Source organism: Natator depressus, chromosome 6 (genome assembly GCF_965152275.1).
Source record: "Natator depressus isolate rNatDep1 chromosome 6, rNatDep2.hap1, whole genome shotgun sequence".
NCBI classification, from domain to species: domain Eukaryota; kingdom Metazoa; phylum Chordata; order Testudines; family Cheloniidae; genus Natator; species Natator depressus.
This window is the reverse complement of record NC_134239.1, coordinates 2,581,035-2,652,420: the sequence shown is the minus strand read 5'-3', so window position 1 is coordinate 2,652,420 and position 71,386 is coordinate 2,581,035. Positions and strand designations below refer to the sequence as shown.

The following is a 71,386-nucleotide window of genomic DNA, read 5'->3' as shown; positions in this document are numbered from 1 at the left end:
GATTCATGACTGTTATAGGAATGGGTAAAAAGCAGCAAATAGAAAGAATATTGTCTATTCAAAGGACTGGAAATAAATTTACCAGTTGGTAACAAAGAACCCTAAACAGTTGTAGATGTGGCATGTAAAGGCATACAGTAAAGGAACGGGTATGGAGGCCACCTGGAATTATCGGGTAAATACAATAGCCTGACAGCATGACATAGCAGTTGTAACCATATATATATCTGTGTGAACACATTTAAGCCAACAAAAAGCACGACAGTCCGACCTAGCCAAGTTAAAAAAACAAAAGAAAATCTGGAGTTACTTAATATAGCCCATCAGTTTATGCATAAAAAACTGAAGGGACTTTAAAAAGGCGAAAGCAAGTAGCAAAATAAAAGTGGATAAAAATAATATTAAACCATGGGTGCGAAATCATGTGTGTCGCGCTGAGGACAAGACCTGTCCTCTGCACTGGCAATCCATAAGGCACCAATGAAGGCTTGGGCCGTGGCACAGGGTTCAAATTAATTTTATTCATAAATTGCCAAAAAGTAAGGAAGAATTCCAGTATTTATTGGTGATAATTAACTCCTTTTCAGGACTGGTGAATGCATTTCCTACTAAATATAAGAGCACCAAGGCGGTAGTCAGAAAGTTCTTTAAGAAGGTAGTATGTAAATATGGCACTCCTGAAAGAATAAATTCTGACAATTGGGGAGCCTTTATAAAAATAAAAAAATCTTTACAATAATAATACAAGCCCTGGGAATTAAACAAAAGCTCCATATACCATACCGGCCTCAGTCCTCAGGCCAAGTCAAGCGCACAAATCACCCTATTAAGGAAGCGCACCAAAGGGTAGTAAGTCACACACAAAAAACCTGGCCGGATAAATCGCTTCTAATTTTGGCTGCCATTCTCAGCAGTAATAAACTAAAAACAAAAATTCAACCCTTTCAAATTCTGTTTGGACATCCAATGCGCCTAATAATTAATCCTAGTTACTTGGTACAGGGTCAAAAAAAAGAAAAGCTCTAATATAACCCAGCATAATTCTTTTCAATGGCTCAAACAGTTACAAAAAAATAAAACCACCCTCCAGTATAGGGTTAATCAGGCCATCGAACATATGAACAATAAAGTTCAGAAACAAAAGCCCACAAGAGCAGCCCTGTAAAAAACAGGGAACCAAGTCATGTACCTTAAAATGGAAAAAAGGGGTCACTCACTGGAATCAAAATGGATAGGCCCTTACTCCATAGTAGAGGGCCTTAGCCCATTGGTATACCACACTGAAAAAGATGGAAAACTGAAATGGGTCCATGTTTCACAAATTAAACTGTTTACATAAATCATGATGTTTGAATTCTTTGCAGAAAAGGACATCCCAGAACCTGAGCCCGGGGCACTGCTTCACCACCAAAATTTTAATCCACAGCAAATGAGACCGCAGTGTAAGGTCTGGCTGTACCCGCTTCCGGGAACTTTTAGTGCCCAGATAATTAGAGCGATCATGGGAGAAGATGCAGCCCTCCTTAGAAGCCAATATTTAAGGAATAATTCACTCCCCGCCAACCAATCATGAATTCCTACCTGTAATCCGATAATCCTCATGGAATGGTATAATAAAAACACTAGCCAAATCTTAAAACCCCTAAAAAATACCAATATGTATGCCTAAAAAAACCCCGGAATTTAAAGTTTACCTTATAAACACCACAAAAATACCAAGCCACTGAGAAACAGGGGTTAAAATAAAGGGTCCCTATGGAGATACCACCTGGAGTTCCAGCTACCCACAGTTACCATATCAGTGGAATGAGCCTGTTAAGACAGGAATAATACTAACAGTCATTGTGGGATACTGTCCAATACCCCGTAGTGAATTGAATCTCTGGTTCCCGGACACATGCACCAAAACCTGGACCAAAAACTATGCATTCAAAAAAGGTACCCCGATTAAAATAAAAAACAAAACAAAATTGTTTGTGACTCAAAGTAATCCAGCAAAAGTCTTTTAAAATCCACAATTAGTAAAAATAAAAATTGGTATAAACTGGACTCAGTTAAACATGTCTAAATGAAAGCGTAAATGTTCACCCTACTCCCTTCCTATTATAACGGCCTAAATAAAACACATCAACACGCCAATGGCCGAGCAAAACAAAATACAGTAAACACCATATTAAAAAATTGGTTTTAAAGCAAAAATTATAAATACTATAGACCTAAAGGTAATTCAAAATACGTTAAGTTCCTTGTCACAACTGCAAAATAGTCTCATTCACAAGCAGGCAGATACTACTGTAAATGTGGTACAAATAAGTCTAAAAAACTTAAAAGCAACATAAAATATGTGGCTCTGGCTAAACACCACTTCCTAGCTGCTGTATAAACAAATAAAATTAAAAACTAAAACTGCCTTGGACATAAAATGTACTAAAATGCACATTGTTAGTTTAGTATCACGTAAACACAAAATGTTTTGGGTACTATCTAGGAATGTTCGGGTATTAATGCATCTTTTAAAGCAACAAAAAAGGTCCTTGTTTAACACCTACAAATATAAATAAATGCAATATGTTTCCAGCATGGTTAAGCCTGATTTGTTATTAGTTGAAATTATTGTTAAAATTGCTCACCACCAGTCTGTAAAAACAAAAATATAAAAAGTAAGCCCGTTCCCAAAATTGACCATGGAATCCTTTTGGCTGCCCCAGGTATGGGTCAGTGGGCCAAACAAAGAGAAGAAATTATTGGACTTCCAAGGGTGTCCCAAGTAAAGCCCTCAAAAATGGATGTGCTTGTCCCTATCTGTCAACACAAAACCATGCAGCAAAAACACATAACTGGAAACGTGTGTCTAAAACAAACTAAAAAATGTGACATGTTTTGTACAACGAACAATGTGCACGTGTTACACCCTGGGAAACGGTATTGTGGGAGGATGCAAGTATTAGCCAACCCCCAATAACTACATGTAAATGTAATGCCCATGTGTTATATACTAGCAATCACACGGACTATTTACCAAAAATAAAAAAAGCAGAAAGCACCGTAACCGACACCCCGGTTAATTTCTCTGTTCCCCTTGGCCTAAATTAGCACAATCTAATCTAACTAATCACTTGTTGTCAAAAACAAAGGTGACTCAGTTTTTACAACAAACACAAAAAATATTTTAAAAGATGTCATTCGAATATTACATGCAAATAAAGACATGCTAAAAATTGCTTTAAATTTAAAAAAAAAACCCACTAACAGCCTATCACTGGTACGACATTTTTACAGGCTGGTCCCCGACCTCTAAAAGCATATTGTCTATTATGTTTCACCCGTTACTAGTTGTGTTAATATTGTCCTGTGTTTGCTTGTTGGAAATGTGTTGTATGTGCTGTTAAACAAAAAGAAATGTTTGTTAAATTACAACCACAAGCTTAAATTGCCTCTCAGTATATTGCTATAAAACAGTTTAATAAAATATGACCCACGCAAGAATTGTTCTTGAGGGGCCAAAAGGGGGACATGTAGTAGGATTTTATGTTTGTATTTTACCCTTTTTAAATAGCAGAAAGGAATGGCCTAATGTGCGATTGGTCAAAATGAATCAACCAGACTTTGTGTCTGGGATGATTTCAAGGCAGTAACAGACCTTTTAGGGTCACCACTTTGGTGTAGGCTTAGCATTTTAAAATAAGTAAAAAAATGGAATGATTGTTGTTGGTTGTTTGCATTGCAACTTGAGGTTTTTGTTTAAAATGTGTAAGTTAGTTTTGTGTGTGAATAAGGAATGTGTGTGCAAAGAAATAAGTGTAAAGGCCATCACCAGACCAGATGTTCTAGGAAGGAACCAAAAAACAGACGCAAGGGCGCCAGGAGGCTGCAACACGCCCCGATTGAAATGTCAAAAAAGGGCAAAATTAACAACTCTAAAAATGAGCCAGGCACCTACCAATGGGGACAAAATAGCTGTAATCAAAACCAGCATAAAATAACTCCCTAAAAAAACTTTATAAAAAACAAAAGAAAAAAAAAAGTAAAACAAGCACTCAAACGACAATTAATTACAGCATAATGGTGCAAAACTCATCAGTTCCAATGAAGAAATGTCACCATATAAGCAAGGTGCCTTGCCATGAAACTTTGGGTTCATCCTGCCAAGACTTCCCTGGAGCATAGTGTCGTGACCGGCAGGACCCGGCTCCTCCCTACCCGTGATCAACCTAGCTGGCCACTAGATTGATCCGGACTCTGGACTGGTAACTATAAGATCGACTAGCAAAACCACGTATGTGTGTGTGTGTGTGGTGTAATTAAATGCATATGCAAATTGTTGTATCTTCAATAAACACGGCTGTAGTAGGTTGAAGGCAGGGTACCTTGCCAGCAGGGTCTGGGAAGGGCCAGTCCACCTCACTCGATCTCCGGACTTTGCTTGCTGGAGGCAGGGGGGAATCAGCGAGCCCTGTCAAAGTATGGCTCCAGCCTGCACTCAGATGGAGCTGCAGATAGCCAATTCAGGGTGGGGCAGCAAGCACAGTCCCTTGGCTAGGGCGTGCATGCAGGCAGAGCAGCAAATAGGCACGTAGCCCAGGCTCTGGTTCAAGGCCAGGTGGAAAACAAAGTCACTCAGCTCCAACCCGCACTCAAAGTCAGTTAACTCAGGCTTTCATTCAGCTAGCCTGAGAGAGGGGGAGACTGTCACCCACAGCTTGGGTGGCAGCGGGGGACGCAGGCCCTCCCACTCCACTGCATCCCGGCCCAGGGCCCTAAGGGTGGTGGCGGGGTCTGACACCATGTCAGCGGGGATCCAAACTGCAACACGCTGTCTCACCCTCTGCCAGCATTGCATCCAAGCAGGGGTCTTCTACCCCTGGGCCACTTCCACACTCCCCCTCCAAGGGTACATGCTGATCCAGTGAGGTAGTGGTCCCCAGCCTTTCTTGTGGGAGGAGCATATGGCTATTCCCAGAAGACTGTGGCGGGCGCTGGGCACCCTGCCACCGAAATGCCACCGCCAAGAAGCAGCAGCGGCAAGAAGCGTTGCCGGCGAAATGCCGCGGAGAAATGGCAACGCTTCTCAGCAGCATTTCGGCAGCGGGGTGTCCTGCGGGTGCACAAAAATGCCCCGGTGGGCGCCAGCGGGCACCATGTTGGAGATCCCTGTGGTGAGGTAAGGTGATCGGCGGGGGCTCAGTTGCCAGCAATAGCTTTGCCGGGGTTGGGCCAGCCATCTGTCTCCTGCGGGGCCGGGTCATCCAGCAGTCCAGGTGGTCCGGGCCAGTTGTCTGCACTCGGCAGGCCTGCTGCCACCTCCCAGCATGAGAGCTTAGGGGAAGCATCTGTCCCCTCCAGTGGCTGGCCCCCAACTGAGCTTCTGGGTCCCACCTTTATACTTCCAGCCCCGCCCCTTGGCTTCCAGGGGGTGGAGCTAGGGGGTAGGGCTCCACCCACCAGGGGGTGGAGCCACCTTCTTCCTTTGTGTCTGCAGCAAGCCAGTCCATGTCACTACAGGGGCATATTGCTCTTTCCCCTGAAAAAAATCTTCTTATAAGCAAAACAGGAGGAGCCTCAGAACTGTGGGTGAAGCTATTGGCACCCATTCCCCCAGACACAGCGTGTCAGACACCAGGAATGACTGGATAGCCCCTCTCCCCCACAGACACACAGTCATAGCTTTCTTTTCTCTTCGTTTGCTCCATAGGTGCTCCAGTGAGTCAGAATCCAGCAGGTAAGACACCCATGGCAGAATGCGAGACTTACCTGCCCTGGTCATTTGGAATGAGAATTAGGTGGGGGGCCAGGGAATACTGTGCTGTGATTGGGTGTCCCAAGCCCGGAGGCCTTGCTGAATGCCTCACAGTCCTACCCCACCCCACCCCAGGGAAGAGGAGTAGAGGTGAATCCTCCAAGCTGCCTAGAGAGGCTGTGGGGAAGCAGCCAATCAGAGAGAGGCTGCAGGGAGCTGCCAACCTGAGCCCCGCAGGCTCCTATAAAAAGGAGCTGTTGGACAAGGCAGAGCAGTGTCTCTCTGGAGCCTGAGAGCAAGGATGGTGGTCTTGGCTGGCTGGAGCCAGGCTGCAAGGAAGGGACTGGGGCTAAAAGGGAAGTGGGCCAGGGAAATGCAGTAGCAAATAGTTAAAGGGAAGCAGCTGGTGGCTACTATTTATAGGATCCCTGGGTCGAGACCTGGAGTATTAGGCAGGCCCAGGTCTATCTCTGCCCCATAGTCCCAGTGGCTAACACCCTGAGCAAGGGAATAGCCCAGAGAGGGGGCTGTAGACCTGGAAGAGGGTCAGTAATGGTGGGACTTCTTAACCCCCAGAAAGGGGCTGATCTATAGACAGGGACCCTTGGGACAGGGCTGCAGGCTGACACCAGTGAGGGTACTGTGATAGGCCCTGCTGAGCTAGAACTGAGCTCAGGGACAGGGCTGAGGGTCAGAGAACAATGGAGGGTGCTGTGATAGGCCCTGTTAGAGTGTGTACCCTGGAAGGGGTCTGTTTTGTGTTCGTTTCGCTTACGGACTGTGAGTGACTCGGCCGGAGGGTGAGTCACTGAAAAACCTTCCTAGGAAGGTTAACAGCCAGCCAGGGATCACCGCGAGCAGCGTAGATCACAGAGAGAGTGCCGGCACATGGACCCTCAGTAGGAGGCTCTCTGGATACCCAAGAGCATCCCACCACAGACACACACACAACTTGTTACCCAGACATTTCAACTTGGACACACTGGATTAGATAAAACAAAAAAACCTACAAAGAGAGAGATTTTAAGTGAGTATAAGTAAAGAGGCATAAAAGTCTGAAATAGTTACAAGAAAAAGAAAGATAAAACACCGCTAATGTCTAACTTAGCAGACTATGTTAAATTTGAAGAAAAGTTTTGCTCACCACATGCTCTCAACAGCCTTACTGGCCAAACTTTTTTGGCTAGGACCCCTGCCTCTGTTTAATGGCTGCCTTCTTTGTCCCTTCTTGTGCAGTGAATCAATGGACAGAGAGAGAGGGAGAAGGGGGGGTATCTAGGGGTGTCTGCCTCTACTTTATATAGTCCTGTCCCCCTTCTGAGATGCAGTTCCAGCTGGGAGTAGGGTGACAGGCCTTCTGTGTATGTGGGAAGTCCAGGCTGTTTCTTTGCTAAGATATACATTTTTCACCTGTCCCTTTTTCCTGCCAAATAGTGGCTGTTTATCAGGCAATGGCCCATTGGCCTTGTTTACACCTGGATGAGGAGTCAGCTTGCCCTGTGTCTCTGAGGAGCTGGTTTGGCCACTCCCCAGACTTGGAACATGTTTGAGTAACGTCATACAGGGGAATCTTATAACTTCACATGCAAAGTGGCCACACAGGTTTTACCAGGACAATACTGACCAGCAAATTATGACTTTTCCAACAATACCTCACAGGGCAAACTTTGTGCAGAGATTATTACAATAGCACACCCAGGGGCATATTCTGCCACAATGTCTAAGTGCTGGTGGTTAAGGAGAGGTTGGTGAGGGGGAAAGCAGTGAGCGGGGGCGGGGGGGGTGCTGTTTCCACAGACGCAGTGGATCACTGTGCATTGCGGGTGTACAGAAGACAGGGGACTGGGCTCTGGAGTGTAACGGAGTTGGGTGTGCAAATTGTTGCCTGCAGAGGGATCGAGCAGGGCTCACAGAGTGCCTGAGAGGCCAGCAGCTGGTGGCTGGGAGAGTTCCCCCTGGTAGGCACATCAAGGGCTCCCTCCCACTGGGAGCAGGGGGTAGTGGTGCAACCGGGACACTCTGGATCACCCCGAAAAGTGTCATAGCGCTCGTGGGAGTTGGAATGGCACAGGTAAGGTGTCCGCAGCAAAACACCAGCATTCCCTGCCCTGGACATGTGGAAACAGAATGTGTCTGGGAGCCAGGACTCCTGGGTTCTCTCCTGGCTCTGGGAAGGGGACTGGAGTCTGGTAGGTTAGAGCAGGGGAGTCTGGGATATAGGACTCCTGGGTTCTTTTCTTGGCTCTGGGAAGGGAAGGAGTTGTTCTTTTATCTTCAGGTCATACTAATAATTATTTACACTCTCCCCACTTTTGCTCCCTTGCCCAGGGATAATATATTTCCCCTCTTTTCTTCCCAGTCTTTGGAAAGCAGTTGGTCTCAGGGCGCATCTTCAATGGTCAAGATGCCAAGGATGGGGCCTGGCCCTGGCAGGTCAGCGTGCAGAGATACACCTCCCACATCTGCGGAGGTTCACTCATCTCTGAGAGCTGGGTGGTGTCAGCAGCTCATTGCTTCCCTCAGTGAGTACCCCAGGCAGGGCAGAGACAGTGACTGTAGATGCTCTGGAAAGACTCCCTCTCCCGTTCCACTGGCTTCCTGTTGTGCACAACATCCCTGTGTGGATGTTCCCCAGCCGCTCCACCCCAGAGCTGCCTGCATCTCAGTGCCAGGCGAGCCATGCCTGTGAGGCGTTGCTGGGTGGCTTTTCCCTAATCAGATTTTTTTTCATCCAGGTCTGTACCCAATTCAGCGTATCGGGTGCAGCTGGGAGAAAACCAGATTTACGGTCAAACCCGCATCCACTCGTTCTCATTGGTGAAGCAGATCATCCCCCATCCCAGTTATAACAATGCCACTCACCAGGCCGACATCGCCCTGGTGGAGCTGAAGAATCCGATTTCGTTCACAGCCACCATCCGCCCTGTGCGTCTCCTTGATGCCTCCATCCGTATGCCCGATGGGAAGCCCTGCTGGGTGACTGGCTGGGGGAAAACTCTCCCACTAGGTGAGTAAGACTCGTACCTCTTAGAGGGGTGGAAGGGTATGAAAAGGACCCAGCACCAAACAAAGGTTATAGGTTGGAGGATTGCAGCTTCATATGTACACAGATGGCCTGTGAGTTACAGGATTACATGGTTAAACAGTCACCATCACAGCTATATGGTTATACCACCACGGTTTTATGGTTGTACAGTTATGCAATGATACGTATATGGTGCAGATGTGATGGAGACCTGTGGTGCAGTTCCCTTTCCGCTTATGGTGCCTCCTGCTGGTCGCTCTGGGGATTAGCTCAGTCCTTCAGCTACTCTCTGCTCAGCGGTCTCTGCACTCATCTTCTCTCCCTATGTGGCCTATCTCGGTGCTGCCGCTTCCAGTCCATGACTTCTCCCTATGGCCAGTTCACTGTGTCTCTCCCCCTTCCAGGGAAATCAGTCTTTCTGCACCAGCTGTCTGTCTGGCATCTCCAGTGCCCTGACTCACTGTCCTACCAGCTGCCCCCCTCTCTTGCTAGCTACTGGATTTCTACAGGCCCTGCCTGTTCCTGTCCAGGATAGCCTGTTCCTCATCAGTTACATAAGAGCGGCCATACTGAGTCAGACCAAAAGTCCAGCTAGCCCCGTGTCATGTCCTCTGACAGTGACCAGTGCCAGGTGCTTCAGAGGGAGTGAACAGAACGCAATTATCAAGTGATGCATCCCCTGTTGCCCATTCCCAGCTTCTGGCAAACAGAGGCTAGGGACACCATCCTGGCTCATACCCATTGATGGACCTATCCTCCATGAACTTATCCAGTTCTTTTTTGAACCCTGTTCTAGTCTTGGCCTTCACAGCATCCTCTGGCAAGGAGTTCCACAGGTTGACTGTGTGTTGTGTGAAGAAAAACTTCCTTTTGTTTGTTTTAAACCTGCAGCCTATTCATTTCCTTTGGTGACTCCTAGTTCTTGTGTTATGAGAAGGAGTAAATAACACTGCTTTATTTACTTTCTCTACACCAGTCATGATTTTATAGACCTCTTTCATATCCACCCTTTGTCGAGTCTTTTCCAAGCTGAAAAGTCCCAGTCTTATTCATCTCTCCTCATATGGAAGCTGTTCCATACCCCTAATCATTTTTGTTGCGCTTTTCTGAAACTTTTCCAAGGCCAATATATCTTTATGGAGATGGGTGACCACATTTGCACGCAGTATTCAAGATGTGGGCGTACCATGGATTTATATAGCGGCAAGATGATATTTTCTGTCTGATTATCTATCCCTTTCTTAATGATGACCAACATCCTGTTAGTCTTTTTGACTCCTGCTGCACACAGTTTTCAGAGAACTATCCACAATTATTCCAAGATCTCTTTCTTGAGTGGTAACAGCCCATTTGGACCCCATCATTTTATATGTATAGTTGAGACTATGTTTTCCAATGTGCATTACTTTGCATTTGTCAACATTAAACTTCATCTGCCATTTTGTTGCCCAGTCACCTTGGTCTGTGAGATCACTTTGTAACTCTTTGCAGTCTGCTTTGGACTTAACTGTCTTGAGTAGTTTTGTATCACCTGCAAATTTTGCCACCTCACCGTTTACCCCCTTTTCCAGGGCATTTATGAATATGTTCAATAGGACTGGTCCCAGTACAGACCCCTGGGGGACACCACTATTTACCTCTCCCCATTCTGAAAACTGACCGTTTATTCCTACCCTTTGTTTCCCCCTCTTATCCCATCACAGCTTACTTTTCTTAAGAGCTTTTGGTGAGGGACCTTGTCAAAGGCTTTCTGAAAATCTAAGTACGCTATATCCACTGGATCACCCTTGTCTACATGCTTGTTGACCCCCTTGAAGAATTCTAGTAGATTGGTGAGGTGTGATTTCCCTTTTCAAAAGCCATGTTGACTCTTCCCCAACAAATTGTGATTATCTATCCGTCTGACAATTTTGTTCTTTACTGTCATTTCAACCAATTTTCCTGGTACTGAAGTTAGGCTTACAGGCCTGTAATTGTCAGGATCGCCTCTGGAGTCTTTTGAAAAAATTGTTGTCACAGTAGCTATCCTCCTGTCATTTGGTACAGAAGCTGATTTAAATGATAGGTTACAGACTACAGTTAGTAGTTCTGCAATTTCACATTTGCATTCCTTCAGAACTTTTGGGTGACCATCTGGTCCTGGTGACTTATTACTTATTGTAAGTTCCCTTCTGCACCTTGCAGGGCCTGTTCGGCCACTGCCAGTTTCTCCAGCAGCTCCCTCACCTGCTCCTCAGACTCCAGCCATCCTTTTTCCTTCAGGGTTTGGGTCATGTTTTATTTCTGTGGTCATTCCCTTTTTGATCTGGTCCCTTTCTGTTCCAACCATCATCTTCCTTTTCCTTATTACCCCCAGACAAGAGCCTGGATGGAATACCTTTTCTGCCCCCTCCATCCCCCCACATTCTCAGTACAGTATTACTGTTATGGGCTTCATGTTCCCTCGTCCTGGGATCCTTACCCTTTTCTGAGCCACTCCTTTTTGTTTTTTGTTTTTAATTATAGGGGCAGTTCTTTTTTATGTGTTCCACCTCCCCACATGGAAAACAGCACCCTCCTCTACCTACCCTCTTAGCTGGTGGGACTCTTTTGGGTCCCCTTACAACTCCCACTGCCTGGGGAACTTCTTTTTCACAACATAAATAGGGGCACTCCCTTTTCAGGTGTCCCCTCTGACCCACAGGCATAACAGAATTTTGGCTGGGCCTCTGACCTCCTGGCCTTGGACCTCCCCCTCTTGGTCCCAGTCCCTCCGGCCTTCCCCCTATCTTCTCTCTTTGACATTTAAATAAGTAATGCTACCACTCCAAAATATTCAGCAAGTATTTCTCCAGGCACAAGTTTGCCTCCCTCAGTGTTTGTTGTTCACAAGAACCTGCTTCAATAGGGCCTGGATCTGCCCTTGCTGTTTGTCTATCCCCTTCATTGGGTTTGGCAGGTCGGGGCCCAGTCTGGGAGGGTATTGCTGCCCTCTGCAAAGAAGGCCTCTGTCCAAGGTGGCTCCATTATCTTTTTCTCTTATCCCCTCACCTCAGTGGCCCACACTCTCCAATTGCATTGAGGTGACCGTGCTATACAGTGTCTCTTGGTCCCTTTGCATCAGGGCCTGCCAACTCTTACAGCCCTGCACCTGATGTTCAGTCCTCTGAATTGTCCCCTTACCTCAGGGGAGACCGAGTGCCCGCATTCTCCACCACTTGTGTTGGGGTTTCCTCTGCTTGTGATGCCTCTTGCTGGTTGCTCTGGGGATTAGCTCAGTCTTTCAGCTGCAGCCTCCTCTGCATCTCTCCACCCATCTTCTCTCTGTATGTGGCAGCTCTCGGTGCTCCCACTTCCAGTCCATGGTCACTAAGTCCCTCCTCTTCTGGGAAAACAGTATTTCCAGACTGCCTGTCTGGCTGGTGTCTCCAGTGCCCTGAGCCACGGCCCAGTGGCTGGTAGGGGAACCCAGGCCCACTCTCTACACGGGGTTCGATCCCAGAGACCCTATAACATGCAGCCTAGGCATGTATTGCCTTAGACCTTGTTATTGCTTCCCTGGGCTTTTTCCTACCTAGCTGGCTCCCCACTTCTCTGGGTTCACCAGTTTCTCCACTCCCTCCTCTCAGGGAGTCTATGCAGCCTGCCTTCCTCAAGCCACAAACACTCCTTCCTCTTTCCAGGGAGTGACTGCCCTTCCCAGCAGCTGCTCCCACCTCTTGCCAGCTACCTGGCTTTTGACAGATCCTGCCTGTTCCTGTCCAGATGAGCCTGTTCCTCATCATTTAACTCCCTAGCTCGCAGCCTAGTTAGTATCTTGGGCCCATCTGGCCACCCCAGCTCTTGCCGGGAAAGTGTGCGGTGCACACCCCATCACAAGGTCTATAAAATCATGAATGGTATGGAGAGAGTGTATGGGGAAGTGCTATTTACCCCTTCACATAACACAAGAACCAAGGATCACCCAAAGAAGTTAATAGGCAGCAAGTTAAAAACAAACAGGAAATACTTCTTCACACAATGCACAATTCAGCTGTTGGAACTCAACCCCAGAAGCTGGGACTGGATGAAAGGGATGGATCACTCGATAATTTGCCCTGTTCTCTTCATTCCCTCCGAATGCAACTGGACTGTCTTGGAAGACAGGATACTGGGCTAGATGGACCATGGGTCTGACCCGGTATGGCCGCTCTTATGGTTAAACAGCCACAGTTGTACTGTGACACAGTTATATAGTTATAGAGCTGCACAGTTATACAGGCATCATCATACACAGGTCTGGAATGATTTGGGGTTTTTTTCAGTCAATGTTGATTTCACAGTACATACCCAAACTACCAAAATAATTTCTATCGGTAATAATCTACATTTAAAGATAGGCAAAGAATAATGAGGTTTGAGAACTTATTAGATTTTGATTTAAGGACATTTACTTTGTATTTTTTTGACATGGCATATTGACAATTTGTGTGTTTTAAGGTTATAAAGCTTTAATTCTTTGAATCTCAACCACTACTGTCATTATATAATTATTGCCTGACCCCCTCCCATAATCTTCCACAACTGTGAAAGTTTAAATCAATAAAAATGAAAAAAGTTTTACCCCATAATTTTGCACAACCGTGAACATTTAAATTGATGATCAAAAATTTCTTAACAATAATTATAATTTGATGGATACTATTTTTATTTAGGTTATGGGGGATTTAATTCCTGGCACAATGAATGGATGTCCATATTTGAGGTGTGTGCGTGCGCCCTAATATGGGTTTCAAACCACTCCTCTTGGTGTAGTTTGCACCTGTATATTTACTGATGCAGGCTCAAGACCAACAGGAAGCAGTGTCAGGGTGAGCCAAGCAGCTGGCATCAAGCAGTGTCAAATTGCAAACCTAGTTGTAGCACTGGCCTGGAACTGAGCAGCATCTGCTCAGAGATTTAAACCCATTGAACCAAATCAGGGCAAATTGATGTGTAAACAAAGGGAAGAATTTTCAAATGCATCTACAAGCCATGGTTTCAAAGGGATTTAGGCACTTAAAGGCGCAGACAGGCTCCTAACAGGGTATTCGTGCAGGTAAGGCACCTAATTCCCTTTGACTCTCCATTAGACTTTGGTTGCAAAGTGCCAGCTTTTGTAGTTGCCTTGGAGTTTTTCAGAATCCCACTGGGTGCCTTCCTGTGTCCATAGGTGCCCAATTCCCTTTGACAATCTGGCCCCAAGTGTCTATAATAAGACTTAAGATCCTAAATCAGTTCAGGGCTGCAAAGCTGAGCAAAGCAACCCTTAAAATACTTTTCAAATCTGGGTTGCTGCCTTTAGCTGGTGTTAAACTGGCCAACTGCCCCCCGCTCCCTCCAACCCACTAGATCCCACTCAACTCCCAGGCCAGGGATAGAACCCAGGAAACCTGGATCCCAGCCCCTCCCAACCCCACTCCTCTCTCAGATCTGGGAATTTCTTACAGACCCTTAATGTGACAGCTTTTTATGTGACTTCCACTCATGCCACCCTGCCCTCGCGCCTTTCATTGCAGACAATTCCTCCCTAGCGGAGACGCTGCAGGAGCTGGAGGTGCTCACAGTAAACTCCACGATCTGCAACGATCATTTCCGGGAAGCATTAGGAAAGCCTGTGGGTGACAACCCCATCAAAGATGACATGATGTGTGCCGGGCCGAAGAAAGGCTATAAAGGGACTGCCTGGGTGAGATTCTCTAGACTCTGACTGAGATTGGGAGACGCCTTTTGTGCTCGGCAATACACAGACCCCAAAAAAGATCAGGGTTCCTTTTCTACTGGGTGCTGGACAGACGCCCCCCAAGGGGCGACCCTATTGTTCCTGACCCATTGTCCATGTTTGTTCAGTGTTGTGTGTTGGGGGGACCCACCAAACAGTGGGCCTGGATGGAGGGGCTGAGCCCTGACTTCACTCCCCAGGGTTTAGACAAGACACACCTCTTGGCTTGAGGTTGTGACCATAGAGTATAAAGTCATCAGGGTCCATCAGCCCATCCAGTCGGGCCTACTGTACAACCAGAGCACACCTGCAGCCAGATATCCCTTCACTGAGCCCAAAGACTTGTGTCTGGTAAAGCATCTCCCAGAAAGGCAGCCAGCGGGGATGTGAAGCAATCGAGAGATGGAGACTCTACCATGGCCCTTGTGGATGATGGAGACTGGTCCCCTCCATTCAAACCCCATTTCTTTCCCTCTCTCTAGGGTGATGGTGGGGGACCCCTGATGTGTGAAGAGGATGGGACATGGTACCTTGCTGGGACTGTGAGCTGGTTCCTGACGAGGACAGTTAATGGGTTAACCAGTATTGCCCCCGGTTACCCTGGAGTCTACATCCGCCTGAATGCCTACAACGATTGGATCAAGGCAAACGTGCCTGGTGTGACTTTCGCGGAGCCGAACTTTGCTCTGAGCAGTCTCACTCCAAATGGCACTGGTCCCTCTGCCACCATCCTCAGGGTCCTTCTCCTCACTGTGTTTCTGCGGCTGACCCTGTGACCCCCTTCCTTATTTGGGTCCCCATCCCACACCAGCCCTTCCTCATCCTTGGTGCAGATAGACCATGTCACCTGGGACACTAGACCCCGGTGATCACATCCTACACACTATTGTAACAATCTTTGTGCAAAATACTCCTTGTGAGGTATCATTTGAAAAGTAAAAACTCTCTGATCATTCGTATCCTTGTGTCATGTATGTACACAAGTGATATTAAGGGTTATGGACATACACTGGAGTGATCACTAAAATGTGCTCAAACCAGATGTATCAGGGGCGTTGTTAAATAGGTCTATCCCAAGGAAAGGACCGTGTGTTTATCTCCATTTCCATACAAGCAGCATGCAGACCCAGTAAATTAACAAGGGGTGGAGGCAAACCTCACACTAATAAGTGTGGAAGAAGACAGCCTGGTGGCTAGAAGCTCGGTCTGGGTTTTACTTTTCCAAAGAATCATTTGCAAAGATTTACTGGGCTATAAAAACAGGAGGGCTCAGATAAGCAACTGAGTAAACTGATTGCATACGATATTCCTGCATTAGAAGCATATATGGAGTGAGGTCTTTTCTGAGCGCTAATGCCATGCTGGTGATGAATGTCATTGTGAAATGTCTGTAGTAACACAGTAGGGGGAATTATGGAAACACATTGATACTAAGTTTGAAAGTGTGTGGCCAGACAAAGGGATGAGCCGTTCCTGCCCAGAGGAGGGGGAGCTATTTACCTGTCTCTTAGGTAGATTAAGCCTGGTGGGATGAAAACAATGGAAGCCCCATTTACACACAAGGGCACGGGAAGCCCCAGGAAGGAAGAACAGTCTGAGGCCATCCTGCATCTTCAAACAAACTTGTTGAACTTTGGGAGAGATAAGCCAGGAGAGAAGCCGTCTTTGGCCTCCATCACTACACACTGTGGCAGGGCCCCTCCTCCAGCTGGACAGGCTGAGCACTTCCCCCTGCATTAAATCAACCCCACTCTGTCCAGTGTTTGTCTGCCCCCTTGGTTACTATTGATCAATCATCTCCGGCTAGGCATGGGGCAGGCTCAAGCACTGCTCCTTCACCAGACAACAGAAACAAATTCACTAACACAAAATAAAGGGGGACCCCTTTCCCTGCCCCCTGGCTGGGGGGTGTTGTCCTGTTGTTGACCCTGGGGTGCCAGCCCTTCCCCTAGACAGGCATTCAGTTTGCTTCTTTCCCCTGCTGGGAGGAGAGCAGCCTCTCACCCTGGAGCAGCCGATCCCCCAGTCGTCACTGGTGTCCCTAGCTGAGCTGAGGTAATTCCTTCTCAGTTTAGAGGGAAAAGGGCCTTTATCATTCTAGGGCTAACATACCTACCATCCACCACCCTCCTGCTGGGATGAGTTCTTGGGGAGCGGGGTCCTCCCTCTGTCATGTCGGCGAGCCGTACTCGCTTTGCTTCCCAAGAAGGGAGACTGCCGCGACCTTCGGAAATGGCATCCCCTCTCGCTCGTCAGCACAGATTACAAAGTCACGGCAAAGGCCATCTCACTGTGCCTGGGGTCTGTGCAGGCAGACGTGGTCCATCCAGATCTGACATACACCATCCTGGGCTATTCCATCTTTAATAATCTGTATTTGGTCCAGGTCCTTTTGGAGCTTGGGTGTAGGGATGGTCTGTCGTTTGCCCTCCTGTCCCTGGACCAGGAGAAGGCATTCAACAGGATGGACCACAGGTATCTCCTGGGCACGCTGCAGGTGTTTGGCTTCAGGTCCCAGTTCATGGGTTTTTGCCAGGTGCTGTACACCTGTGCGGAGTGTTTAGTCAGGCTCAACTGGACCCTGACCAAGCTGGTCAGCTTCAGCCAAGGGGTACAGGAGGGCTGTCAACTGTCAGGCCAGCAGTACCCTCTGGCAATCAAGCCCTTCCTCTGTTTCTTCCATTGGAGGTTGACGGGGTTGGTGCTCCTTGACCCGGAGTTGTGGCAGCCATGGAGAGGGCAGATCTCCTCATGGAGCCCCTGCTACGCAACCCCCAACTCGGTGTGCAGGTGGCGGAGTCCCCCTCGGTGCACCAGAGCTTGGTCCTTGCAGGAGTCACCAGAATCGGAGACCTCCTGGACTTTGAACTGGGAGCCTAGGTGCATCCCCTGATGCTTGCTCAATGCATGGGGCTCTCCGCCCTTCATACTCCCCGGCACGTATTTCAGGACGTGAGGGCAGCCTTACTGCCCACTGCTCAGGTTTACCTCAAGCAGGTCCTGCAGAAGGGTGCTCCCTGCCCAGCCCACACCCAGGCCCTCTGGATCTCTTCATAGGGCCCTTTCCCCATGAACCTCCCTTCCCCAGCTGTCCCACCCAGACACCTTGAGCTGCCTGCGTGACCTGCAGCCAGTTTACTTTCGAACCACACCAAGGGCACATCCGTACACGCTCATGCTCCATACTCTCCATTTCCTCACCCTCGTGTCCCACCCTGATACTAAGTGGTGGGACCTATTGCCACTTATTGAGGGTGAGGAATCCTGGTGGGCCCAGTCTTGGTCCCACAGTCCACCAGGCATATTGGTTGATGGCCCCTTCATGGAGCCAGGAGTATGGATGTGTACCTGTCGCGGTTCACCCCTGTCCCCGATGCTTGTCCCTTTTGCGGTGTGAGGGAGCCCCTGGCGCATGCCTACATTGAGTGCACTAGCCTTTTCTGGCTCCTCCTAGACCTGCTGTTGCATTTTTGCTCCACTTCTCCCTGCACCTTCTCATATACTCACACGCTATCCTTGGCCCCACAAAGTCATGGGACCTCCTCATCAATCTTCTCCTAGAGATGGCCAAAGTGGCCATCTACAACACTAGGCAGAGGATGTTGGCTGAGGAGGTTCTTTGCGACTGTGGGGCCTATTTCTGTTCCTCCCTCCGGTCACACACCTGGGCGGAGTTCCTCTGGCTCCCTTGACACCATCGAGGAGCAGTGAGCGCTGTCTGGGGTTCTCTGCTCAGTGTCCACTTCCAGTTCCCTACTTTTGACTCTTTGACCTTCACACCTGTCCTTGTTTTTTTTACTGTTGTCCCCAATAATTATTTGAGTCCCAGGCTCAGTGGATCCTCCCCATAGGCTGGGGGAGGGTTCTTTAGCTGTCCACCTCTCCAGAACCCAATAGGACCACTCTCTTGCTAGGTCTTGGAGCTGGAGAGATACCTGGCTGCCAGCCCCAGGGATCCAACCCTCTGCAGAGAATGCTGTGAGTAGCGGGAAGATCTCCAGACACTTGAGGACCACTGGGCTATGGGTGCATTCATTCGATCCTGCAACTGTGTCCTTCAGGAGATGGATCGCAGCTCCCAATTATTCTATGCCCTGGAAAAAAAGAGGGGGGTCAAGAAGCACGTCACCTTCCTTTCGGCAGAGGATGGCACCCCCTGATGGATCCAGAGGAGATGCAGGAAAGGGCCAGGGCCTTCTACATCAGCCTTTCCTTCCTGGATCCAACCAACGCCTATGCTTGCAGAGAATTCTGGGACAGACTCCTGACCGCGAACGTGGGTGACCAAGACCAGCTGGAGCTACCTCTCACTCGGGCATGTGCCTGGCACAGTTCACCTCTGTCCCTGATGCCTGTTCCTTTTCCAGCATGAGGGAGAGCCTGACACACGCCTACTTTCAGTGCACCAGGTTGTAGCTCCTTTTCTGGCTTCTCCTGGGCCTACTTTTGTGGTTCTGGCTGCACTTCTCCTCCCACCTTCTCCTTTATGCACACCACATCCATGGCCCCATGAAGTCACAAGACCTCCTTGTCAATCTCCTCCCAGCGATGGCCAAAATGGCCATCTATAGCAACAGGGAGAGGATGTTGCCCGAGGGGGTGCTCTGTGACTGTGGGACTGTCAGGGTTCCTTCCCCACTCTGAACTCTAGGGTACAGATGTGGGGACCTGCATGAAAACCTCCTAAGATTATTTTTACCAGCTTAGGTTAAAACTTCCCCAAGGTACAAACTATTTTCCTTTTCCCCTCGGACTTTATTGCTGCCACCACCAAGCGTCTAACAGATATATAACCGGGAAAGAGCCTGCTTAGAAACATCTTTCCCCCCCAAATCCTCCCCAAACCCTACACCCCCTTTTCTGGGGAAGGCTTGATAAAAATCCTCACCAATTTGCATAGGTGAAAACAGACCCAAACCCTTGGATCGTAAGAGCAATGAAAAAGCAATCAGGTTCTTAAAAGAAGAATTTTAATAGAAGAAAAAATAGAAGAATCACCTCTGTAAAATCAGGACGGTAAATACCTTACAGGGTAATCAGATTCAAAACATAGAGAGTCCCTCTAGGCAAAACCTTAACTTACAAAAAGACACAGACAGGAATCTACATTCCATTCAGCACCGCTTATTTTCTCAGCCATTTAAAGGAATCAGAATCTAACGCGTCTCTAGCTAGATTACTTACTAAGTTCTCAGACTCCGTTCCTGTTCTGTCCCTGGCAAAAGCATCACACAGACAGAGAGAGCCTTTGTTTCTCCCCCCCTCCAGCTTTGAAAGTATCTTGTCTCCTCATTGGTCATTGTGGTCAGGTGCCAGCAAGGTTATCCTAGCTTCTTAACCCTTTACAGGTGAAAAGGTTTTTCCTCTGGCCAGGAGGGATTTTAAAGGTGTTTACCCTTCCCTTTATATTTATGACAGGGACCTATTTCTGTTCCTCTCTCCGTTCATGTATCCGGGAAGAGTTCCTCTGGGCCACATTTGCTGGCTCCCTTTGAGGAGCAGTGGGCGCTGTCTGGGATTCTTTGCTTGGTGTCCCCTTTCGGTTCCTACTTTTGGCCCTTTGACCCTCACACCTCTCCTTGTTTTTTCTGCCCCCAGTTAAGTTAATAAGCTGTGATGTGCTTTTGTGTCTTTAAAGGAACAAACAAAGAGCTGGACACTTCAGGGCACACACTCTGGGGGAAATTCAGGAGTGGGCATGTGTTGGGGGTCACCTTTGCTGGTCGTAACCAAGGCTGGTGTAAGGCAGAGGGGGGCTGTGTGGCTGTAGACTAGGGTCTACTACGTAGGCTACTAGGTTCAGAGCTGCTGACCCCAGGCTGTCCAGGATGCATGCTGGTAGGCTGGCCGTGAGCAGCCCACAGTGGGACCTACAACAGCAAAGCATTTTGAAGCACCTGTTTACAGATCAGGCAGTGACACAACCCTCAGTGGTCTGGATTTGCACCCCCGAACCATCTGGTTCCCTCCTAGACTGGGTTTCCATCCCACACCAACCCTTCCTCACCCTTCATGCACACAGGCCATGTCACCCCAGTTAGCATGGTACTAAAAGCCGCCTATGCTTCTGGGCTGCAATTTCCAGTAGGTCTTGGGACGGGTGCCAATCTGAGCTAAAATCCCTACTAACCTTCTGCGACCGACATTGCGGCATCTTGAGGGACTCTTGCATCAACTTCAGAAAGGTTTCTCTGGCCGTCGGAGCCTTCATGAAAAATCCAAAGACCCTAATACTGAGATGGACCAGACAATATGAGCCCATAGAATAGTCAGAGCCCACTGCCTTAGTGCAAGTTTCATACATGTGGGTGGTCCTGGCTCCCCCTGGGATGGCATCTGGAAGTGCTTCAGGGTGATTCATGCCAAAATCCCAGCTCTGGTTATCTAGATCCTCAGCCTCTGGGTATGTCTACACTGCATGCTAAGCCCAGGTTCTGGCTCAGGTTTCAGTCCAAGCCCCATTTCCTTATGCACACAAATCAATCTGACTCACGTCAGCAAGCATGCAAGAACCAGATCCTAGGACCCTCCTGGGGGTAAGTCAGAGTCTGACTTCTTTCATTTTGACATGTGGTCACAGCTCAAGCCACAACACGGAGCCACATGGGCTGTGGAGCATTAGACAGAAGTGTTAGCACAGCTGGGAGACTGGATCCAGTAACTGCAAACCCAGGTTTGCAATACAGTCTGAATGCTCAAACCCTGGCTTGGAAACACAGAGGTGACAAGCCCGGGTCCCACAGATGCGGATTACGTGTGCAGTGTAGACATGGAAGGGCTGGAAAAGGAGGGTAGCAGGGCTGGTAAACGCTCTCTGTGTTGTGACCCCTTGTTTTGTTTGATACATTTTCTATGTCCTGGTTTTGTCCTTAAATAAGTGCCCTCTGATTTGGTTGCTAGTAACTGTTGGTGTTCCCTGGCTGTATCCACTGGAGAGAAGGCATTGGATACTTAAGCCTTGGCTACACTACACAGCTTTGTCAGCACAAGGCAGTGGAGATGTACACATTGCAATGCTCCTCCTGCTGGAAAAACTCTCCTGCTTTGCCAACAAAATAAAGTCACCTCAATGAGAGGCATAGAGCTTTTCGTATCACAGTTATATCGACAAAGTGTCAGTGTAGACCATGGGCTTGTTTTTGTCACAGCAAATGGCCTCCAGGAGGTGTCCCACAATGCCCATCCTGACCACTCTAGTAAGCAGTCAAATTCCACTGTCCTGCACACAGGTATACACACCCCACCCTCTTTAAAGGCCCAGAAATTTTTGAAATTCCACTTCCTGTTTGCTTGGTGTGGACAGCTCACATCATATGTTCCCAGCTGATCATGGCAACTCCACCCAGCAAACTCTCTCCAAGTAGGAGCTCAGTGGAGTTGTTGGATCTGCTGAGTATATGGGGAGAGGAGGCTGTGCAGTGCCAGCTCTGTTCCTGCCATAGGCACTGTGATACCTATGGGAAGATTTCTTGTGGCTTGCTGTAGATGGTCTATGAATGGGACATGATGCAGAGTAAAGATAAAGGAGTTGAGGCAGGTGTACCAGGAGGTAAGGGAACCAAACCGTCACTCTGCTCCTGTGCTGAAGACCGGCTGCTTCTATAAGGAGCTGGATATGATCCTTGGCAGTGACCTCACCTCCACTACCCAGAGCCCTGTGGATACTTCGGAGCAGCGGGAGGCAGCAGACAATGGACAGAGGATGAAGTCATGGCCAAAGAGGTTGAGTTGGAGGACAATGTGGAGCACACAGCAGGGTGCTCTGGTGGTGGAGTGAGGCAGGAGCTACTTTCCACTCTGGAGTGGTCTAGCCAGTCCTAGCAGTCCGACTCTGGTGCGCATGATGCAGAAGAGGAGAGCTCTGGTAAGTGATCTTTTTAAGTTGATGCTGCTCAGTTATAGGTGAGGTAGAACTGTTCTTTGCTCTGCATATTGTAGGAAAGGGTGAAGGGATAGAAATGTGCAAGAGTAGCTGTGTTTGAGTGTGCTCCACATTCCCTTGGGCATCTAAGCAGTGTGGCGGAACGGTGTGTTGATGCACACTGAGATTTCACGGGAATCCTCCAGAGAGCTCTCTAAGAAACTTTCTTGGAAGTACTCGCCAATCCTCTGCCTAAGGCTCCTTCGCAGAGCTGCTTTATTCCTTCCCCCATTGTAGAAAACTTTCCCACGCCAGTTGGCAATCACTTGTGCAGGGACCAAAGTGGTACACAGGAGAGCAGCATAGGGATCCGGTCTGAAGCCACATGCATGTAGAAGATGCTCCCTTGCTTACCCACAGGAGTGAGATATCAGCTACAATGATCCTCGCCTGTGGAAAACGGGGGCCGAATTTACAATATTGTCTCTAGTCGACCGCAGTGATCCTCTTAAAAAAGACACCTAATGCCTTTGCCCCCACTTGAATGCCCAACTTCCCCGGGCCAAGTTCACCATGTTTAGGGTGTTTACTGAAATGTGCACTTGCCAAGGGACAGTGAGAAAGTGACTGGTATGTTACAAGAGGTGTATTTTACTATTATCATTCAATGCTCTGCGTGAACTAACAATTAAGCGTCTGTGTATTGTTTCTTGTGCTTCTGCAGGCGTGGCCTTCAGGGTAACCCCCTGCACACTAGTGGCATGTCTCCACCAGATAAAGAAGTGACCAAGGCGAAGCAGGGAAGACATGTTCTGAGAGGTGCCCCAGTCCTCAGAGGCTGAGAAAAGGGAACACAGGGAGTGGAGAGAGACCCTGAAGGAAAAAATTAAGATAGAAAGGCAGGATAGAAAGGAGAGTGAGGAGTGCATTGTAAAGGGCCAGAAGCAGGTGATAAAAGTGATGGAGGAGCAAACAGAGATGTTGAAGTCCCTAATCACGCTTCAGGCAGAACACATGCATGCTCACGCCCACCTTCCTCCTGCAGTTGATACAGAACTGCTTTCCATGCCCTCCCCAAACTCCTCCCACACATTCCTTGCAGCTTCCCAGAACATCTCAGTACTCTGTTCACTCCACCCTTTTGAACAGCTTCCAAAATGATAGCTGGACTTACACACAGTTATGAGAGCCTACTCTGCCCTGCACTGTTATGTCCCTTCCCATCAAGCCTTTTGTGTGTGTTGTTAATTGGTATTTAATAAAAACAAACTCTCTGAAAAATAAACCATCTTTATTTGTCTCCTACACACATGGTGGTTACTGCTGGTAGTAATGTATATTGTCAGTTTGATCATTTGCTGACTACAAATCAGGGTCAGGAATCATCACAATTCTCATGCAAGGTGCAAGTAAACAAAGTATGGCAGAGTGCAGTGTAGAAAGAAACATTACTGGTGCTCATTGTCAAAATGGGGCCTCTAAGCCTCTCTGATTCAAATAGCCCCCCATTGTGCCCCTCTAATAGGCCTGATATCTGGCTGCTCAAATTCAGTAGCCAGGCAATCCGCCTGCACACTCCACCCTGGGAGAAACTTTTCACCCTTAGCTTCACAAATATTATGGAGCATGCAGCAGGCTGCTATGACCATGGGAATGTTTTCCTCATTTAGGTGTAACCGGCAACAAAGGCAGCACCAGTGCACTTTTAATCTGCCAAAAGCACATCCCACAGTCATTCCACACCTGCTCTACCTATTATTGAAGCTCTCCTTGCTGCTGTCTAGGTTTTCTGTGTAAGACTTCATGAGCCCTGGGAGTAAGGGTAGGCTGGGTCTCCCAGGACCACTATGGGCATTTCAACATCCCCCACTGCAATCCTCTGGATGGGAAAGAAAGTTCTTGCTTGGAGCTTTCTGTACAGGCCAGTGCTCCTGAAGATGTGTGCATCATGCACCTTACCCGACCACCCCATGTCGATGTCTGTGAAACACCCACGGTGATCCACAAGCACCTGCAATACCATGGAAAAACCCTGTCACGAGATGGTTCAGGGCCTAAATTGGAATATGCGTGCCATCTATCACCCCTCCGCAGTTAGGGAATCTCATTGCCGCAAAGCCATCCACTGTTTCACGCACATTGCTAAGAGTCATGGTCCTTCGTAGCAAGATGCAATTAATGGTCCTGCAAGCTTGCATTAATGCAGCCCCAAAGGTTAAATTCCTGACTCCAAACTGATTTGCAACCTTCCAATAGCAGGCTGGAGTCACCAGTTTCCACACAGCGATTGCCACATGCTTCTCCACCGAGAGGGCAGCTCTCACTTTGGTGTCCTTGCACCGCAGGGCTGGCGTGAGCTCTGCATACAGTTTCAGGAAGGTGGCTTACTGCATCCAAAAGTTCGGCAGCCACTGCTCATCATCCCAGACCTGCATGACAATACGATCCCAACACTGAGCTCAGAAGCCGAAGGTCCACCTTGCGCAGCTGCTCATGAATGCCAAAAGTAATCTGGTGTTGCTTCTGTCCACGGCACACAGCAAGTCAAGCAACTCTGATTCCTATTCAGGTTAAGAGCTCATGATATTCTGCGATAACCATCCGTGATGTGTTCTTAACAGTGACCACAACAGTAGAGAGCAATACAGGATCCATCCTTTCAGACAGAGATGGCAGGCACAGAATACACAGGGGCTGTTGAAAAATGCCGCGAAACACAGTCGGAAGCCCTTGGAATTCTGGGACTGAAAGAACTGCTTAATGGGACGTTGAACCAGCACCCATGATGCACTGTGGTCCACTCCACCTTCCCACAACTCCTAGCAGCAGAAGGTGCTGTCACTGTCGATGCTCGAGCACCAAGTATGGATGCAATCTGTTGACAAAAGGAGAGTAGTGTGAACATGCACAAGCAATGTAATTATAGCACTTTTTGAACGTCGGCATAACTTTTGCCCACAAAACTGGGTAGTGTAGACAAGGCCTTAGTCAAGCTTGGTGGGAGAAATACAGTGAAATGCAAGGGGGCTGCCGCTCAGGAGGGATTGGCACATGGGTCCCTGCCCAGTCAGCACTTACACCTGGAGGACAGAAACATAAGAAGGCTTTCCTGGAGCAGACCACAGGCATGGGCACCCCAAAACAGTGCCCTGGTTTGTGGAATGAGTCCAGAGCCAGGTGGGCCTCTCTCAAGCAAATGGCTATTGCCCCTGGAGTTTGCTCCCCCTCTCCAGAGATAGGGTCAGCACAAATGGTATGGCTGAGAGCTTGTGAGGGGGAATGAGAAGCTGCAAATTGGGGAATTAGCCAGATATTAGCTCCCCAGAGGCAACAGAAAGGAAAGTAACCAACACCTGGGTGGGGTGTCAAACAACCCACCAACAACCATTGTCCAGCAAGGTAGCTACAATGCAATGACTCACCTGCATGAGGCCACATGATGGGAATTTTCTCAACCTTTAGTGGAGACTCAATAATGCCCCCCAGACACACCTGGGCTTCTGTTTTCTGAGCACATGGACTGAGGGTATAAAACTGAACACAGGGGGGCCAGGCTTGGCCTTTCTCCTTCACCCACCTACTCTGCAATCAACAAGTTCACTCAGAAGTAAACTGAAGATTACAACAGAGGAGACTGGCCCAGATTTAAGGGATAAATCTATTTATTAAGGACTTCAATATCCAGTGGGGGTGAGAAAAACTCCTTAGTCTAGTTGTTGCCCAGTCTAATAGGGTTGAGAATTTAGACTGTGTGCTTATATTTTATTTCTTTTGGTAACTAACTCTGACTTTTTGCCTGTCACTTTTAATCACTTAAAATCCATCTTTTGAAGTCAATAAATTTGTTTAACTGTTTATCTTTACCAGTGAGTTTGTATGAAGCGTGTGGCAAAACTGCTCAGGTTTGCAAAGGCTGGTGTATGTCCACTTTCCATTGAGGAAGTGGTGACCCAATTAATAAATTTGCACTGCTCGTCTTCAGCACTGCAAGATGGTATATTCCTGAGGTGCAAGGCTGGGAGCTGGGGGGATTTGGTTGGTGCCTTTCCCTTTGTGATTCATGAGTGGCTCTGGGAGCATTCATGCAATCCAGCTGACTGTGGGGGTTGCACATGCTGTTGTACTGAGTAGTAACAGCTCCTGGAGGGGTTTGCTGCTGGCCTCACAAGGCATTGTGAGAGACAGCCCAGGCAGGAGAGAGTTCAAAGGGGGCACAGCGGGTCCCACAGTCCCAGGCTGCACCCCGGGGATCCTGTCACACTTACCATATGTGAATTTTAACCCAACCAGATGCTCACAGCATGTGCCTGCTGGGTGGGAAAGTTCTCGGAATTAGGAGTTTGATAGGAAATAGGTTTTGATGGGAAACTGGGATTTCAAGGTGGAACTGGGATTCTGAGGTAATACTGAGATTTGATGAGGAATTAAAACGCTGAGAGGATTTTTTCCTGAAAAGTGCATAATTCCTGAGGGGGGGGGGTCCCAGAGAGGAGGGCAGAATCAAGTTTCTGTCCCACATTTTCAGTGTTTTTTTTTAAATTCAATGAGAACTCCAAATTTTCTTTGGAAAAAGACCCCTTCACTATTCTCAGCACCTTTGACTTTTTGTTTTTAATGGGAAAACTGTTTGTTAGACTCAACAGATTTCTTTTCCCCCCACAGAAATATCTGGGGTTTCTTTTGGGAGGGGACGGGAAGCATATTTTGATTTTTTTAAAAAAAACCCACAACCTCAAGAAGATTATGGTTTTCTGCCTAAAATGTTGCTTTTATTTTATTTTAATTTTTTGAGAAAACTTCAAAATCTTTCACGGAAAAATTCAAAATCTTTCTTTTCAGAGCAGTGATAGGCTGAATTTCATGGATGTTACACTGTCAGCCAGTGACGATAATGGTTTCTGATCAAAGTGGCTGTACGAGATTCCTCATAAATAGATGTTTTACTCATAAAAGTAGAAATGAAAGGGTAGAACCAAGTGAGATTAGGAGCTGGGAACATTGTGACAGAAGCTGAACAGACCCTGATGGAGATCAGGTCCCCTGTCATGCTGGGAGCTGCATAGATCCCAGCTGAGATAAGAACCCCAGGTGTGAGAGGTGCTGCAGAGACCCCAGATGACATTGGCTCCCTGTTGTGTTAGGCCAGGTGTTCTCAAACTGTGAGTTGGAACCCCAAAGTGGGTTGTGAACTCCTTTTAATGGGGTCGCCAGGTCTGGTGTTAGACTGGATGGGACCTGGGGCCAAAGCCCAAGTCACACTGCCCAGGGCTGAAGACTGAGCTTCAGGTTACAGGGCTCCTGCCTGGGGATGAAGCCCTTGGCCTTCAGCTTTGGCCCCCCCACCCAGGATGGCTGGGCTCGGGTGGGCTCAGGCTTCAATCCCCCCTCCTGGGGTCGTGTAGTAATTTTTGTTGTTAGAAGGGGGTTACGGCTCAATGAAGATTGAGAACCTCTGTGCTATGTGATACAAAGGCCGCAGCTGAGATCAAGGCTCCAATGGTGCCAGGTGACCAAGCATTTGCTATCTAAGTACACAGGGGAAAGTTTTCTGCCAAGCCTGTGAAGTCGTTTACAATCAACTGAACGGCACTGCTCTGTTTGGCTTTGTCAGTAACATGGTAACTTCTGAACGCTGCATTCAGTCCATCCCCAGCTCTGAGCGGGCAGTGGGGGATACTGGTTAAAGTGGGGTGGGGGGCCTAGGAGGACTCCTTGGTTTTATCCCAGCTCGGGGAGGTGCTTTCTGTACCCTGTTGATACTACACAGGTATTTCTCTCAGGCAGAATGCATTGAGTCAGATTGGGATGGTGCCAACATGCCTAGGTTCACTTCGCAATCCTAGCACCTGCCGAGCATAGAGCAGCTGCTGCAGGTGTGGAGTTCCGGACCCAGCTCCCTTCCAGCAGGCAGGAGCAGCTCTGGCTTTTAGAGCCATGTGGAGTCACAGCGCCGTGCCTCATCCTCAGCTTCTGCAGTCCTGCGATTAGGGCAGAGCCCCAGATTTTATTTTGTTTGAAGTAATAGCTGAACCTTTGCAGATGGATAGAAAAGAGGGAGATGGATAGAAGAGAGCTAGAAACTCTCCTGAGTTTGTGGAGAGCCTGAGCCAATCGCTCCGAGATGGGAAAATACCCCATACATCTTGATGGAGGGTGTGCACTTCCAGCCTCACTGCTCTGGGAACCATGCAAGCGCACCACAGCCAGGGTCTCTGCGTAGGACAAGAGAGGAAGAACACTTCCATGTGGCACCTGTGAACTTACTGAGAGACCCCACCACGGCCACCAATTCCTCCTCCAGGGAATGGCATTTGGAAAAGCACACCATGCTCCATTCACTTCTAATACGGTGTCAAGGTTCCTCCCCCACTCTGAACTCTAGGGTACAGATGTGGGACCTGCATGAAAAGCCTCCTAAGCTTATCTTTACCAGCTTAGGTCAAAACTTCCCCAAAGTACAAAATATTCCACCCTTTGTCCTTGGATTGGCCGCTACCACCACCAAACAAATACTGGTTACTGGGGAAGAGCTGTTTGGACATGTCTTTCCCCCCAAAATAATTCCCAAAACCTTGCACCCCACTTTCTGGAGAAGGTTTGGTAAAAAGCCTCACCAATTTGCCTATGTGACTACAGACCCAGACCCTTGGATCTTAAGAACAATGAACAATCCTCCCAACACTTGCACCCCCCCTTTCCAGGGAAATGTTGGATAAAAAGCCTCACCAATTTGCATAGGTGACCACAGACCCAAACCCTTGGATCTGAGAACAATGAAAAAAGCATTCAGTTTTCTTACAAGAAGACTTTTAATAGAAATAGAAGTAAATAGAAATAAAGAAATCCCCCCTGTAAAATCAGGATGGTAAATACCTTACAGGGTAATTAGATTCAAAACATAGAGAACCCCTCTAGGCAAAAACTTAAGTTACAAAAAAGATACACAGACAGAAATAGTTATTCTATTCAGCACAATTCTTTTCTCAGCCATTTAAAGAAATCATAATCTAACACATACCTAGCTAGATTACTTACTAAAAGTTCTAAGACTCCATTCCTGGTCTATCCCTGGCAAAGACAGAATACAGACAGACACACAAACCCTTTGTTTCTCTCCCTCCTCCCAGCTTTTGAAAGTATCTTGTCTCCTCATTGGTCATTTTGGTCAGGTGCCAGCGAGGTTACCTTTAGCTTCTTAACCCTTTACAGGTGAGAGGAGTTTCCCTCTGGCCAGAAGGGATTTTAAAGGGGTTTACCCTTCCCTTTATATTTATGACATACGGATGTTACCAGACTGTGTGGGTGAGGCCATGGGGTGGCCCATGTGCCTAAAACAACAAGGGGCTGGATTGTGGATGCTTGGAATGGGGGGGGGGAAGCCCCTCACTAATCCCAATTTCTCTGTCAGTCTAGGGTGACAGTGGGGGGGCCACTGGCCTGTGACTAAAATGGGATTTGGCTCCTGATGGGGGTCGTGAAGATAGCTATGGCCAGCCCAATCATCCCGGTATCTATGTCCAGATGGTGGACTACAGTGAATGCATATGGGGGCACGTGGGCTCCAGGTGCCAAGCGACCTCCACGGGATCCTGTACCTCAGGGATCAGTGATGCCAGACCTTCCTTCAGCACCTACTTGCTTCTCTTCACCACTTTCCTGATGTCTTTTCCATTTGGATGCCCCTCATCTCTCCCTCCTCCATTCAACCATTGACTCTGTTAGACTTAGGTTTGAAAGTGCCAGCTTTTGCAGATGCCTATGGGCTTTTCAAAATCACAGTGGGCATCTTCCTGCACCTATTGGTGCCCGAATCCCTTTGACAATCTGCCCCCCCCCCACACTAGACCCTACTCCCCTTCCAGAGCCAGGTATAGAAATCAGGAAATCTGACTTCCAGCCCCACCTGGTCTAACCCATTAGACCCACTAGCACGCCCCAGAGTTGGGAACTTCTTATAGATCCTTAATGTGACAGATTTTTATGTGACTTCCACTCATGCCATGTGAATCACCTGCCTTTGGGCCTTTCATTTCAGCGAGTTCTTCCCTAGCGGAGACACCGAAGGAGCTGGAGGTGCTCACCATAGACATCACGATCTGCAACGATCGCTTCCGGGAAGCATTACAAAAGCCTGTGGGTGACAACCCCATCAAAGATGACATGATGTGCACCGGGTACATGGAAGTCTATAAAGAGACGGCCCCGGTGAGATTCTCTGGCCGAGATTGGGGCCTCTTTGTGCTGGGTGTGGCACTGACCCTGGCTGATATTGCAAACCCCATAGTTCCTAGCACGTTCTCCCTGTTGACTTGGTGTTGTGTGTTGGGGAGTCCCACCAAACAGGGGTCCAGATGGAAGGGCTGAGCCCTGAGTTCATTCCCCAGTGTTTAGACAAGAGTATTGAGCCCAGAGAGTATAAAGTCAGCAGCATCCATTAAATCGTCCATTCTGACCTCCTGTATAACCCAGTCTACAATCTCACCGGCTTACCCCTTTACTGAGCCCTGAGACTTGTGTCTGGTTAAGCATCTCCCAGAAAGGCAGCCAGCAGGGACGTGAAGCCATCAAGAGATGGAGAATCCAACACTGTTCTTGTGGATGATGGAGACTGGTCCCCTCCCCTCAAACCCCATTTCTTTCCCTGTCTCTAGGGTGACTCTGGGGGACACCTGGTGTGTGAGGAGGATGGGACATGGTACCTTGCTGGATTGTGAGCTGGTTACTGAAGATAACAGCGAACAGCGTTGCTGCTGTTTACTCCAGGGTCTACAACCGCCCGAATGCCCACGACGATTGGATCCAGGAGAACGTGCCTGGTCTGACTTTCATGGTGGTGAACTTCACTCTGAAGAGTGCCAGTCCATCTACCACCATCACGACAAACAGTGCCGGGCCCTCTGCCAGCATCCCCAAGGTCCTTCTCCTCATTGTGCTTCTGTAGCTGACCCTGTGAACCCCCATCCTAGACTGGGTCTCCATCCGACACCAGCCCTTTCTCACCCTTGGTGCAGAGAGACCATGTCACCTGTGACACTAGACACCCTACACACTATCGTAACAATCTTTGTGAAAAATGCACCTTGTGAGGTATGATTTGAAAACTAATAACTCTCTGATCGTTCAGATTCTTGTGTGATGTACGTACACAAGGGTTGTTAAGAGTTATGGACATACACCTGAGTGGTCACTAAAATGTGTTCAAACCAGGTGTGTCGGGGGAGTTGTTAAATAGGTCTCTCCCAAAGAAAGGACGGTGTTTAGCTCCATTTCCTAAGCAGCACACAGACCCATTGAACTAAAAAGGGGCAGAGGCCAAAACCTCACACTGACAAGTGTGGGAGAAGACAGCCTGGTGTCTACATCCAGCAGGAGAGAGAAGCTCGGGCTGGGTTTTACTTTTTAGAAGGATCCATTGCCAAGATTTACTGGGCTATAAAGACAGAGGGGCTGAACCCCCAGGGAAAAACAACTGAATCAACTGATTGCATACGGTATTCCAGCATTAGAAGCAGGTATGGAGCGAGGTCTTTTCTGAGAGCGAATGCCATGCTGGTGATGAACGTCATTGTGAAATGTCTGTAGTAACACTCCAGGGGGAATTATGGACACTCATTAGGGTGACCAGACCCCCTGAGGCTCTAGGAACACACATCGTCCAAGGATAACAACCACAGATGCAATCCCAAGTATGAAGTCTTATCTGTACAAGAAGTTTTATTAAAGCAATAAGTGAAGTTATTATGACCCAGGCAGGTAGAAATCCTACCAAACCTGTGCAATAATTATAGCTGTAGTCATACTCACATGCTCAAAGATATTCTTGGGTCCGATGGACCTCTCACCAATTGATCAGCTGTAGAGGGATAGTTCCTGCTGGGTTTTTTCCTGTGGGTATTTAAAGGGACAGTCCTGTATTTAAGCCCTCCTGCAGGTGTCCCGACTTTCTTAAAAACAGGCAAATTGTTCTGTATTTTCTGACTCCCCCATCAGTACCGGCAGGTCCTGCTGCTGGCCAGCTCCCTGCTCGCCAGCCGCCCACCCACCAGCAGTGAGGGGGGGCAGTGGCTGACAATGGAGGTGGGTGTGCCAGGCTGGTGGCAGGGCCGAGCTGCAGAATGTGGAGCCGGTCACTCCCCCTGCTGATCCATCAGCACAGCAAGGCCTCGCCCAGGTTTCATTTCTGGCCAGCACTGGCTCGGCGCTGCCAGCTGCGGTGGCTGGGGGGTGTGGGGAGGCGCCAGGCGGTGGCCGGTGACTTGTCGCCTCTGCTGCCCACCCATCGCCCCTCTCGCTGTCCTCTCCCTGCTTTGCCCCTTCACCCGCCCCAGCTCCTCCATAACCCCCCGGCGGGGCGCGCCCTGCTCCCAGCGCTGTGCTGAGAACCAGCCCCTGCTCGGAGCGCTCAGCTCACCAGCAGCTTGGCCGGCAGGCTCCTTCCTTCCCCCGCTGCCTCTGGCTGGGCCAGCGCCCTGGGAAAGCTCAGGACCCTCCGTCCCGGGGCACTGGCCAGGAGGAGCCGAGCCCTGCATGTGCGAAAGCCCACGGAGCGCGGATGCGGGGAAGCCTCTCCGCCCCTCAGCTAAGCTCTGGAGTGGTGGGGGGGAGACGACGCGATTTCCAGCCTGTTCGCGCCCTGACCCTGCAGGATCCCCAGGCAGGGGCTTAGCACTCTCTTCCCACCCCCACCCCCCCGGTTCCTGCCCCCAGGGAGCCCAGGGCTGCTCCATCCCCTAGGCACCCTCCCCTGCTGGGCCACCTCTCTGGCCAGGTTCCCGCAATCCCCTGCAGTCAGGTTCCCTGGTGCACAATGCGCCCTTAGGGCTTAACCCCTTCCTGCCCGCACTGTAGCTGGAGGCAGCTGGGTTATGTCAGTGGCCGGTAGCAGCCTCTCGGTGTTAGTTGCCTTTTTACATGGTGTGGGCAGGAAGGGACAAGCTGCTTCCAGGCACAGGGGATGGGGTGGGCGGAAGAGATGAGCTCTGTAAAGACACAGGCCAGGTCATCCCTTTCCCCACCCTCACCATCCTCCCCTGCAGATGGAAGCTGCTCCCGCCCTTTCCTTCCCGCACAGTGCCGAAAGGCTGCTGCTGGCCACATTCTGGTGTGAACCCTGGCAGAAATCTGGGGGCAGGGCATGTGACCTATGTGCCCCCCACACACACACACGTTGCCTCCTGGAGATGCAGCAGCAGGTGCCAGGAGAGTCGGGTCCATCCCGGGGGCCCAGCCAGGCATGGAGGGTGGAGAGCGCTGGACAGGAAGGGTCGGTCAGTCAACCCCTCTTTGTGAGAGGGGTGTATGGGAGTGTGCGTGTGTCAGCCCTCCCTGTGTGAACCCTAAAGCCTTAAAGACCAGAAGGTAAATAAAGAAGAATCCAGCGACACAGTATTTCTTTGTAAGAGGGGCTCTGTGACGGGGTTGGGACTCACCCCCGCAGCGCCTCCTGCTGGCTCGTCAGGGCATTAGCTCAGTCCAGCGTGGAGCCCCCTCCACTGATGGTGTCCCGTCCATCTCTCGCCCTCCATTGGTGCCTGGACCCATGTTGCTCCCTTCTTGTGGCATCCTCTTCAAGACGCTGCCCTTCAGCAGTGCCCCTTAGTCCTCACCCACCCCCTTCCAGGGGGAGGTTATCAGCGCTCTTTCACTTTGCCCAGCCGCAGCCGCCAACCACACCCCAAAGTCTAACCCCTCATGTCAGGGGTCTGGTGCAGTCTGCTATCACCACATCAAATGGCTGGGTGTACATGCAAGGACGGGACCCAGGCCCACCCTCTACTCTGGGTCCCAAGCCAGGGACCCTTTGGGGGCAGCCTTCCTGCCCTCCTTCTCTCCCCTTGTCCACCTCTCTCCCTGGGCCGCTTCCCCTTCAGCCCCTTTGCACGGTGCAGCCTGGCCATTACCAGGCTGGAGTTCCCTTCAGCTCAACTGCGCTGTCCCTGGTGCTAGTCCCCTCGCATAGGAGACAGACCTTCACCCTCCAAAGGCCTGAGAGAGACTGACTGCCTCACGCCTGGGCAGCCTTTATATAGGGCCTTGCCTGGCCCTGGTTGGCTGCCTCTTACGCGGCCTCTGATTGGCTCCCTAGCAGGCCTTCTCTGATTGGCCGCCCACCTGCGCAGCCTCTCTGGCCTGCTGAAGCCGCATCTAGCATAGGCGTGGGGCAGCCACCCCACTACAGGCTCAGTCAACTTGACGTTAATTTTAACGTTTGTACTGCCCAGTTCTGATTCGATTGCCGTTGAATTCACTTGAATACAAGAAATTTTACCAGGTGTCCCATATTCAGCACAGGGAAATATGGTCACCTTAATGCTCATTGATATTATGTTTGAAAGCATGTGGCCAGACAAAGGAAGGAGCAGTTCCTGCCCAAGCCAGGGTGGGGAGGGGGAAGCTATTTACCTGCCTCTCCATTTACACACAGAGGGATAGGAAGCCCCAGGCAGGAAGAACAGCCTGAGGCCGTCCTGCCTCTTGAAACAAGCTCATTGAGCTGTGGGAGAGATAATCCAGGAGAGAAGCCATCTTTGGCCTCCATCACTACACGCTGCAGCAGGGCCCCTCCTCCATCTGGCCAGGCTCAGCGCTTCCCCCTGCAGGAAATCAGCCCCACTCTGGACAGTGCTTGTCCGCCCCCTCGGTGGCTATGGATCAGTTGTCTCTGGCTAGGGGCAGGCTCAAGCAGTGTCCTCTGCCAGACAACAGAAACACACTGACAAACACGAAATAAAGGGGGACCCCTTTCCCTGCCCCCTCCCTGGCTGGGGGGTGTTGGCCTGTTGGTTGTTTCATAGAATCGTAGAATCATAGAATATCAGGGTTGGAAGGGACCTCAGGAGGTCATCTAGTCCAACCCCCTGCTCAAAGCAGGACCAATCCCCAATTAAATCATCCCAGCCAGGGCTTTGTCAAGCCTGACCTTAAAAACTTCTAAGGAAGGAGGTTCTACCATCTCCCTAGGTAACGCATTCCAGGGCTTCACCACCCTCCTAATGAAAAAGTTTTTCCTAATATCCAACCTAAACCTCCCCCACTGCAACTTGAGACCATTACTCCTTGTCCTGTCCTCTTCTACCACTGAGAATAGTCTAGAACCATCCTCTCTGGAACCACCTCTCAGGTAGTTGAAAGCAGCTATCAAATCCCCCCTCATTCTTCTCTTCCGCAGACTAAACAATCCCAGTTCCCACAGCCTCTCCTCATAAGCCATGTGTTCCAGTCCCCTAATCATTTTTGTTGCCCTCCGCTGGACTCTTTCCAATTTCTCCACATCCTTCTTGTAGTGTGGGGCCCAAAACTGGACACAGTACTCCAGATGAGGCCTCACCAATGTCGAATAGAGGGGAACGATCACGTCCCTCGATCTGCTCGCTATGCCCCTACTTATACATCCCAAAATGCCATTGGCCTTCTTGGCAACAAGGGCACACTGCTGACTCATATCCAGCTTCTCGTCCACTTTAACCCCTTGGTCCTTTTCCGCAGAACTGCTGCCAAGCCATTCGGTCCCTAGTCTGTAGCGGTGCATTGGGTTCTTCCGTCCTAAGTGCAGGACTCTGCACTTGTCCTTGTTGAACCTCATCAGATTTCTTTTGGCCCAATCCTCCAATTTGTCTAGGTCCCTCTGTATCCTATCCCTACCCTCCACCATATCTACCACTCCTCCTAGTTTAGTATCATCCGCAAATTTGCTGAGAGTGCAATCCACACCATCCTCCAGATCATTTATGAAGATATTGAACAAAACCGGCCCCAGGACCGACCCTGGGGGCACTCCACTTGATACTGGCTGCCACCCAGACATGGAGCCATTGATCACTACCCGTTGAGCCCGACAATCCAGCCAACTTTCTACCCACCTTATAGTGCATTCATCCAGCCCATACTTCTTTAACTTGCTGACAAGAATACTGTGGGAGACCGTGTCAAAAGCTTTGCTAAAGTCAAGAAACAATACATCCACTGCTTTCCCTTCATCCACAGAACCAGTAATCTCATCATAGAAGGCGATTAGATTAGTCAGGCATGACCTTCCCTTGGTGAATCCATGCTGACTGTTCCTGATCACTTTCCTCTCGTGTAAGTGCTTCAGGATTGATTCCTTGAGGACCTGCTCCATGATTTTTCCAGGGACTGAGGTGAGGCTGACTGGCCTGTAGTTCCCAGGATCCTCCTTCTTCCCTTTTTTAAAGATGGGCACTACATTAGCCTTTTTCCAGTCGTCCGGGACTTCCCCCGATCGCCACGAGTTTTCAAAGATAATGGCCAATGGCTCTGCAATCACATCCGCCAACTCCTTTAGCACTCTCGGATGCAACGCATCCGGCCCCATGGACTTGTGCATGTCCAGCTTTTCTAAAAGTCCCTAACCACTTCTTTCTCTACAGAGGGCTGGCCACCTACTCTCCATGCTGTGTTGCCCAGCGCAGCAGTCTGGGAGCTGACCTTGTTCATGAGGACAGAGGCAAAAAAAGCATTGAGTACATTAGCTTTTTCCACATCCTCTGTCACTAGGTTGCCTTCCTCATTCAGTAAGGGGCCCACACTTTCCTTGACTTTCTTCTTGTTGCCAACATACCTGAAGAAAGCCTTCTTGTTACTCTTAACATCTCTTGCTAGCTGCAGCTCCAGGTGCGATTTGGCCCTCCTGATTTCACTCCTGCAAGCCTGAGCAACATTTTTATACTCTTCCCTGGTCATTTGTCCAATCTTCCACATCTTGTAAGCTTCTTTTTTGTGTTTAAGATCAGCAAGGATTTCACTGTTAAGCCAAGCTGGTCGCCTGCCATATTTACTATTCTTTCTACACATCGGGATGGTTTGTCCCTGTAACCTCAATAGGGATTCTTTGAAATACAGCCAGCTCTCCTGGACTCCTTTCCCCCTCATGTTATTCTCCCAGGGGATCCTGCCCATCAGTTCCCTGAGGGAGTCGAAGTCTGCTTTCCTGAAGTCCAGGGTCCGTATTCTGCTGCTTACCTTTCTTCCCTGTGTCAGGATCCTGAACTCGACCAACTCATGGTCACTGCCTCCCAGATTCCCATCCACTTTTGCTTCCCCTACTAATTCTTCCCGGGTTGTGAGCAGCAGGTCAAGAAAAGCTCTCCCCCTAGTTGGCTCCTCCAGCACTTGCACCAGGAAATTGTCCCCTACATTTTCCAAAAACTTCCTGGATTGTCTGTGCACCGCTGTATTGCTCTCCCAGCAGATATCAGGGTGATTAAAGTCTCCCATGAGAACCAGGGTGTGCGATCTAGTAGCTTCTGTGAGTTGCCGGAAGAAAGCCTCGTCCACCTCATCCCCCTGGTCCGGTGGTCTATAGCAGACTCCCACCATGACATCACTCTTGTTGCTCACACTTCTAAACTTAATCCAGAGACACTCAGGGTTTTCTGCAGTTTCATACTTGAGCTCTGAGCAGTCATACTGCTCCCTTACATACAGTGCAACTCCCCCACCTTTTCTGCCCTGCCTGTCCTTCCTGAACAATTTATAACCATCCATGACAGTACTCCCGTCATGTGAGTTATCCCACCAAGTCTCTGTTATTCCAATCACGTCATAATTCCTTGCCTTCACCAGGACCTCCAGTTCACCCTGCTTGTTTCCAAGGCTTTGTGCATTTGTATATAGGCACTTGAGATAACCTGCTGATCGCCCCTCATTCTCAGTATGAGGTAGGAGCCCTCCCCTCACAGACGTTCCTGCCTGTGCTTCCTCCCGGTATCCTGCTTGCCCACTTACCTCAGGGCTTTGGTCTCCTTCCCCTGGTGAACCTAGTTTAAAGCCCTCCTTACTAGGTTAGCCAGCCTGCTCGCAAAGATGCTCTTCCCTCTCTTCGTTAGGTGGAGCCCATCTCTGCCCAGTACTCCTCCTTCATGGAACACCATCCCATGGTCAAAGAATCCAAAACCTTCTCTCCGACACCACCTGCGTAGCCATTCGTTGACTTCCACAATTCGACGGTCCCTACCCTGGCCTTTTCCTTCCTGTCAGGAGAAGATCAGCCACTGGCAGCCCCACCGATCAACTCATCCGCCACCCCTACAGCACCTTGCACCCGCCAGCAGCCCCGCCAGTCAGCTCCTCTCCCTCCCAGCACTTCCCATGTGCCGTGGATCAGCTGGCCGGCGGCATGCAGGAGGTGCTGGGGGGAGCTGGAGGAGCAGGGGTGGGATGCACTCAGGGGAAGAGGCGGAGAGGGGTGGGAAGAGACGGGGCAGAGGTGGGGCCATGAGGGAAGGATCAGATGGGGGTGGGGTCTGGGGCAGAGCCAGGGTTCAGCACCGCCAGAGAAATGAAAAAGCCAGCACCTATGGAGAAGGGTGTATCTGCCCCCAGTTAAGTTAATAAGCTGTGATGTGCTTTTGTGTCTTTAAAGGAACAAACAAACCTTATGATTTCTCCAGGCTGGCCAGGAGAGGGCTGGACACTTCAGGGCACAGAGTGGGGGAAATTGAGGACTGGGATGTGTGTTGGGGTCACCCCTGCTGGTTGTAACTAAGGTTGGTGGAAGGCAGAGTGGGGTTGTGGGGCTGTAGAAGTTGTTTGCTTTTTTTTGAGAAAAAGTCTCTTTTTTTCATGGAAAACTGAGTGTTACAGTATCCACACATGAGGATAATTGTTTCTGTTCAAAGTGGCAGTGGGAGATTCCTTATCAAAAGATGTTTTACTAATCAAAGTAGAAATGAAAGAGTAAAGCCAACTCATTTTGGGAGGGGGTAGCATTGTGCCAGGTGCTGGACAGACTCTGGCCGAAAGTTCAGGGCCCCTGTTGTGAGAGGCGCTGCACAGACCCTAGCTGAGACCCGGGCCCCATTGTGTTGGGCACTGCGCAGACCCAGATGGGAGCACTTGCAATTTAAGTAGACAGAGGAAAGTTTTTTTGCTGAGCCTCTGAAGTCCCTTACATTCAACTGATTGGAACTGCTCTGTTTGAATGTTTCTCTCTCTGTCTGTAATACGGTAGCTTTTAAACACCACATCCAATCTGTCGTCATTTCTGGGAGGGGCGCTTTGTGCGCTGTTGATATCACAGAGCTAATTCTCTTCGGCAGAATGCAGTGAGTCATATGGAGATGGTGCCAGCATTCATTTAGCAATTCACGGGCACAGCCCTGCGGCAGTTAAAAGCAAAAATAACATCGTTATTTACCAGTGTTCACCCCAAGGCAAATTAAACAGCAAGAGGTGGCTTTTGGAGATGATGAGCTGCTACCTTCTCGGTATCGGCAATGTCCTGGGGAGCAGTAACAAAGAAAATGTGACCCAATTGGCCCAAAATGTTTCAGTAACGTTCTTTCTGTAAGAAGAGGAGGATGCTTTGAGTCAGGTCTATTCTTTGGGGCAATCCTGTTTGTTCACAAAGAATGCACACACAAAGCCCTGCTTCCTGAACTCAGTAGGGACAAACCACAGCACTTAGGTCTGTTGCTCAGAAATTCCTAAGGCTACAAATCCAGCTAGTCCTGTGCTGGAAGGAGCTCTGTCTCTTTCTCTTCATGCTGTCCATGGCTTCTCTCACTGTCATCTGACTCTTGCCTCTCAGACACAGTTTGCCCCTGCCTTTGCAACCAGACCCTCAGGTTCCACAGCTCCACTCAGGCTTCAGCATGTGGCTGGTTGCCTTGGGTGGTAGCTTCTACTGTGTCCAGCTCTCTCACTTCAAAAAGGAACTTATTTGCTTCTTCCATTCAGCCTGAATAAAAGAAGCTTAGAATACACATCGCTTAAACCAGGTCTGTTATTGTCTAGTTTTCATTTGATTTCATTTCCAATTCTTCTTTCTTTCTTTCTTTCTTTCTTTCTTTCTTTCTTTCTTTCTTTCTTTCTTTCTTTCTTTCTTTCTTTCTTTCTTTCTTTCTTTCTTTCTTTTATATTAACATTTAAAAAATAAATCTAGATAATTTTCAAAATAAAACTTGCTTAAAAGTGATAAGTCCAAATGTTTGGGTTTTTTGGAATATGTCAAAGAAACAATTCCACTTTTTAGAATTTTTTTTGGTTGAAACTATTTGGCAAATTTAATCTGAATTTGTGAATAGTTTTGGTAGACTCCAAACAGCATATTTCAGCAATTAAATTGTTTCTCGAAAAGATGTCACTCAGCTGTGCTTACTAGTACAAGAAATACACAGCTCTAGACAAAACAGCCAGCACACTGACATGCATCTCCCTGGCTCAGGTTCCTCACTGCTAGGGAGAGTCCTTTAGTTTTGGACAGAGCCCCCTGGAGTACCCCATATCCTTCACGCACAGTTCATAGCTTTTCTTCTAGATCATGGTGTTTTTCCCACTGAGCTAACTTTCTCTGACCTTGGCTGGTCCACAGTTAAACAGCAATCCCCTCCCAGCTATGAAAGCATGCTCAGCTCCTCCCCTCTCCTTCCCATCTCTTCCCTCCTTCTGCCTATAGTTTCCTACTTTTTGAGTCTTCCCTCCAGGTTATGTGTCCCTGTCCCAACACCTGGTTTCTTTGTTCTCCTATGGTTGATTGTCCTCTTCTCCTTCCTTGCACAGCAGGTGTATAGACAGATCCTGCCAGCCTCAACAAACCCAATTTCCAAGTTCTTTTGGCCTGAATGGGTAACCTTCTAGGGTCTAATGAGTGACCATTGTACCTAGTCTTGCTGACCCAGCTCTCCCCGTTAAGAAATGTTGTATCCCACACGGAGGCTCTCCACAACCCAATGATTCCACAATAATGACTTCACAGCATCAACTGGAATTTGCAAGACATACGGGACAGATCCCCCAAATCTGGAGTGATGCAAGGAGAAGTGCCACATGGTCCAAGCAACAGGGCAGATAATGTCACTCAGCCAGAACACCCATGATAACCCTAACTCCATGATACCCTTATCCCTAATCCCCATGATAACCTTTGCCCTACATGCCACAATAACCACAACTCAACCACAACCCCAAAGCCAGCATAATTTTTACTCCATGAGAACCGTCTCACTCTCCTGGGTACTATTTTTGGCTCTCTCTGCTTGGCACACTCAATTGGCAATAACATGGGGACGTGAAAATCACCGGAGGCCTGCATGCTGTGACCTGGGCCATCGCATGTTTTCGTTTGGTTTTCCAGGACGTCCATACTGGGGTGACACCAGGCAGAGCAGAATGAAAGCGGTCACAACCTGTTCGGCACGTTCAATTTAGTAGCACTTATTTCCTTGCTTGGGTTACCAGGAAATCAGTCCCCATTATTCTCTATAGATCCAGGGAGGGGCACACAGGTGTTCATAAAAACCTGACCCAGAACTTTTTTTCTCCGGTCGGGCTTTGGTCGGAGCAGTGGAGGCTGCTGTATTCAGACAAGACAGGTCTGGGGAAGGCTGAACCATGGGGCGTCTCTGCTCCCCACTGGCCCTAGCACTGCTGGCGATGACCCTATTGCAGGGTGAGTGTGGGGTGGGGATGTAGGGTCCAGCCCCTACCTCACAGGGGGAGGTGAGAGAGTACGGGTTGTGGGGGAGGGAATTGGGCCAGTGAATAACAGGGGGATCCAAGCCCTTGGCCCTTCATAGACCCCCCCCAGCCCATCTAGCCTGGATGGGAGCATTCAGTCCTGAGCTGCCCCACTCAGATCAATGGGGAGTGTTGATTGTTGAACCTACTGATGGTAAATCAAATAGGAACACGGCTATGAATTTTTGCTGGAGCTGAGGATGGCAGGGCTGTTATGGGGCAATGGGCGGAGCTTGGGAATTATGGGTGGAGCTACTGGAATTTATTCCCCTCCACACACCTTCCTGGGTTCCAGCAATGCCTGTGCATAAACCTCCACCCCTAACATGCACACATTTATATCTTTCCCTTCTCTTTCTTCACACCCTAGGTGCTCAAGGGAGTTGGAAACAGGCAGGTAAGACACTCACTTCAAAATGCCAGCCTTACCTGTCCTGGATTAGTACCATGAGAATGAGGCTGGGAGCCCGGACTCCTGGGTTCTATCCCTAGCTCTGGGAGGGAAGTGGGTTCCAGTGGATTAGAGCAGGGAGGGAGAGGGGCTGAAAGTCAGGTCTCCTGGTTCCTTGCTCATCCCATGTCAATGCTGTTCCCCTCCAGGGTGTGGCCAGCCCAGGATCTCAGGCCGAATTGTTGGGGGCGGGGACGCCCCAAGGGGCCGGTGGCCGTGGCAGGTCAGCATCCAGCACAATGGACACCACTTCTGTGGTGGGTCCCTCATCTCAGCCCAGTGGGTTGTCTCAGCAGCTCATTGCTTCCAATTGTGAGTAACTGGGGTGGGTAGGGACCGGTGCACAGACAGACGTCCTGCCTGGATCTGTGCCAGGCAAGCCACCCCATGTGGTGTTGCTGTGCGACGGGTCCCCAGCTTCCCCACCCCAGACCCTGCTGCATTTTTGGCCAAGTTTGCAAGCCATTTGATCATCCTTTTCTCCCCCAATCCCAGATCTGACCTTGTCTCTTCCTATCGTGTGAACCTGGGGGAGTACCAGCTCTCCTATCCCTCCCAGTGCCGGATCTCATCCCCTGTGAGCCAGATCTTTGTCCATCCCAAATACAACAGCACGTGGAAGTCTGCCGACATTGCCCTACTGCAGCTCAAAGAGCCAGTGCAATACACCAATGAAATCCTCCCTGTCTGCTTGCCAGGCCCCTCCGACTCCTTCCCTGACAACCACATGTGCTGGGTCACTGGTTGGGGGAGAATAGACTCTGAGGGTAAGACCATCCCCCAGGAGGAGGTACTGTACTATCACTCCACACTTGAAGCCCTGTGCTCCTGGAGCCCTGTGATTCCTGCAGCATCTTGCAATAATCCCTGCCCAGGTCTCTGCCGCCCCCTGCCAGCTGGCTACCCCCGATCGGCTGTATCCCTCACAGCCATCTGTGAGGCAACTGATCCACTAGGCTCAGTTGGGAACCTTCTGCTTTCGATACAGATGGTCCCTGGTTCAATTCTTTGCAGAGGAAACCCCCCTAGGGGCAGGGCTGCACAGACGGGGTTCTATGGTTGGGGGTCAGTGCAGGTCTGGTAGCTGGGTGGAGGTGGGGAATGGATGCAAGGGGGGTGGATATGGGTAGAGGGGATGGGGATTGTGATGTGGGGAGGAGATGGAGTGGGAGAGATGTCTGGAGGGGAGGAGAGTAGGTTGGGGAGGTAGCTGGTGACAGGAAATTGTCAGGCATGGGGGCGCATTGCGGAAGGCGATGGATCCAATACCCTGGTTCTCCCCCCCCCCCCCACCAGTCTCTCTCCCACCCCCCAGCACACTTCAGGAGGTTCAGGTTCAGCTGGTCGGCACTGCAGCCTGCAACGCCCTCTACAACATCGACCCAGATCCAAAGATCGGCAGGGACCCCGTCAAACCCGACATGATCTGCGCTGGCTACGCCGAAGGGCAGAGGGACTCCTGCCAGGTGAGAGAGGGCTCTGGGCCAGCCGGATGCAGGTGAGCCCCAGCGCAGCTCCCCATCGCCATCTAGGGCCTGCAGTGTGTAGAGCGGCTGCTGCAGCTGTGGAGTTCCACAATCTGGCTGCCTCCGAGCAGGCAGGAGCGGCTCCGGCTTTTAGATCCATGTGGACTCATGGTCCCATGTCTAGGCCCCAGCTCTTGGAGTCCTGTGATTAGGACAGAGCCCTGGCTTTTATTTTTATTTAAAGTAATAGTCGAGTCTTTGCAGATGGATTGAAAAGAGAGAGAATGTGGCTAGAAAGTAACCGTGGGCTCCCTGAGTCTGCAGAGAGTCTAAGCCAATTTCTCTGAGATGGGAAAATAGCCATGCATCTTTATGGAAGCTCTCTGCTTCCAGCCTCACTGCTCTGCTTCCAGCCCGTCCCGAGCAGGGTTCTCTGCATAGGGCAGGAGCAGAAGAACACAGCCACCCTTCCTGCTGTGAATGTATTAGGGATCCCACCTTTGCCACCAATGCATCCTTCAGAGAAAGGTGAGGGGAAGGTTCATAACGCTCCTTTCACTTCTCAAGTGGGTGTGGCAAAAATATGTGGGTGGGGCCACGGTATGGTCCATATGCCTAGAGCTCCAAGGGGCTGGGCTGTGGATACTTGGGGCCAGGGGCCTCACTAATCCCAATTTCTCTGCCCCTCTAGGGTGATTCTGGGGGGCCGCTGGCATGTGACCACAATGGGACCTGGCTCCTGATGGGGATCGTGAGTTGGGGGGATGGCTGTGGCAAGCCCACTCGTCCAGGTGTCTATGTCCAGACGGTGGCCTATGGCGAATGGATATGGGGGCACACTGGCTCAGGGAGCCAAGCCAGCACCATGGGAAACTGCAAATCCGAAACGAATGATGCCAGACCCTGCTTCAGCAGCTTCGTGCTTCTCTTCACCACTCTCCTGATGTCACTGTGACCCCCCGCTTCCATTGGGATGCCCCCCTTCTCTCCCTCCTCTGTTCACCCACTAGTGAAACCTTGCACTGTGTGGGGGGTTAAGATGCAGATAGGAGAGGACCTGAGAGTTACCAGCAATGCCCGCATGCCTGAGTCTGCAGAGAGCCTGAGCCAATTGCTCTGAGAAGGGGGAGCCACCCTGAGTGTGACTGACGCTGTTTCAGGTGGGATCTCTCAGGGATCTGTTTATGGCCCTACGCTAAGAATATAAGAACATAAGAATGGCCATACTAGGTCAGACCAGTGGTCCATCTAGCCTAGTTTCCTGTCTTCCAAGAGTGGCCAATGCCAGGTGCTTCAGAGGGAATGAACAGAATGGGGCAATTATCGAGTTATCCATCCCCTGTCGTCCACTCCCAGCATGTGGCAGTCAAAGGTTTAGGGGCTCCCAGAGCATAGGGCTGCACCCCTGACCACCTTGGCTTATAGCCAGTGTTGGACCAGTCCTCCATTAATTTATCTAATTCTTTTTGAACCCAGTTATACTTTTGGCATTCGCAACATTTCCTGGGAACGAGTTCCACAGGGTGACTGTGCATCATGTGAAGCACTTCCTTTTGTTTGTGTTAAACCTGCCGCCCATTAACTTCATCATGTGACCCTTAGTTCTTGTGTTTTGAGAAGGAGTAAATAACGCTTCCCCATTTACTGTCTCCACACCATTCATGATTTTATGGACCTCCATCATAACCCCCCTTGGTCGTCGCTTTTCCAAGCTGAAAAGACCCCATCTTTTTTATTTCTCCCCATAAGGAAACTGTTCCCTACCCATAATCATTTGTGTTGCCCTAGTCTGTTCCTTTCCAATCCTAGTAGATCTTTTTTGAGATGCGGTGACCAGAACTCCATACAGGATTCAAGGAGTGGGCGTACCGTGGACTTATACTGCAGCCTTTTACTGAGTGATGAATTTAGGGATATTTTATTACTCCACCATGGGTTCAGCTCTGGATGCTCCAGTTTCAGGATCAACAGAGTGAAATCTCCTCTGATGCTTTTCTCAAGTTTGGAGGCTCTAGGAGCACTCATCGTCCAAGGATAACGGCCATAGACACAATCCCAAGTACGAAGTCTTATCTGTACGACAAGTTTTATTAAAGCAATAAGTGAAGTTATTATGACCCAGGCATGTAGAAATCCTACCAAACCTGTGCAATAATTATAGCTATAGTCATACTCACATGCTCAAAGATGTTCTTGGGTGCGATGGACCTCTCACCAATTGATCAGCTGTAGAGGGATAGTTCCTGCTGGGGTTTTTCCTGTGGCTATTCCCATTGTTATCCCACCAGGGAACCCTTTATATATTCATAGAATCATAGAATCATAGGACTGGAAGGGACCTCGGGAGGTCATCTAGTCCAGTCCCCTGCACTCAAGGCAGGACTAAGTATTATCTAGACCATCCCTGGCAGGTGTTTTTCCCACCTGCTCTTAAAAATCTCCAATGATGGAGATTCCACAACCTCCCTGGACAATTTATTCCAGTGCTTAGCCACCCTGAGAGTTAGGAAGTTTTTCCTAATGTCCAACCTAAACCTCCCATGTAATTCTAACTATGCTTAACACCTTATGCACTTGCATGAAGGTGTCAGCCCTTTTTCCCTTATCTGTACTTCCACACCCCATGAATGTTGGGGTACCCCATTTTTCATAAGTTGTTCAGAGTTCCTCTTATTAGCCTATACGCATGACATGTACCCTTCGGTCTGGACAGACATTTAAAGATGTTATTATCAGGTGTCTCATGGTGTCAGACAATACATTTGCAGTTTATTTCAATCCACTTTTCCTATTGGTACCTCTTATGCAGTGACCTTGTGACCTTATGGTCATAGGGTTATTCCTGGATTGCTCACTTATGTAAACTGTAGCTCACGAAAGCTTATGCTCAAATAAATTTGTTAGTCTCTAAGGTGCCACAAGTCCTCCTTTTCTTTTTGCGGATACAGACTAACACGGCTGCTACTCTGAAACTTGTCACTTACATTAAGTATGCATAAGCCTATGGCCTAGTGTGGCTAAACTAAAATTTTACAGGTCTCAGCCTGTAGGCCTTACGTTTCAGCCATGCTTTACTTATATACCTAATACACACTCATCACCCCTAAATACTCATCAATACTATACTTCTATAATCCTACCATTTCAATCTATGTGGCATACATCGATTATATAAGAAATAGCATATCAATTGACCATAACATCACATAATACAATGACAAATGGATGATAAAATGAACTAATTGACTACTGTCCCCCGCCTTGACAGGGTGAATATTATGACCCCCCGCCCTCCAAAAAAAGGCATACTGAGGTACACAACAAACACTGTAATTAGTAACTTACCACTTATATGTACTTAAACCCTATATGTCAATTAAATCTAAGTGTATACTTGTAACTTCATTATTCTATACTTATTAGGGAATAGTTATTTCTTCAGATATCAACTCATGTGGGGGCAAAAGACCCGTCTGGCTTTAAGATTAAACTTAATAAGTTTATGGAGGAGATGGCATGATGGGATAACATGATTTTGGTAATTAACTGATCTTTAAATATTCATGGTAAATAGGCCCAATGGCCTGTGATGGGATGTTAGATGGGGTAGGAACTGAGTTACTACAGAAAATTCTCTCCTGGGTTTTCTGGCCGGTGAATCTTGCCCACATGCTCAGGGTTTAGCTGATCACCATATTTGGGGTCGGGAAGGAATTTTCCTCCAGGGCAGATTGGAAGAGGCCCTGGAGGTTTTTTGCCTTCCTCTGTAGCATGGGGCACGGGTCACTTGCTGGAGGATTCTCTGCTCCTTGAAGTCTTTAAACCACGATTTGAGGACTTCAATAGCTCAGACATAGGTGAGAGGTTTTTCCCAGGAGTAGGTGGGTGAGATTCTGTGGCCTGCGTTGGACTAGATGATCATAATGATTCCTTCTGACCTTAATATCTATGAATTGATGAATCTACTGTTCTCCTGGATTTTGGAACAGAAGCATATGGAGGTTCTGGAACTTGAAGTGGGTTTATGTTAGTGCATATCTTCATAAATACTGTCCTCTCTAACATCAGCTATAGATGCTACAGGTGAGGTGACAGTAGCTAAAAGGGGACTGGAAATCAGTTGGATTGAACAAAAATGGGTTTTGACCTTTTTTTTTAACTTATGGTTCTGATCTTTCCTCCCATATAACATAAGGCAAAAATAGTCCCTGCTTACTGGTTACCCAGCAACCAGAAATACAGTTCCCTTAAGGCAACCCACCCTTGGGCTCCCACCCAGACAGCCAAGTCAAATATCATGAGGATTACTGAAAATCTTGTTCATCCTATAAAAAGTTCTACCAATCCCAAAGGTTTGGCCACATTGTCCACCAGGTCACTGAATATTTCAGATCTTACCCAAATACATGCTTACAGCCAACTCTTATTAACTAAACTAACATGTATTTAAAAAGAAAAAAGAGAGAGCGTATTGGTTAAAGGATCGTTATATATACAGGTATTTGAATAAAATTCTTAGGTCGTTTTCATAGCAGCAATGGTGAGCCTCAGAGTTGCAAAGAGTTCTTTCAGAATTGGTTCAATAGGTTATAGTCCAATGTCCAGTGTCAGGGTGATCCAGACTGGAGCTGGAGACCTCAGTCTTGTGACTTCTTCCCTGAAGAAACTTAAGCAGATCTGGAATAATAGGATCAGGGCCCAGGAGTTCCTTTTATAGTTCTCTGGCAGCCTCCGGACAGCAGGCATTCCTTGGGGGAATAAGAGGTGACAATTGTGGCTTTGAAGTAAGACCTTCTAGTTCCTAAGCACCACACATAATTAGCTGCATGGATTAGCATAAAACAACTGTCCATCTCCTGCCATTTACAGGTAGCTTACGACATACTTCAAAGAGGAATAAAGACAATGATATTACTACATTTACACTTCATCTAAATGTTAACACCTCCTTTTGATCTCTGAATTAACAGAAAGAAAAGGAGGACTTGTGGCACCTTAGAGACTAACCACTTTATTTGAGCATGAGCTTTCGTGAGCTACAGCTCACTTCATTGGATGCATAAAGTGGAAAATACAGTGAGGAGGTTTTTAGACACAGAGACCATGAAAAAATGGGTGTTTATCACTTCAAAAGGTTTTCTCTCCCCCCACCCCACTCTCCTGCTGGTAATAGCTTATGTAAAGTGATCACTCTCCTTACAATGTGTATGATAATCAAGGTGGGCCATTTCCAGCACAAATCCAGGGTTTAACAAGAACGTCTGAGGAATTAACAGACTATAGTAACAGACAGGAACTGTTTAGTTACATTGTTAACCTCTAACAAGATATAGGTAAACACAGACTACTGCCATCACAATCTTCTTCCAGTTCTTTAACAATACAAGTCTACATTTCAAAGCTCATGTCTATCTAACATGGCTTTGCTAGCTATTTATAAGGAATAGCCCTAATTGTGATTTACATATTTCCCTAACATGTCTTTAAAGGTTGAATTTGGGTCATGTAGCCTATAAGTTGTTTCACCCTTTCTGGCTCAATGTCACATCATAACATTACTAATTTCAATTACATGTGCATCTTTCCTTTCTAACAGCTGTTTTAGCTGTAAATTTCACAGTGGCATATATGCACTTGTCTTAATTATAACTTGATAATCTGGGTTGCTAAGAATGACTGCTTCATTTTCAAAACTGGGTACCGGAGGTTTTGTTGCATGTCCAACAACTGTAGGTACTTGTGGCTTAAAACAGAAATTTGGACTTGCAACCAGACTTCTAAGATGATCATAATAGAAGTCTTGCAATTAGTTACTACACATTATTGTCCTACTCCATTATAGGTCACCCGCTCCAAAGGAGATTTTAATTTAGTTAGTTGCACTGACTTTCAGTAGGTTCTGTTGTTACCTTTCCAGCGGGCCATATAGCAGGGTCATTACCTCAAACACAGCTCACCTACAGATCCATTGATGCTGTTTTTAAAAGGACTCTCTGTGTTTGGGCATGGTAATGGTACATCACCAGCAGATGCACTTGTTCCTCTAGATGCTGTCTTCTAGGTGACCAATAGGGTGGACAGTGGCTAATTGATCCAATACATCCTTATTTGGATCGAACATGGGCAATGATCACATGAACGAGACATATAAGGACCTTGAAATGTCACATGTTACTTAAATAATATGTGTCATGATTCAGATGTGGTGTCACAGATACCAAGTTTCTAATTGCACTAAATGATATTTGTTTACATTTAATTTGGCATTTGACTTTCTCTCCTCCATGCTTTTGAATACAGTGTGGACAATACCAATTCAAGATCTGTTTATCCCTAATTAATTCTGGCACTTTTCTCAGTTCCAAGAATTGAAAGGTGTTATCAGTAGTGTCTATTACATATTCACCATATTCTGCACAAAAAATTTCCTTTCTGATGTGATTTTTTCCCCTGATCATTATTATATTTTACCAGTTGAATAATATTAATCTGAGTATAATTGAAGATTTTGGTTATTTCATGCATATTATACACCATAAGTCATTCTTCAGTTGCCAAACCATAAATTCTCGGTAACATGGGGTTAATTACTTTGTTAGCTTCTTTCTGAACCATGTAATTAATATGTCTTTTAATTTTTTCAATATCCACCTGTGATGCTGGCAGACCAGGTGCTAGGTCATGCGGAAGCCCGAGACTAATTCACTTGTGTACTAGTATAGAGCAAAGTGATTTTTAAATGTATAAGAGCGTATTTGGTGTTTAAGCTTCACGAAAACTAATGGGGCGTTACTTGCATTATTTTCACTTATCTATATCGCATTACAATGTAGTAGCAAACCTTTACATAGAGTATACCCCCGTAACTAAATAACCCGTCAAACAAAAAAGAAGCCTTGTGGAATGCAAATAAAGAACTTTAACAGAAAAGTGCTAATTTCAAAGCAAGTGGCCATTGTGTGCGATGACTGGAAGTCAAAGACTCAAAATGCACTTCTCATTCTCCATCATCAAAGGAAAAGTCCAAGTGTCAGCCTGTTTTCTGTGAGAAGAAGCTATAAGTATGGATTCAAGGACAGATCCTGGATCTCTGGACTATTTGGACTCTTCCAGGGAAGTGTACCAGATGCAAAGCGGAGATCCCCAGAGACAATCTGGGTACCCTGGAAAGACTTCTTAGAAACTGACAGCTTATTACATCACTGCCACAATTTGGACTTACAAACTGTGGCTTACCTGTGCCTATATTTTGCCTGCTTTAACCTCTCAATAACTCTCATTTCCTTTTCTGAGCTTGTCAACCTTTAGTTAGTTTATTATAGAATTGGCTACCAGTGTTGTCTTTGGTGTAAGGTCCAGAGTACCAATTTATCCGGGGTAAGTGACTGGTCCCTTGGGACTGGGAGCAACCTGATGTGGTGTGACTTCTGCTTTAAGTGACCTTTTATCACAAAGTCCAGTTTGCCCGGGTGGCAAGATACACTGCAGCATCTAAGGGGTTGTCTGTGACTCCCTGGTAAGACTGCTACAGTGATCCAGGAGTTTACGTTTGTCACTGGCTTGGTGAAATCTAATTATAGACCATACCACCAGCTTGGGATGTCTGCCCTGTTTTCTGACAGTCTGCCCCAAGGTAGGCACTCACGGCCGTGAGCCACTCCAGAGAGCGTGGCATTGGCATTCCTATTCCAAATAAACTTGTAATACTGTTTAAAATTCCAAAAAGGATTAATTTCTCATTTCCTTCTGGGAACATAAAGGTTGGCCTGTATATTGATACTTAAATTGTCAATGACTTGTACTCGTGGTGAATAAACAGTAACCTTATCCTCAGGAAGTACTGGAAGGGGAGATGTGACGTTTGTGTTCTTACAATAGCTAACTTCACTTGTTTGCCAATTAGATCAATTTAGACAGCAGGCATGGGTGTAGCGGTCAGACCACTGGCCAGGGCTATTGTAGAACTCCACATTCCACAGGGTCCTGTGAACCATAGTCCTTCCCCACTGCTTTTGCCTGTCCCGCTACTATCAATTATTTGTTAATAACTTTTACACTTCCCAGAGATTTAAGTTGGATACGGGCTTTACACTCTCCTTCATGTTCATAATCTTGGTTACACGTATCAGTGCTTCACCTTCTACTGAGCTTTGACATTTGATTTTGTTGTCCCAGAATCCATATGGAATTCCATCAGTTATTGGTGCAGATTTATCTCCAGTTATAACATATGTTTTACATCCTCCTCCTGCCCCCCGCCCCCGGATTCCTCGATTAAGGGAGAGATTTTTTTCCAATCTACAAAAGGCATTTCCTCATTTTCTTCAACAGCAGAACCTCAGAGTTACAAACCCCGCGGGAATGGAGGTTGGTCGTAACTCTGAAATGTTCGTCACTCTGAACAAAACATTATGGTTGTTCTTTCAAAAGTTTACAATTGAACATTGACTTAATACAGCTTTGAAATTTTACTATGCAGAAGAGAAATGCTGCTTTTAACCATCTTAATGTAAATGAAAGAAGCACAGGAACAGTTGCCTTACCTTGTCCATTTTTTTAAAACTTTCAATTTATATTTTAGCAGTTTACATTTAACACCGTACTTGCTTTTTTGTGGGGTATTTTTGTTTTGTTTCTTGTCTCTGTTGCTGTCTGAATGCATAGTCCTGGTTCCAAATGAGGTGTGTGGTTGACCGGTCAGTTTGTAACTCTGAGGTTCTACTGTATTACAGAATATTAGCCGCGGAAGGGACCTCAGGAGGTCATCTAGTCCAACCCCCTGCTCAAAGCAGGACCAATCCCCAATTTTTGCCCCAGATCCCTAAATGGCCCCCTCAAGGATTGAACTCACATCCCTGGATTTAGCAGGCCAATGCTCAAACCTCTGAGCTATCCCTCCCAACTGAGAGTACCAATTCAGACAAATTGCTTAAAGCAGGGCAGTTATCGCCCAAGGCTGTGGTTTCTATGCACACCAAGGCAAACCAAACCAGCCAGCCAGAGAGGACTTTGGTTTTACCCCACTGGCTAACCACAAGTCACACAAGCAATTCCCTTAGACACTCCAGTTTCCCAGTATCATTCATTATGGGGACAATGGTTATGAAAACCAATACCCCAGTAAAAAAGAAGGGTTCTCTCGATCTCAAAGGACCAAGGCGCAGACCCAGGTCAATATACAAGTCAGATCTTTCCCACAAATCACGCTGTTGCCAATCCTTTAGAATCTAAAATCTAAAGGTTTATTCATGTAAGCAGTGTCAGGATGAGCTCCACCCTGACATCTGGTGGTGAGGTGTGGCCAGTGGTGGAAAAGAACTTCAGGGGCCGATCTCATTTGCATAGGCACACCCACCCCACCTAGAATGAGGCCATAGTTGCCCAAATGGTCACTTTGGCTGCTGTGGGATCCCCAGTGTCTCTGTTATTGGGGCAAGAAGAATAAAATGTTATTACCCTGATTATGGGAACTGTGCTTGGAACTGTACTTGGCCTTTTGTTATGATGGAGGGATTCACCATCAACTAAGTAGCACTCGCTAGGCAAGGGTCATGGGTTCCAAAACTCTGTGGAGGGAGAGAGGCTGGGGACAAGTATTAATACTTGGTGGCATGGGCCCTTTGGTGAGGGTATTGCATGCTAATTGCCCTTCCTCCTCTCTCCACTGTGGAATATCAGAGCTAATCTTGATTCTATTAGGAGTTTAGTTACAGGCTGCTGAGCTCACTTTGGGCTAATGGTGCACCAGCACTGAGGCTCCCCTACTACAAGCTGAATTCACCAAGGAGCTGACCTGACTAAGAGCTGAAATCACTGAGTGTTGTGTTAAGTAGTGGGGGAGCCTGACGATATATTGTGGAGCAGTTTGTGGGATGGCTGGAGGGCCTTGTGGACAGGCTGGTGGAGCAGTTTGTAGGATGGCAGGAGCTGCTTGTGGGCCGCGGAGCCGAGCGAAGCAGTTCGTGGGGCGGCTGGTGGAGCAGAGCAGAGCAGAGCGAAGGCCTATGGAGCTGTGGGGCAGTCAGCTTCAGATCATGTAAGGTGCCCCTTATCTGTCTCTCCCCCACCCCCCATCTCCACCCAGGTTGGGATGTAAAGCTCTGCAGATAAACTTTCAAACTCTGGGGCTGCCCTGACCAGGGACAGAGACTTTTGGGTCATTGGACTTTTGGGACTTTGGGTGATTTGGGGTTGCTGGACTCAAGAACCAAAGGGAAAGGGCATGCCTCAATTTGCTTGGGGTGGGTTTTTTTTGCTCATGGGTTGTGTTATGAATCCTGTTGGTGGTGTTTCCCCAACATAATGCCACATTGTTTCTCTCTGTTATTAAAAGGCTTTTTGCTACACTCAGACTATGTGCTTGCAAGAGGGGAAGTATTGCCTCTTGGAGGCGCCCAGCGGGGGTGGTATATATTTGTCCCAGGTCACTGGGTGGGGGCTCAAGCCGGTTTTGCATTGTGTTATTGGAATGGATCCCCTAGATACTGAAACCGGCCCTTGTTGCTGCCAACTCTGATGGGCAGAAGGGTTACATTCATAAAAGGAAAAAGATATCGATGAGAGCTAGAATTGGTTAAATGGGATCAATTACATACAGTCATGGCATTTTTTTAATGTGAAAAACTGGGTCAAGGATTTCCCTTGATCAACATCTGGGCACACAGGAGGGCTCCCAGAATACAACAGGGAACGTGGTAATGGAGATAAGATCTGTACTGGGGTCACTATTATATCCGTGCCCTGCAACAATAAGGTCCAGTGTGCCAATCGAGCATTAGACACCTGTCCATCCTTGACTCTATTACAGCACAAGAACTAGAAGGGTGTATGGCTTACAGAGGCTGTTTTTGCTGACAATGGCTTTGCTGCAAAAGCCTGCCGTTTCAAATTGTCTTTACTAAAAAATGAGCAGCGCTAGTCTAAAACATGGGGTGGGGGGACTTTTTTTATCACTATAAATTATTTTTGTAAACAGGCTTTCTGTGGTTTTAACCCTGGGTTGTTTCTGCGTGCTCACTTTTTGTTGAAACACATATGCAAAGCGGCTAAATGAAAAATTGTTTCTTCAGATAGACTTGTTTTTCAAAGTGGTCTCCTTCTTTTCTAATCCACTAATTTAAAAATTGTTCTCACTAAAAACATCGGGAAACGCTCTTAAAGTGTTTATGCCTTCACAAGCCTTTCACTTCTATTTGTCAAAAGCTTTAACAAATTACTTTTATAAACTAAGTGGTTGTGGTTTTAACCCTGAGATCATTTCTTTTTTTATTTTACATTGTTAATAAGATTAGTTACAAAGCAATGTCTTCTTCACATAACGAAAGGAAATGTTTATTTCGACAAGTATTTGGTATAATTTTGTTTTAAAAGCAGGCCTAGGGCTTTCTTGTTATGTTCGGGCCTTCTGATCTCTGATCCATTGACTCACAGATGCTGTTTTTGTTGAAAAAGCACACTGCTTCAAATTGTTCTTACGAAAAATGACCCCTGTTAGTCTAAAACATAGGGGAAATCTTTTTTATCACTATACATTACTTTTATAAACAGGTTCTCTATGTTTTTAACCCTCGGATGTTTCTGCATGCTCACTTTTTATTGAAACGTGCAAAATGAAGGAATGTGTCTTCATATAGGTTTGTCTTTTAAACTGTTTATAAAGCAGAGCTTTAGCCCTTTACATGTAACTTTTACTTGCGTTTGTTAAAAGGTTTGGGGAAGAAGCAGTGAGCAGTGATCCACTGACTCAAAGACACTGTTTTTGCTAGCAGGGGCTTTGCCGCAGCTTCAGATTGTACTTACTAAAAAATGACCCATGTTAGTCTAAAACATAGGGGGAAACTGCTGAAAAATTGTTTGTTACAAAGGATTTATGGTTTTAATTTTTATTAAAGCTCCTGTGTAAAAGGGCTACGTGGCGGGAAAATGCTCGAGGTCTGTTTTTTTAGATAAGAATAAGGCAGTTAAAGGGGAGGGGGGGCGAGTGGGGGAGGGGAAGGGAGATGGCTCTTGTTTAAAACCCTTGGGACTGTAGGATTGGTTCAGGAAAATGAATTCTATGACGTTGTAGAACAACATCTGATTGCGCCTATCTAAAGACGGGGATAACAAGCCTGAGCAGCTCTGAACCTGGGAAGTTGCCTCTTTCAGCAGACTCACTTGGAAGGGTAAGATCTCTCTCGGTCTCTGCCTCAACCATGTGCTGTCTATCTTTGCCCTTTGCAAAGGGGCTTTCTTTTCCCTTTTCATGCCCTGTTCTCTCTCTTAACCTATCTTTAGATGTTTCTCTTTTATTTAACTCTTTTTAAATGCTCTTTTCTTAATCTATCCTTATATTTAATAGTTTAAATGCTTTTCTATTAACCTCCCTTTATACTTTTTACCATGTGCTTACTAAACAGTCTCTGCTTTAGTAAATTCCATTTTTTGCCATATGTGTTCTTTTTTTAACCTATTTTTCAATATTATTTAATGTTTTTAAATGTTCTTTTCTTAACCTACCCTTATATTTAACATTTTAAATGTTTCTTTCTTAACCAACCTTTATATTTTTACCATGTGCTTACTAAACAGTTTCATTTATATATTTCTCTTTTATTTAACTCTTTTAAATGCTCTTTTCTTAACCTACCCTTATATTTAATACACTTTTTTTACATTTATCTCAAAATTCCCCTTTTATACCCCAAAACTTACAAAAACATGCCAATCAAAAGTATTACATAGCTGATCTAATGGAGCAAGAGCAAAGGTTACAAGATATGCCAAAACAAGAGGCGGTTTTGTGAGTTCTCGGTCGTTAGTCTGCAAGGTGCATATATTTCCAGACTGCCTGTTTTTCACAGACTTTCACCCCCATGCTCCAAGAAAAAGATCAGGATCAGGGCACACAGGGTCAGGTTCACCCCTCCTCCCTTAACTAAGCTAAGTTATTACATGATCTACTAAATAACTATTCCTAGCAGTAAGCAAATTAACTGATAGTCGATCCCAAAAGTTGGCCCTGGCTTAAGCACCTGGTTGTTTGTTAAAATACCCCTCTACACAATGACTCTCTTAGGAGTTCTCTATTGGGAAGGTGTCCCTTCCTTAGTTGCTCCCTAATTTAAATAAATATTCTATAGGGTATTACCACTTGTGGTGCTTCCTTCCCCTTCACCTGTCAGCAGCCAGATTATAAAGTACACTGAGAGGAGGGGCAGTGATAAAGGGAACACCACAAAGTTTTCCTTGATCCTCCATTGGTAGAGGCTAAGAGTTTGGGGAGCTTATTAGGAGATTTTGGGGAGCTTCTTAGTGATGGCTGACCGTCTGCCTCTCTCTGCCATGCCAGATAGGGCGTTCTACCCGTACACAATTTTTCTATTTGGTACCACTCTATGATATTTTCCCCCTTAAACATTACTCATCAATAAGACATCTTAGTCATTTTCAATACGTGCAGTATCAATGAGAGGATACTTCCTCTTTACATTTTTCCTTGAGCTGAGTTCTTACAATATCACATAGTCAAGCAAAGCCCCACAATGATGCAATAGCAAGCACACAAAACACAGAAACAAGCAAAAACCAGCAAGTTCCCTCTTAGTTACTGTGAGCATAACACAATTCTACCTGCTTGAAATGATTTTTATCAGTTGACTTTCACAAGTAGGGGTACATAAGCTATTCCCTTGTTAGCTAAGGTGGTCTTTTCTCTCCTTTTTCTTCTGTGTTCTCTAGAGTCCCATATGGAGTGCCATTCTGTGAATTTGGTAATCTTGTATTACACCACTATGGGTTCAGCTTTGCTTGCTATAATTTCAAGCTCAACAGAGTGAACTTGCCTCTGGTGCTTTTCTCAAATTTGGAGGCTCTAGGAACACACAAAGTCCAAAGATAACAACCAGAGGCACAGCCGCAAGTTCAAAGTCTTATCTGTATGACAAGTTTTATTAAAGCAATAAGTGAAGTTACTATTACCCATGCATGTAGAAATCCTACCAGACCTATGCAATAATTATAACTGTGTCATACTTCAGAGTAGCAGCCATGTTAGTCTGTATCAGCAAAAAGAATGAGACTAACAAATTTATTTGGACATTAGCTTTCGTGGGCAAAAACCCACTTCATCAGATGCATGCAGTGGAAAATACAGTAGGAAGATATATATACACAGAGAACATGAAAAAATGGGTGTTGCCATACCAACTATAACGACACTAATCAATTAAGGTGGGCTATTATCAGCAGGAGAAAAAAAACTTTTGTAGTGATAATCAGGATGGCCCATTTCCAACAGGTGACAAGAAGGTATGAGTAACAGTAGGGGGAAAATTAGCACTGGGAAATAGTTTTGACTTTGTGTAATGACCCATCCACTTCCAGTCTTTATTCCAGCCTAATTTAATGGTGTCCAGTTTGCAAATTAATTCCAATTCTGCAGTTTCTCGTTGGAGGCTGTTTTCAAAGTTTTTTTGTTGGAGAATTACGACTTTTAGGTCTGTAATTGAGTGACCAAAGAGATTGAAGTGTTCTCCAACTGGTTTTTGAATGTTATAATTCTTGACGTCTGATTTGTGTCCACTTATTGTTTTATGTAGAGACTGTCCAGTTTGACCAATGTACATGGCAGAGGGGCATTGCTGGCACATGATGGCATATATCACATTGGTAGTTGTGCAGGTGAACGAGCCTCTGATAGTGTGGCTGATGTGATTAGGCCCTATGATAATGTCCCCTGAATAGATATGTGGATACAGTTGGCAATGGGCTTTGTTGCAAGGATAGGTTCTTGGGTTAGTGTTTTTGTGGTGTGGTGTGTGGTTGCTGGTGAGTATTTGCTTCAGGTTGTGGGGCTGTCTGTAAGCAAGGACTGGCCCATCTCCCAAGATCTGTGAGAATGAGGGATCGTCCTTCAGGATAGGTTGTAGATCCTTTATGATGCGTTGGAGAGGTTTCAGTTGGGGGCTGAAGGTGATGGCTAGAGGCGTTCTGTTACTTTCTTTGTTGGGCCTGTCCTGTAGTAGGTGACTTCTGGGTATTCTTCTGGCTCTGTCAATCTGTTTCTTCACTTCAGCAGGTGTGTATTGTAGTTTTAAGAATGCTTGATAGAGATCTTGTAGGTGTTTGTCTCTGTCTGAGGGGTTGGAGCAAATGCAGTTGTAACTTAGAGCTTGGCTGTAGACAATGGATCGTGTGGCGTGGTCTGGATGAAAGCTGGAGGCATGTAGGTAGGAATAGCGGTCAGTAGATTTTTGGTATAGGGTGGTGTTTATGTGACCATCCCTTATTAGCATTGTAGTGTCCAGGAAGTGGATCTCCTGTGTGGACTGGTCCAGGCTGAGGTTGATGGTGGGATGTAAATTGTTGAAAACCTGGTGGAATTCCTCAAGGGCTTCTTTTCCATGGATCCAGATGATGAAGATGTCATCAATGTAGCGCAAGTAGAGTAGGGGAGTGTCATAAATATAAAGGGAAGGGTAACCACCTTTCTGTATACAGTGCTATAAAATCCCTCCTGGCCAGAGGCAAAGTCTTTTCACCTGTAAAGGCTTAAGAAGCTCAAGTAACCTGGCTGGTACCTGGCCCAAATGGCCAATGAGGGGACAAGATACTTTCAAATCTGGAGCGGGGGAAAAGGCTTTTGTCTGTCTGTGTGATACCTTTGCCAGGAACAGATCAAGGACACAAGCCCTCCAACTCCTGTAAAGTTACTAAGTAATCTAGCTAGAAAATGCGTTAGGTTTTCTTTGTTTTGGCTTGTGAAATTCACTGTGCTGGAGGAAATGTGTCTTTTTGTAACTTAAGGTTTTGCCTAGAGGGATTCTCTATGTTTTGAATTGGACTGCCTGTAATATTATCTTCCATTCTGATCATACAGAGTTGTTCTCTTATCTTTTTTTGTTCTTCTAATAAAGTTCTGTTTTTTAAAAATCTCATTGGGTTTTTTGGGCCTTAAAAATCCAAGGCTGGTTTGTGCTCATCTTGTTTATTCTCAAACCTTCCCAGGAAAGGGGGTGTAAGGGCTTGGGAGGATATTTTGGGGAAATAGGAACTCCAAGTGGTCCTTTCCCTGTTCTTTGTCTAAATCACTTGGTGGTGGCAGCATACTGTTCAAGGACAAGATGAAATTTGTGCGCTGGGGAAGTTTTTAACCTAAGATGGTAAAAATAAGCTTAGGGGGTCTTTCATATGGGTCCCCACATCTGTAACCTAGAGTTCAGAGTGGGGAGGGAACCCTGACAGGGCATTAGGGGATGAGAGCTGAGGAAGCGTTGTTCCAAGTCAGCCATAAAAATGTTGGCATACTGTGGGGCCATGCGGGTACCCATGGCAGTGCCGCTGGTTTGAAGGTATACATTGTCCCCAAATGTGAAATAGTTATGGGTGAGGACAAAGTCACAAAGTTCAGCCACCAGGTTTGCCGTGACATTATTGGGGATACTGTGTGGAATGTTGGTGTAGAGGGCTTCTACATCCATAGTGGCTAGGATGGTGTTTTCAGGAAGATCACCGATGGATTGTAGTTTCCTCAGGAAGTCAGTGGTATCGCGAAGATAGCTGGGAGTGCTGGTAGCGTAGGGTCTGAGGAGGGAGTCTACATAGCCAGACAATCCTGCTGTCAGGGTGCCAATGCCTGAGATGATGGGGCGCCCAGGATTTCCAGGTTTATGGATCTTGGGTAGCAGATAGAATACCCCTGCTTGGGGTTCTAGGGGTGTGTCTGTGCAGATTTGTTCCTGTGCTTTTTCAGGGAGTTTCTTGAGCAGATGGTGTCATTTCTTTTGGTAACCCTCAGTGGGATCAGAGGGTAATGGCCTGTAGAATGCAGAACTCTAACACCACATGGCATGTCCCTGACCGTAGCACAACCTCACTCCTTACCTCTCCCATGGGCTACAAAAGAGGTGGGATGAAGACCCCAGACTCACGACTCCCTAAAACAGAACATGACCATAAATTGCGAGGGGTGGGACTGAGGGCGTGCATTGCAGGTCTAATTATGCCTGCTAAGGAGGGGGGACACTGGGACACAAGACTCTGCGGCATCGGAGTTATGGACACACTTGCTGGAAACTAACCCCAATAAACATTGCATTGCCTGCACCTCAGACTTCTGGTCTTCTGCTTTCTGTCCGCTTGACAAGAACCAGGGAAGGGGGTGAAGGGAAAACCCTCTAACAATACTCACATGCTCAAAGATGTTCTAGGGTCCAATGGACCTCTCACCAATTGATCAACAGTAGAGGGATAGTTCCTGCTGGGTTTTTTCCAGTGGGTATTCCTACTTTTATCCAACCAGGGAACTTTTGATGTATTGTAATTCTAACTACGCCTAACACCTTATGCACATGCATGAAGGTGTCAGCACACTTTCCTTTATCTGTATTTCCACCCCATGAATGTTGGGGTACCCCATTTTTATACGTTGTTCAGAGTTCCTCTCATTCTTATTTGCCTTTATGCATGACATGTACCTTGCAGTCCGGACAGACATTCAAAGATGTTACAATCAGGTATCTCGTGGTCTCAGACAATAAGTTTGTGGTTTATTACAATCCATTTTCTGTAAATGTTATTCAGTGACCTTGTGACCTTGTAAGCAGAGGGTTATTCCTAGGTCATTCACTCATGTCAAGCATTCTTCAACCTATGGCCTAGTATGGTTAAGTGAAAATCTTACAGCTCTCAGCCTGTAGGCCTTGAGTTTCAGACATACTTTACTTATATACCTAATATACACTCATCACCCCTAAATACTTAGCAATCCAATACTTCTATAAGCCTACAATTTAAATCTATTTAGCATACATTGATTATCTATGAAATAGTATATAAATTGTCCATAACATCACATAATACAATGACAAATGGATGATAAACTGAACTAATTGGCTACAATATTGTGGCATCGTGATATTTTCTGGTTGATTATCTATCCGGTCCTAATATTCTATTAGCTTTTCTGACTGCCACTGCACAGTGAGTGGATCCTTTCAGAGAACTATGCACAATGACTCCAAGATCCCTTTTATGAATGGTAACCACTAATTTAGTTTCTATCATTTTAGGTATATAGTTCGGATTATATTTTTCAATGTGCATTACTTTGCATTTATCAACATTTTATTAACATTTTTATCAATGACCTGGAAGAAAACATCATTGATCAAGTTTGCCGATGACACAAAATTGGGGGAGTGGTAAAGAATGAAGCTGACAGGTCACTCATTCAGAACGATATGGATCAGGTGGTGAGCTGGTCACAAGCAAACACTGTGTGTTTTAACATGGCTAAATGAAAATGCCTCCATCTAGGAACAACAAATGTCAGCCTTACTTACAGGCCGCCAGACTCGCTCTTGGGAAAAAGAGACTCTGAAAAAGATAATCAATTGAACATGAACTCCCAGTGCGATGCTAAGGCCAAAACGGCTAATGTGATCCTGGAATACATAGACAGAGGTGGCCGCCAGCTGACACCCAGCATTATCAAATCACACACCTAGTTATATCCTTACTGCCATGTGTGTAGCGCTGGCCTGGAACTGAGCAGCATCTGCTCTGAGATTAAAACCCACTGAACCAAATCAGGGCCAACTGTGTGTAGACAAGGCTCAAAATTTTAAAACACTCATGCTATGTGAGTCACCCTACCTTCGGACCTTTCATTTCAGTGAATTCTCCCTGAGCGGAGATTCTGCAGGAGCTGGAGGTGCTCACCATAGACTCCACTGTCTGCAACAATTGCTACCAGGAAGGATTACAAAAGCCTGGGGGTGACAACCCCATTAAAGATGACATGATGTGTTCCGGGTCCATGGAAGGCTATAAAGGGACTGCCTGGGTGAGATTCTCTGACTGAGATCAGGGCCCCCACTATTCCTGGCCCTTTTGCCCTGTTCACTTGGTGTTGTGTGTCGGGGGCGGGGGGGGGGGGTGACCCATCAAACAGTGGGCCTGGATGGAGGGGCTGAGCCCTCACTTCAGTCCCCAGTGTTCAGACTAGTCGGCCCTTGGAATTGAGGATGCGTCATAGAGTATGAAGTCAGCAGGGTTCGTCCTTTCAGTCTGACCTCCTGTATAACCCAGCCCACATCCGCACCCAGTTACCCCTTTCCTGAGCCCAGAGACTTGTGTCTGGGTAAAGCATCTCCCAGAAAGGGAGCCAGTGGGATATGAAGCCATCGATAGATGGAGAATCCAACACGGCCCTTGTGGACGATGGAGGCTGGTCCCTCCTCCAACCCTATTTCTTTCCCTGTCTCTAGGGTGACTCTGGGGGACCCCTGGTGTGTGAAGAGGATGGGACCTGGTACCTTGCTGGGATTGTGAGCTGGTTACTGGTGAGAGAAGTGAATGGGGTACTTACTATTTCTCCCGGTTACCCTGCAGTCTACAACCGCCCGAATGCCCACAACGATTAGATCCAGAAGAATGTGCCTGGTGTGACTTTCACAGTGGTGAACTTCAATCTGAACAGTGCCAGTCCCCTTACCACCATCACTCCGAGCAGTGTCCGTCCATCTACCACCATCACTTGGAATAGTGCTGGTCCCTCTGCCACAATCCCCAGGGTCCTTCTCCTTGCTGTGCTTGTGCGGCTGACTCTCTGACCCCTCTCCTCGAGTGGGACCCCATCCCACACCAGGCCTTCCTAACCCCCATATACATTGACCATGTCACTTATGTGATCAGTTATAGTTTTCTAAACCTGAATTTTATAATCAAATTTAAGTTAGATTTAATATGATCACTGTTCTGTTTGTTTGGCTCCCCAGGTTATTACCTGGCAATAAATAACTTTCATGGTTGAGCTGGTTGCTTCTCTCTCTCTCTGTCTTCCCCTTGTGGGTGTTTTTTTGTTTTCCTCATTCGCTCTGCAGCAACGCTCCTCATCCCTAAGCTAAAGATCCCTGCGGCGCCCAAAAATCCCGTGGGGTTTGCTCATCAAGTGGGTTATGACCAGAGCCATAGTAACGTGAAAGCAGGGCTAGGGACGTGCAGAACCTGCGGCCTATGAGGGTGGCAGATAGAAAGGGCTCCTCCACCCGGCCCGCTCAGGTGTCCTCTATTCCGGTGCGGTGCCCGTGGCATAGGAGGGTGACAGCTTGGGAGTGCTGATTAACCCGGTCCTCTCAGCCGCACTCTGTTAATGTGTGCGTCCGTCTGATTCTGGGGCTGGAGAAGAAATGACTCCTCTGTTTTCAGGTCTGGGTTCCAAGTTTGACCTTTTTCCTGAATGAAAGGCAGCTGTCGTACTCCCCAACTCCCAGCACCTGGTGTGACAGCTATGGCGATGTCCTGCAGTATCCTGGACAAACCTTATGAAATTAACCTTCTTGGCTTCCATTTAAGACCTTTAGGGGGGGCATTGTACTTCAAACGCAGGTAGGTTTGTGTCGTTGTGGAATTGTGTGTAACTCCTCTAGGAGGCAGAAGCTAGAAGAATTCACCCGTCAACCTACCTACGTCTCTGCGGGGGGTTAGGCTGACCAAGCTACAGAGCTCAGGGCACAAGTTTTTTCACAGCGCTGAGCAATGTAGCTTGATCAAAATATTAAGTGTAGACCAGGCCTGACTAAAGCAATATCTGGGAAGGCTTCGGAACTTCAAAGGGCTTTGGGGGACAATACATCTGAAGTGGGTTTCCTAGGAAATACTTGGCATGAAGGGAATTTAAAATGACCCACCTGGAATCCATCCCTGGGACACTGTGCCTGGAGAAAAACCCATTGTCAACTAAATACCTGCACCTGGAAACTCCAAAGCAAAGACCCCTGAGCTGCATAAATAGGCTTGGCAGAATCTGATTTTGATTTTCAGAGCATTTGGACGGATAATGCGGATGTTTGTTTTTAAGTATTTTTAAGATGGTTAATGATTTAAATGTTCACAATTGTGGGGAATGATGAGGAGGGGTGAGGAGGGACGCAGTGAGTGGGGCGGTCTCGTGGGGAAGGGGGATGGAGGAGGGAAGGACATGGCGGGAGGGGTCTCATGGGGGAGGAGGGGTGAGGAGAGGAGAGCAGTGGGAACCTCCGGGGGGGGGGGGTGGAGTGGAGGGGAGGAGTGAGGAGGGACTAACCAGGTGGCGGCGGGCAGTGGGGGCCTCGGGGAAGGGGCAGAGCAGGGAGGGGGAGAGGCGGAGCCTATTATACCCGCCGCCCATGTGGAGTAGTGCTACTGAAATGTGTTTACAATGGATTGCATAAGAGCTAGTTGCTTCAGAGAAGTCATAAGCAAAGGGGATCAAATCCTTTCCTCTTTGCACAGGGGCACGAGTCCTGATATAAAGAGAAATGGCGTTGGGGAGGCGGGGGGGGGGAGAATCACACCTCATTCTGCCGACTGCTGCATGTGAGTGACAGCGCTCGACAACGAAACACTGGGTACAAATGTAAAGAATCTCTCTGAAACAAATGCCTGTGTTTGAGGTTTGTTTGAATTCTGTCTGAATATTCCAATCATACAGAGCTTAGTTAGAGCAGAAACAGCAATCCGGGACCTCCCTACACTCCCCCATTCCCTGTGTCTTCCGGGGCTGCAGCCGTCCCCAAGCACTCCACCCCAGCATTCTGCATTGGGCGCCACCCTCCATGCCCTCTGCTCACCGAAGCACCAGAGGCTCCCGGAACTCGTCTTCCTTTGTCCTCTTCTTCCTCTTCCTCCTTATCTGGCCCAGCCGCTCCGTCGGGGTGCATGAAGAGACCCTCAAGGCCACCTCTGCATCTGCTAAAGCAACAATGGACAGAGCAACTATTGTCCGTGCACTTACACCCCTTGATCCAAACAACTTTCTCACTCTCCTTTGGGACTCAGAGCACGGTGGCAGCCGCAGCCACGGTGAGCATGGCCTGGGGGGCGGGGAGGAGGAGAGTTGGGATGTGGGGGGTAGCACTGCGGTATCGGTACAAGCGGATAGAGCTATTGTACTGAATACTGGCAGTGTTTTCCACAAGCGGTGGTGGTCGTAGCGGATATCTCGCTCCTGATGGTAACCGAGGCCGCACGAAGCAGCTCCTGCATGCATCTAGCTGCAGACCAGGTCCATATCCTACTAGCCTGTGGGCTGCAATGATGCCTGCTGAAGTCATTGCTCAGTGGCTTGGCAACACGTCCTACCTGGGGGAAGAAACAAGGCAGCCTTCCCAAGAAACCTTTGGCAGAGCGTTGCAGATTCCTTCCAGGAGAGTTCCCTCGCGATCTCTATGAAGCTTTCATGGAACATCCTGGGGCACATGAACAAAGTATTCTGCAGGCCCCCCGCCCCCCACACCTGATGTAAGCAGTGTCAGGATGAGCTCCACCCTGACATCTGGTGGTGAGGTGTGGCAAGTTGTGGAAAAGAACTTCAGGGGCTGATCTCATTAGCATAGGCACACCCACCCCACCTAGAATGAGGCCATAGCTGCCCAAATGGTCACTTTGGCTGCTGTGGGATCCCCAGTGTCTCTGTTATTGGGGCAGGAAGAATACATTGTTATTACCCTGATTATGGGAACTGTGCTTGGAACTGTACTTGGCCTTTTGGTATGATGGAGGGACTCACCATCAACTAAGTAGCACTCGCTAGGCAAGGGTCATGGGTTCCAAAACTCTGTGGAGGGAGAGAGGCTGGGGACAAGTATTAATACTTGGTGGCATGGGCCCTTTGGTGAGGGTATTGCATGCTAATTGCCCTTCCTCCTCTCTCCACTGTGGCATATCAGAGCTAATCTTGATTCTATGAGGAGTTTAGTTACAGGCTGCTGAGCTCACTTTGGGCTAATGGTGCACCAGCACTGAGGCTCCCCTACTACAAGCTGAATTCACCAAAGAGCTGAACTGACTAAGAGCTGAAATCACTGAGTGTTGTGTTAAGTAGTGGGGGAGCCTGACGATATATTGTGGAGCAGTTTGTGGGATGGCTAGAGGGCCTTGTGGACAGGCTGGTGGAGCAGTTCATAGGCCAGCGGGAGCTGCTTGTGGGCTGCGGAGCCGAGCGAAGCAGTTCGTGGGGTGGCTGGTGGAGCAGAGCAGAGCGAAGGCCTATGGAGCCTTGGGGCGATCAGCTTCAGATAATGTAAGGTGCCCCTTACCTGTCTCTCCCCCGTCCCCCTCTCCACCCAGGTTGGGACGTAAAGCTCTGCAGATAAACTTTCGAACTCTGGGGCTGCCCTGACCAGGGACAGAGACTTTTGGGTCATTGGACTTTTGGGACTTTGGGTGATTTGGGGTTGCTGGACTCAAGAACCAAAGGGAAAGAGCATGCCCCAATTTGCTTGGGGTGGGTTTTTTTTGCTCATGGGTTGTGTTATGAATCCTGGTGGTGGATTTACCCCAACATAATGCCACATTGTTTCTCTCTGTTATTAAAAGGCTTTTTGCTACACTCAGACTCTGTGCTTGCTAGAGGGGACGTAGTGCCTCTTGGAGGCGCCCAGCGGGGGTGGTATATATTTGTCCCAGGTCACTGGGTGGGGGCTGGAGCCGGTTTGCATTGTGTTATTGGAATGGATCCCCTAGATATTGAACCCGGCCCTTGTTGCTGCCAACTCTGACGGGCAGAAGGGTTACATTCATAAAAGGAAAAAGATATCGATGAGAGCTAGAATTGGTTAAATGGGATCAATTACATACAGTCATGGCATTTTTTTAATGTGAAAAACTAGGTCAAGGATTTCCCTTGATCAACATCTGGGCACACAGGAGGGCTCCCAGAATACAACAGGGAACGTGGTAATGGAGATAAGATCTGTACTGAGGTCACTATTATATCCTTGCCCTGCAACAACAAGGTCCAGTGTGCCAATCCAGCATTAGACACCTGTCCATCCTTGACTCTGTTACAGCGCAAGAACTAGAGAGGTGTATGGCTTACAGAGGCTGTTTTTGCTGACAGTGGCTTTCCTGCAAAAGCCTGCCGTTTCAAATTGTCCTTACTAAAAAATGACCAGTGCTAGTCTAAAACATGGGGGGGGGGGACTTTTTTATCACTATAAATTACTTTTATAAACAGGCTTTCTGTGGTTTTCACCCTGGGTTGTTTCTGCATGCTCACTTTTTGTTGAAACACATATGCAAAAGGGCTAAATGAAAAATTGCGTCTTCAGATAGACTTGTTTTTCAAAGTGGTCTCCTTCTATTCTAATCCACTAATTTAAAAATTGTTCTCACTAAAAACATCAGGAAACGCTCTTAACGTGTTTATCCCTTCACAAGCCTTTCACTTCTGTTTGTCAAAAGCTTTAACAAATTACTTTTATAAACTAAGTGGCTGTGGTTTTAACCCTGAGATCATTTCTTTTTTTATTTTACATTGTTAATAAGATTAGTTACAAAGCAATGTCTTCTTCACATAACGAAAGGAAATGTTTATTTCGATAAGTATTCGGTATAATTTTGTTTTAAAAGCAGGCCTAGGGCTTTCTTGTTATGTTCGGGCCTTCTGATCTCTGATCCATTGACTCACAGATGCTGTTTTCGTTGAAAAAGCACACTGCTTCAAATTGTTCTTGCGAAAAATGACCCCTGTTAGTTTAAAACATAGGGGAAATCTTTTTTATCACTGTACCTTACTTTTATAAACAGGTTCTCTGTGTTTTTAACCCTGGGATTTTTCTGCATGCTCACTTTTTATTGAAACATGCGTAAAATGAAGGAATGTGTCTTCATATAGGTTTGTCTTTTAAAGTGTTTATAAAGCAGAGCTTTATCCCTTTACGTGTAACTTTTACTTGCGTTTGTTAAAAAGTTTGGGGGAGAAGCAGCCTTCTTATCCCTGATCCACTGACTCCGAGACACTGTTTTTGCTAGCAGGGGCTTTGCTGCAGCTTCAAATTGTTCTTACTAAAAAATGACCCATGTTAGTCTAAAACATAGGGGGAAACCGTTGAAAAATTGTTTGTTACAAAGCGTTTGTGGTTTTAATTTTTATTAAAGCCCCTGTGTAAAAGGGCTACGCGGCGGGAAAATACTCGGGGTCTGTTTTTTTAAATAAGGCAGTTAAAGGGGAGGGGGGCGAGTGGGGGAGGGGAAGGGAGATGGCTCTTGTTTAAAACCCTTGGGACTGGAGGATTGGTTCAGGAAAATGAATTCTATGACATTGTTGTAGAACAGACAACTGCAGAGAGAGTGTCAGAGGCATGAGTGTGGGAGCAGAGTGTGACCCTGGTCAGAAAGATGCAACAACAGCCTGTGTCTCTGGGGACGGGGTTTCAGCTGAAGCAGAACAAGCTCCTCTTCTACCACAAGAAAAACGTCCACATGGGGGCCAGGAGACTGGCTTGATCAGAGGGTGCCGTTTACTGGGTCATTTAGGCCACCAGTAGGGTGGCCACGGTGGTTCTCGTTACAGGACATCACAATCAGATCCTACTCATTGGCCTCACGACTGCCCACGTGCCCCCGGCATGGCCAGCTCAGCTCAGATCCTTTCAGTTTTGCTTTCCCTGAAATCAGTATCTCTGTGATTCCCAGCAGAGGCGGGGCTGGGGAACAAAGAGAGGTGTGTGAGGGGCCATAAATAGACCAAGAGAACAGGGAGTTGGAAAAGGCTTTGACAGCACTTATCTCATAGCCTGGGGTGTGAGCAGTGGCAAAATTCCCTGTTTCTGGTGTTTCGTATCCCAGCCAGTGCGGCAATGCCTATAAATACCAGCCTGTTTCCTTCATTCCTCGGCAGGTATCGCAGGCAGCATCCTCCCACGCTGCTCTCCCTCATTGGCCTCCAGCAGCTGGGACGATCTGTGACGCCTCCATTTCCAGTCTGGGCAAATGGGCGGCGGGGGCAGATCCCTGGAAATAGAGGGAAGCAGGGGGCTGCCGTCACTGAGGTGCCGAAGAACGGGCCAGCCGGGGGGCTTCTGACCCCAGAGCCCTGGCCACCCGTGGGCACTGGACATGGGACAGACGGCTCAGCCCGGCTACCTCCAGGAAAGGGACAATCCCGGGAAAACCTGGGCAGGTGGCCACGTGACTGGGGATGGTCCACAGAGTAGGCCTGAGTCACAGCACTGATTTCTCCTCCCCACGGGAACGGCCTGGCAAGGACCAGATCTCAGCTAAGCCGCACAGGCCGAAATGGGCAAATGGTGCATAAGCATCCTGCCTCTCACTGGGCTGCGAATGGGCAGCTCTCAAATTTGGGGATGGGGGTGGGGTGGGGGATGAGGGTCTGTGAGCTTTTTCTTTCACTTTCCTGTAAATCAGAGATTTAAGCAGGAAATAGCTCAGTGGTTTGAGCATTGGCCTGCTAAACCCAGGGTTGTGAGTTCAATCCTTGAGGGGGCCATTTAGGGATCTGGGGCAAAAATTGGGGATTGGTCCTGCTTTGAGCAGGGGGTTGGACTAGATGACCTCCTGAGGTCCCTTCCACGGCTAATATTCTGTAATACAGTAGAACCTCAGAGTTACAAACTGACCAGTCAACCACACACCTCATTTGGAACCAGGACTATGCATTCAGACAGCAACAGAGACAAGAAACAAAACAAAAATACCCCACAAAAAAGCAAGTACGGTGTTAAATGTAAACTGCTAACATATAAATTGAAAGTTTTAAAAAAATGGACAAGGTAAGGCAACTGTTCCTGTGCTTCTTTCATTTACATTAAGATGGTTAAAAGCAGCATTTCTCTTCTGCATAGTAAAATTTCAAAGCTGTATTAAGTCAATGTTCAATTGTAAACTTTTGAAAGAACAACCATAATGTTTTGTTCAGAGTGACGAACATTTCAGAGTTACGACCAACCTCCATTCCCGCGGGGTTTGTAACTCTGAGGTTCTGCTGTTGAAGAAAATGAGGAAATGCCTTTTGTAGATTGGAAAAAAATCTCTCCCTTAATCGAGGAATCCGGGGGCGGGGGGCAGGAGGAGGATGTAAAACATATGTTATAACTGGAGATAAATCTGCACCAATAACTGATGGAATTCCATATGGATTCCGGGACAACAAAATCAAATGTCAAAGCTCAGTAGAAGGTGAAGCACTGATATGTGTAACCACGATTATGAAAATGAAGGAGAGTGTAAAGCCCGTATCCAACTTAAATCTCTGGGAAGTATAAAACACCCCATCTCCAGCACCCAGGAGTTGCAGGTATGTGTATCCCTATCTCCAAGTGCTGGGAATGGGGCTGCACTCCCATCACCGTCACTGCATCCCTCCCCGTCCCACCCCCTGCAACCCCATCCCCCGTCACTTCATCCTCCCTGTCCCAGCCTCTGCAACCCCATCCCCTGTCACTGCGTCCCTCCCTGTCCCACCCCCCATCAGTGCATCCCTCCCTGTCCCAACCCCCCCGCACCCCTATCCCCCCATCACAGCAACCCTCTCTGTCCCACCCGCCATCCCCCCATCATTGCATCCCTCCCTGCCCCAACTCCACCCCCTCATCCCCCATCATTGCATCCCTCCCCATTCCAACCCCCCACATCCCCATCCCCCTCACTGCATCTGTCCCATGTTCCATCCCGCCCCACCCTTACCCACACCTACCCATCCCAGCCTGTACCCCTTACAGTGCTCTCCCACCCATCCTCTCCACCTCCCAGAGCCGCCACCCCCATGTCCCTCCCCCCCCACAGCATTCACCTCCATACACTGCTGCACTTCCATTATGTCCCTATGCACCCCTGTGCCCCCCACATCCTCATGCACCTGTAGTCTTCTGCCTCCCCCTGCATCTC

General features: G+C 47.7%; 2 protein-coding genes and 1 long non-coding RNA gene across 3 annotated transcripts in view; all 3 read left to right on the top strand.

Moving 5' to 3' along the window:
• The window catches only part of LOC141988453 (serine protease 27-like), an 18,647-nt gene extending 3,390 nt beyond the window's left edge, over positions 1–15,257 (top strand). Inside the window, exons 2-6 of the mRNA XM_074954244.1 lie at positions 5,693–5,719; positions 8,097–8,259; positions 8,473–8,744; positions 14,279–14,448; positions 14,964–15,257. Coding sequence (XP_074810345.1) covers positions 5,693–5,719; positions 8,097–8,259; positions 8,473–8,744; positions 14,279–14,448; positions 14,964–15,257 — 926 coding nt within the window. The remainder of the gene's footprint in view (positions 1–5,692; positions 5,720–8,096; positions 8,260–8,472; positions 8,745–14,278; positions 14,449–14,963) is intronic.
• A 26,435-nt stretch (positions 15,258–41,692) lies between these two features.
• Positions 41,693–44,690, top strand: LOC141988462 (serine protease 27-like). Its single transcript, XM_074954258.1, has 6 exons — positions 41,693–41,750; positions 42,189–42,215; positions 42,419–42,581; positions 42,765–43,036; positions 43,566–43,735; positions 44,427–44,690. The coding sequence occupies exons 1-6, from the start codon at positions 41,693–41,695 to the stop codon at positions 44,688–44,690; spliced, it is 954 nt and encodes a 317-aa protein (XP_074810359.1).
• An 11,132-nt stretch (positions 44,691–55,822) lies between these two features.
• On the top strand, positions 55,823–63,439 carry LOC141988480 (uncharacterized). Its single transcript, XR_012639757.1, has 3 exons — positions 55,823–55,899; positions 62,392–62,561; positions 62,986–63,439. It is a non-coding gene; the product is annotated as an uncharacterized LOC141988480 (long non-coding RNA).
• Positions 63,440–71,386: the final 7,947 nt, after the last annotated feature.

Excerpts from the sequence above, each read along its gene's own strand:
- LOC141988462 (XM_074954258.1), top strand. The coding sequence starts at position 41,693 with ATGGGGCGTCTCTGCTCCCCACTGGCCCTAGCACTGCTGGCGATGACC. Across the intron at positions 42,582-42,764 it reads GCAGCTCATTGCTTCCAATT|ATCTGACCTTGTCTCTTCCT; the intron begins GTGAGTAACTGG and ends CCCCAATCCCAG. Across the intron at positions 43,736-44,426 it reads GGCAGAGGGACTCCTGCCAG|GGTGATTCTGGGGGGCCGCT; the intron begins GTGAGAGAGGGC and ends CTGCCCCTCTAG.